This window comes from Hemiscyllium ocellatum, chromosome 3 (genome assembly GCF_020745735.1).
Source record: "Hemiscyllium ocellatum isolate sHemOce1 chromosome 3, sHemOce1.pat.X.cur, whole genome shotgun sequence".
Taxonomy (NCBI): Eukaryota; Metazoa; Chordata; class Chondrichthyes; order Orectolobiformes; family Hemiscylliidae; genus Hemiscyllium; species Hemiscyllium ocellatum.
Window position 1 is genome coordinate 100,333,663 of NC_083403.1, and position 72,089 is coordinate 100,405,751.

General features: G+C 40.5%; 3 protein-coding genes across 5 annotated transcripts in view; 1 reads left to right on the forward strand and 2 right to left on the reverse strand.

The window, feature by feature from the left end:
- Positions 1–3,461, reverse strand: part of prim2 (DNA primase subunit 2) — a 198,450-nt gene extending 194,989 nt beyond the window's left edge. Inside the window, exons 1-2 of the mRNA XM_060821319.1 lie at positions 3,248–3,461; positions 2,255–2,358 (exon numbers count right to left, since the gene is read on the reverse strand). Coding sequence (XP_060677302.1) covers positions 2,255–2,358; positions 3,248–3,395 — 252 coding nt within the window. The 5' untranslated portion in view covers positions 3,396–3,461. The remainder of the gene's footprint in view (positions 1–2,254; positions 2,359–3,247) is intronic.
- Positions 3,462–14,081: 10,620 nt separating this feature from the next.
- rab23 (RAB23, member RAS oncogene family) lies at positions 14,082–40,149 on the forward strand. 3 transcript variants are annotated; one of them, XM_060821339.1, is made up of 9 exons: positions 14,082–14,181; positions 14,892–14,994; positions 15,085–15,244; positions 25,136–25,359; positions 27,930–28,015; positions 29,205–29,361; positions 32,477–32,559; positions 35,983–36,075; positions 38,122–40,149. In XM_060821339.1, exons 4-9 carry the CDS (start codon positions 25,205–25,207, stop codon positions 38,259–38,261), a joined length of 714 nt encoding a protein of 237 aa, XP_060677322.1. In that variant the 5' UTR covers positions 14,082–14,181; positions 14,892–14,994; positions 15,085–15,244; positions 25,136–25,204; the 3' UTR covers positions 38,262–40,149. The 3 variants fall into 3 exon arrangements, with proteins under 3 accessions (XP_060677322.1, XP_060677316.1, XP_060677329.1); XM_060821333.1 differs by lacking the exons at positions 14,892–14,994; positions 15,085–15,244; XM_060821346.1 differs by lacking the exons at positions 14,082–14,181; positions 14,892–14,994; positions 15,085–15,244 and adding an exon at positions 21,123–21,181.
- Positions 40,150–50,348: 10,199 nt separating this feature from the next.
- Positions 50,349–57,131, reverse strand: bag2 (BCL2 associated athanogene 2). Its single transcript, XM_060821352.1, has 3 exons — positions 56,831–57,131; positions 55,030–55,139; positions 50,349–51,469 (listed from the first exon to the last, which is right to left on the reverse strand). The coding sequence occupies exons 1-3, from the start codon at positions 56,950–56,952 to the stop codon at positions 51,075–51,077; spliced, it is 627 nt and encodes a 208-aa protein (XP_060677335.1). The 5' UTR covers positions 56,953–57,131; the 3' UTR covers positions 50,349–51,074.
- Between the last annotated feature and the right edge of the window lie 14,958 nt (positions 57,132–72,089).

Here is a 72,089-nt window from a genome sequence, read left to right on the forward strand (position 1 = left end):
CAAACCCACCGACTCCCACAGCTACCTAGACTACAGCTCCTGCCTCCTGTAAGAAGACTATCCCTTATTCCCAATTTTTCTACCTCTGCTGCATCTGCTCCCAGGAGGACCAATTACACCAAAAAACATCCCAGATGGTCTCCTTCTTCAAAGACTGCAATTTCCCCTCCCAAGTGGTCAACAATGTTCTCCAGTGCATCTCCTCCATTTCCCTCACCTCCTCCCTTGAACCCCATCCCTCCAATTGCAACAAGGACAGAATCCCAACCCCCACCACCACACCGTCCTCACCTTCCACCCCATCAACATCTGGATACATCACATCATCCTCCACCATTTCAGCCACCTATAAACAGACCCCCACCCCCCAATCTGGATTCCTGACAGACCATTCCTTCCGCAACTTCTTTGTTAGGTACATACCCCCAACCAACCCATCCTCCATTCCTGGAACCTTCCCCAACCACCACAGGAAGTGCAAAACCTGCACCCACACTGCCTCCTCGACTTCATTCATGTCCAACAGAGATTCACCTGAAGTTCCACACATCATCGACTATGTCCATTGCTCTCAATGTGGTTTTCCTCTCTCGAAAAACATCTGTGGACACGCGCTAAACAACCCACTACCCTGTGGCCAAACACCAACTCCCCCTCCCACTCCATCATGGGCGTGCAAGTCTTGGGCCTCCCCCTCAATCAAAATCTAACCACCTGATGCCTGGAGGAAGAACACCTCATCTTTAGCCTTGGGTCCCTCCAACCACAGGAGATCAATGGGGATTTCACCAGTTTCCTCATTTCCCCTCCCAGATCAATCCTTTCAACTCAGCACCACCCTCGAACTGTCCCAACTGTCCATCTTCCTTCGCACCTATCCAGTCCAACATCAACTCTCCTGCTCCTCGGCTGTTGCCTGATTGGCTGTGCTTTTCAAGCACTACACTCTTCGACTCTGATCTCCAGCATCTGCAGTCCTCACTTTCTCTTAAACTCAGCAAAGACCTTAATTTTGCCAAATGCGACCCTCTGCCAAAACTCTGAACTGAGTGGGACTCATCACCAACCCCTAGCAGGATGAATGAAAGTAGCTACTTTCAGGTGGGTATCAGGGTCAGCAGCAGCAGCACCGCTAGGGCCCACTTGGGGAAAAGACAATTCAAAGAGCACAAAATTGGCTAGCAGAACTTTAGAATCCCGTCAAAAGGGGGAATCTCTCATCCATACTTGTTCACTAGAGTGGTGAGAAGATGGAATTATATGAGACAGGTAGCAGTCTAAGTGATTTACATGTAAACCTTTAAAGGAAAACTAGAGAAACACAAGAATAACAAATTGAAAGGATATACAGCTAGATTGCAGAGGGAGAAGAGAAAATAACAGCAGGGTCATAGTGTGAAAGAAGTAGTGCAAGAAGAGGCTTCAGTTAACAAGAAAATCTCTGAATGGTATACTATAATCAGATCATTCTGTCACCCAAATTTAAGGGGAAATACTTGAGGCGGCATTTGATGATTAGATTAGATTAGATTAGATTACTTTGTGTGGAAACAGGCCCTTTGACCCAACAAGTCCACAGTGACTCTCCAAAGAGCAACCCATCCAGACCCATTCCCCTACGTTTACCCCTGCACCTAACATTACAAGCAATTTAGCATGGTCAATTCATCTAACCTGCACATTTTTGGACTGTGGGAGGAAACCCGAGCACCCGGAGGAAACCCACACAGACACAGAGAAAGTGTGCAAACTCCACACAGACAGTTGCCTGAGGCAGGAATTGAGCTCGGGTCTCTGGCACTGTGAGGCAGCAGTGCTAACCACTGTGCCATCATGCCGCCCAACTCAACTGACCCAGTTACTGATTGACAGTAACTAAGTCAATTCAAGTTTAGGCTTTTGCTCATTTACCCCAAGGCCTCACTTGGCCAGAGTCAAATTCTACTCAGTAATATCACTGTGAAGCACTGTGGCTGTTTAACAATGTCATTATATCAAGATAAGTGATCACTATTAAAACTCCCATCAAGAAGGGGTGTGAACAGCTGAATAAAACAAGACATGACAGGAGTGGCACAAAGTGAATAGCTCTTTCAGGAAGCTAGCAATTGGAAAGAATGGCCTCATCCAAGGCAACATCAGTACAATTCCAAGTGAGAAATCTAGAATAGCATGGAGAAAGCCAAGGGTGAAATACCAAACAATGATGCTGATTTCTTTTCTTAAAGAATCCTAATACATTGACAATACTTACTCTATAAGGAAATCTCAGTTTTCGAAACTCAGCTTCCAGTTTCTTGTTATAGGCCTCTGATGCCCTGATGTAGCTAACACCAAGTGTTTCTATACATTTGAGAACTAGGAGAGAAAAAAAATGCGCTGGTGATGAAAAACATTGAAACAGTCCAAGTCTGTGACTAAAGCAATTCAAGCACCAGGGGTGTGTGTGTGTGAGGAAGAGAGAGAGAGAGAGAGAAAGAGAAAGAGAGCTCTGTCCAACTACACCTCAGCCCTCACCTTTCCAATAAAGACAAGCTCAGCTTTCCAACCTTCAACTCCCCCCCCCCACCTATGTGAAGGTGCTCATTCCTTAAAGGATTCCCGCAAACCTCTTGTGCATTTGCTAAGAGTCTACGGGATGACATCCAGAATTCCAGCTGCGGTCTAGCCTCTTTGTCCTTTACACCTGTCTCCTCCATTACCCCTACATCCTTTCCTCCACATATTTCCTCCTGCGCTGTCAGTAACCTGTGCCTTCCAATTTAACACCCAACCCTCTGAAACCTTGTCCCCTCCCGACCCTGTCCCCCCCCCGACCCTCTGAAACCTTGTCCCCTCCCGACCCTGTCCCCCCCCCGACCCTCTGAAACCTTGTCCCCTCCCGACCCTCTGAAACCTTGTCCCCTCCCGACCCTGTCCCCCCCCCGACCCTCTGAAACCTTGTCTCCTCCCGACCCTCTGAAACCTTGTCCCCTCCCGACCCTGTCCCCCCCCCGACCCTCTGAAACCTTGTCCCCTCCCGACCCTGTCCCCCCCCGACCCTCTGAAACCTTGTCCCCCCCGACCCTGTCCCCCCCACCCTCTGAAACCTTGTCCCCCCCCCCGACCCTGTCCCCCCACCCTCTGAAGCCTTGTTCCCCCCCCCGACCCTGTCCCCCCACCCTCTGAAGCCTTGTCCACCCTGGTCCCCTGGTCGTCCGTCCCCTCCCCCGATTTCTCCCTCCATCCGCCGCGCGCCTTCTCCTACGTTTCAGCCTCTCCACCGCGAAGTTCTCGAAATCCTGCAACGAGACGTTCTCAATCGGTGGCTGCTCGTAGAACTGGATCGGGAACGGATAGACCTCGGCCAAAGGGGAGCATCGCTGACGACGCGGCCTTGCCCTGGAGAACTCCATCACCTGGGGCCTAGTGCAGCGCTACCGATATGTCCCAGCAACCGACCTAGCGCGAGCCGCCTGTAATCTCCCGCCACCCGCTTCGTCAATCACAGCGCGCGCTTGCGAACCGGGCAATCCTATTGGTCAGAACCATCAGCGGGTTAACCAATCCTAATGCGGATCAACCTAACACACCCGCCCTTTGGTCGGGACTTCCTCAAAGTTAGCCAATGACAGTGTGCGGCTGGTTGTCAACTCCTCTATTGGCCACGACACGCAAACAAACAGCCAATTGTAAAATGGTCGGTGAATTCGCAATACTTCATTGGACGAGACTGATACACGTGCAAACATAGGTCGCGCGGCTGGGAACCAGCGACCTATTGATGATGTGGAGGTCCCTGTTGGACTGGGGTGGGTAAAGCCAGAAGTGAAAACGCACCACTGTTATAGTCCAACCGATTTATTTGAAATCACAAGCTTTCTAAGCGTCGCCCCTTCGTCAGGTGATTTGAGAGAGAAGCACACAGGGATGGAATGTATAAATCACACAACACCAGGTTATAGTCACAGGTTTATTTGGAAGCACAGGCGCACAGAGCACTGCTCCTTGGTCAGGTGGGACACGATCATAGGACACAGTAAAATATCAAAATGTCGTACAACTAATGCAACCTATTGAACAAACCTAGATTGCTGTTGAGTCTTTAATTACTTCTGAAAATGTGTTGTTGGAAAAGCGCAGCAGGTCAGGCAGCATCCAAGGAGCCGGAGAATCGACGTTTCGGGCATAAGCCCTTCTTCAGGAATCTTCGGGCTTATGCCCGAAACGTCGATTCTCCTTCTCCTTGGATGCTGCCTGACCTGCTGCGCTTTTCCAGCAATACATTTTCAGCTCTGATCTCCAGCATCTGCAGTCCTCACTTTCTCTTTAATTACTTCGAATGGCTTGCAGGTTTCCAATGTGTAAATCCTAGAACTTATTTCAGGTCACATTCCTGAGATAACTTAAGGTTTTTTTTAAATGTGACAGCTCAGCTCAGAAAATGCATTAAAAGTGTGAGGTTAGACTCTGTATTCCAACCTTGCGTCAAACCAATTCTATTTCCAAAGTAGAAATTTATAAAATGTCACCTGGACTGATCGCCTACAGATTGTGTGGTTTTTGAACAAAATAGAATGTATCTGCAAAGGCAGATTCACCCCATAGACTTATATGAGTGCATATGTGAGGGAGTGACAGAGTGAGTGTTTGTGTGAGGGAGTAAGTGTATGTGTGTGTGCACGCGCGCACGCGCCATGTATGTCTGAGAGAGTGAGGACAACATCGACCACATCACCATATGACACTGTCATGCCAGCTACGACACGACGTGTCAGAGTGTCGACATAGCTACTACCATGAGACATGGGGTCACTACTCACCAGGTCTGTGGCAGGGACTCATGTGACTCAGCCAATGTTGTCCATTTCATGCGCTGCAGGCAAGGATGCCCCAAGGCATGACACATTCGTGAGACCAATCAAATGTTACAATAACAGATGAATGGACATCGCGCAACAATCTCCAGACAAGGATGTTCCCTCCCAGTCAGGGAATACTTCAGTGGTCAAAGGATGCTTGGCCTCGGATCTTCGGGTGACTGTCCTCCAAGGCGGACTTTAGGATATGCAGCAATGCAGAGTTGCCATACAGAGGCTGATAGCCAAGATCAGTACCTATGAGGATGGCCTCAACTGGGATCGTGGGTTCATGTCACACTACAGGTGACCCTGACTACACTATACACTCTCTCACATGCATGCACGCGCACACACACGCATATAAGGATACACTCATAATCACGGAGACCCACTTTCATAGACGTGCTCTCAGATACATTCACACTTGTAACCTCTCACAGGCATATACTCAATCACACTCATGCACACTATCAAACATGCACGCTCAGATACTCTCGCACTCCCTCAAGCACACCCGCACACACACAACTACATAAGTCAATTTACGTTGTAGATTTGTATATGCAGATACATTCTAATTTGTAACCTGGTGTTGTGTGATTTTTAACTTTGTTTACTCCAGTTCAACACTGGCACCATCACATCACAGAATTTACAGGCACATGGTGCTGAGCAGAGAGGTCCATAGATCATGCAAATGGTGTGGTGGAGTGTCGACATGCCAAATGACAGGTCTCTTTTCTCTGCAGGTGATCAAAATCATCAGACAGTGTGTGTAAATAACCTATGGGTTATACTTATAATGTTGTTCCAGTCATTTTGTTTGTCTCCAGCACTATCTTAGTTTTTTTTGTAATTATCTCTCTGCCTCATTTAATCAGATTATAAGTCATCCATTCTCTTGTTATTCAGCTGTTGAAACTTTACATACATTGTCTGACACTCTTGATTACCTGCAGAGAAGAGAGACCTATTATTTGACCTATCAACACACCACCACACCATTTGAATGATAGTTTGATCTCTCTACCCATTCATCTCGCTGCCTATAAATCTGTGCCTGTGTGTTTCGCTCCCATTTCACCTAACGAAAGGGTAATGCTCCGAAAGCTTGTGATTTCAAATAAACCTGCTGGACTATAACCTGGTGTCATCTGACTGCTGACCTCAACCTATTAATAGTCAATACCCGTACACATACAGCCAATCATAGCGTGCTCAGCAACCACACTTTCCCATTGGCCTGAACACTAAAACATGCTGTCCTGTCCTGGCCCACACGCAGCAGCCAGGAAGAATCCATTCCATTTCATTTTACCAACCTCTCACTCAGTTGAATGGCTTCAGGAGTGTGATGGAATACTCATCCTCCCTTGGATGAGTGCAGCTCTAACAACACTCAAGAAGATTGACATCATCCGGGACAAAGCGGCAGCTTAAGTCGCACCACATCCACAGTACCTACTTCCATTATCGTGAGCCTGGCTGGTTCAGAAAATTGAAGAACATACTTGGAAACAGTGTAACTTATTATGTTTGTTTATTTTGTCAGAGAGCCGATGCTAAAGGATGAGACTTGTGTTGCAGCCTTTCTTTATAGTTATCAATCTGTCCTAATTTAGAGCTGAAGTTAAAACTACAGCCAAGTGCTCCAACCAAAACTGATGGTTATAAGACCATAGGAGCAGAAACAGGCTATTCGGCACAAGAAATCTACTCTACCATTGATCATGGCTGACCATTTGCCTGCTTTTCCCCCTTGATCATTGGATCATTCTTGTAAACCTCTGGATCCTGCCAACATATCCTTCTTTAGATACTGGGTCAAAGCCTGCTCACAATATTCCACATGTTGTCTAACCAAAGCTTTACAGAGCCTCAGTAGTACATCTCTGCTCTTGCATTATAACCCTTGTGAAACGATACTGACATTGTGTATGTCTTCCTAATTGCCAAATGAACCTGCATGCTAACCTTAAGAACTTTGTGAACTAGGTCTCTCAAGACCTTTTGTGTTAGAAAATAGTCTGCACTTCTATTCTTCCTACAAAAGTGCATAACTTCATCTTACCCAAACTGTACTCCATCTGCCAGTACTTTGCCCATTTTCCAAACCTATCTAAATCCTGTAGAGTTGCAGCTTCCTCAACACAACCTGTCCCTCCAGTTATCTTTGTGTCATCTGCAAACTTACCAACAATGTCCTCAGTTCCTTCATTCAGATTGTTAAGAACAACATGAATGGTTGCGGTCCCAACTCTGACCCCTGCAGAAGTCTGATAGTTACTAGCTACCATACTGAACAAAATACCCTTTTATTCCCACTCTCTGCCTTCTGCCAGTCAGCTAGTCCTCTTTCCATTCCAGTACCTTGACCCTAACACTATGGGCTCTTTTTGTTAGCAGCATCCTCTGCGGCATCTTGTCAAAGTCCTTCTGGAGAAAAATTGCATTGAAGTACAGTGAGTACTTTATTTCTTTACAAATATAAAAATAAAAATGAGAAGCAACTGCTGATCTGAATTAAAAATAGTGATTGCTTGAGAAATTCAGCAGGTCTGGCAGCATCTGTGGAAGGAAATTAGAGTCAACATTTCAGGTCCAGTGACACTTTTTCAAAACTACATCTCCATTTCCTTGTTTTTTGCTGATCTGACTTAGTCAATTCTGCCATTTGCTTTCTCTGAAGCATCTTAAAAATATGATAAATTGCAAGTAATGTCATTGTTGATTCCTTTTAGACATGAACACCACCTAGAGGCACAAGTCTGCAACTTTGATAGGGACAGCAACGTATAATAATACAAAAAAAGGAGAGAACCAAAGCAAATAAAAAGGAAAAGCACCATACTGCAGAACAGATTCGTACGTTGGCATGACTAAGAGCATAAAGCTACATGAGAATGATGGAAAGCAAACATTATACCACACACTGACAATTGGTTGACAAAAATCAGTGGTTTAAAAGAAGAAACAATCTTTATTTTATGAATTGCACATAACTGACAAGATAGAGCAAGCTGTAAAACTTTTTCCAATTTGGTCACTGAAAACTTAATTTGAAAAACTTGCTCTTGTAAGTCTGATGATGATTGCTGAGATCCTGACACAATTTTTCAAATTCTAGAAAATACTCTTCCAGCTTGAATCATCTTTAGGAAGTGCAAATCCTGTGCCCGTATCTTCCCCCTTCACCTCTATCCAAGGCCCTAAAGGATCATTTCAAATCCAGCAGAGATTTTGCTGCACATCCTCCCACCTCATTTACTGCATCATTTGCTCTTGATATGCTCTCGTCTACATCAAGGAAACCGAGCACCAACTCATGGAACGGTTCAGGGAACATCTCTAGTCCACGCGCACCAAACAACGCCATCGCTCTGTGGCCAACACTTTAACACCTCCTCATACTCCCCAAGGACATGCAAATTCTGGGCCTCCTCCACCGCCAAACCAAAGTCACCCACCAACTGGAGGAAGAATGCCTCATCTTCTGCCTCAGGACCGTACAACCACATGGCATCAACATTGACTTCACCGGTTTCCAAATCTCCCCACTCCCCCCACCTCATCTCAGATCCAACCCTCCAACTTGGCACTGTCCTCTTAACCTGACCTACCTATCCATCTTCCTTCCCACCTATCCATTCCACCCTCCCACCGAATTATCACAATCACCTCCCACCTGCATCCACCTATCCACTTCCCATCGACTTTCACCCCAGCACTACCCCCCATTTATCTCTCAGTCTCCTTCATCTTCCACATTCCTGATGAAGTGCTTATGCCTGAAATGTCAACTCTCCTGCTCCTCGGATGCTGCCTGACCTGCTGTGTGTTTTCCAGTGCCATAATTTTTGGCTCTGACTCTCCTGCATCTGCAGCCCTCACTTTCTCCTAGATTAGGAAATACATGTCACACCAGGTGAAGTAATCTGATATTCAAATTGATTGAGATTAACATTCAACACTATTTAAGATTTGGATTCAATTTAATTCACATTTACAGAAGTTACTGAAAAAGCTCAGAGGGTCTGTAAAGAGAAAACAGAGTTAACGTTTCTGAGAAACGGGCACCAAACCCGAAACGTTAACTCTGATTTCTCTTCACAGATGCTATCAGATCTGCTCAGCATTTCCAGCAACTTCTGCTTTTGTTTCTGATTAACAGCATCCACAGTTCTTACAGTTTTTAACTCTAATTCATGTTTTCGGATTGATTCAGATTTAAAAACAGAATGATTCAGATTGATTCGGATTCACATTAAGATTGATTCAGAATCAAATGCACAAACATCTATTCATATTCAGTTTCAAATTGATTAAGATTCAGTTTTGTTTTAATTCAGATTTAGATTCAGATTGATTTAAATTCACATTCATCACTATCCAGATTTGATTCCATTTGATTTAGATTAACACTTAAAATGGTTTAAGATTTGAACTCAGATTAGTTCACATTAACATTAAGTGATTGTTTCAGATTCAAAATCAAAATGATCCAGATTCAGAATGATTCTAATTCAGTCATGTTCATATTCACATCTAGATTTATTCTAATTCAGATACAAATTGTTTAAAACTCAGAATAGTTAACACTCTAAGTCAGATTGATTCAGATTCATATACATAATGATTCAAATTTGATTCAGATTTACATTCAATATTATTCTGATTTTTGTGTTATTCAGATTCATGATCAGATGACGGAGAATTATTCAGATTCAGATCCGGATTGATTTAAATTCAAACTCAGGATGATTTAAACACAGATTGACATTGATTCAATTTCACGTTCAGAATGGTTCAGATTGAGAACATTACTGTTTTGAATGATTCAGATTCAGTTATAAAAGCTGAAAGAATGATGGATGCTGGAAATCAGAAACGAAGGCAAACAGATTCAACTATGTTTGGTTTCACATTCAGAATGATTCCAGTTCAGATGGATTCAGATTCCTATGGTGGATGAATTAAGTTCAGATTCAGATTGACTGAGATTCACATTGAGAATGGTATAAATTCAATGCCAGACTGTTTCTGATTTGTATGATTTAAATTCAGATTCAAAATGATTTAGAATCATATTCAGTATGTTTCAGTATGTATTTAAGATTGATTTAGATTCACATTCAAAATGATTAAAGTTTGGATACAAATTGGTTCAGATTCACTTGCAGAATTATTTTCATTCACATTTACAATGATTTCAAATTTGGATTCAAATTGTATTAGATTCACACAATGATCTACATTCTGTTTTGATTGGTTCAGATTCACATGCAGAATCATTCAGATTCAGAGTTAAATGTATTCAGATTCACTTTAGAATGGTTCAGATTTGAATTTAGATGATTCAATTTCACATTCAGAATGAAGTAGATTGATATAGATTCAGAGTCAAAATGAATCAGATTTGGATTCAAAATGATTCTGGTTAAGTATGAAAATGATTCAGCTTCAAATGTCCAGATTTTCAGATTCAGTCTTCTGTTTTTATTCCATTATCTGAAAACTTGCGAAGAGAATGGAAGTTGTGCAATCATTGATGAACATCCATTCTGACCTTAAGAAGATGGAAGGTTATTGATGAAGCAGCTGTAAATTAACAAATGCCTGCAGTGATTTCCTGGAACCAAAATTACTTCCTTTGTACTGGAAGTAACTCCAGCCAATAGAATTTTTGTCCCTTTTTCCCATTCATTCAAGTTTGCTTGATGCGTTCATGCTATGCTCAGTCAAATACTACCTTGATGTCAAGGACTGTTACCCTCACATCTCCACTTGAACTTGGCTGTCTTATACTTGTTTGGATGAGCACCATAGTCAGGTCTGGATGGAATTACTATTGGTCAGTGAGCAGTTGTTCATTAGGTGTCACTGGAGAGCACTGGTGTCAATACCTCCTTCACTTTGCTTAGATTGAGTGCACTCAGCAGTGGTAATTGGACAGATTGATGCCATTCTGTCCATTTGTGGGCAGGGCGTACCCAGGCAATTTTCAACTTTGTCAGGGAGATGTGGTTTTCTAGCTGTACTGCAACAGCTTGGATAGGAACATAAATAGTTCTGGAGTACATATTTACAACACTATAGCATGACTGATGTCAGATTTGCATTTTACAGTTCTGTCACATATTTCTAGATGTTACACAAGGCAAATTGAATTGGCATCTGTGACCCTGGGTCAAGCTAAAAATCACACAACACCAGATTATAGTTCAACAGGTTAATTTGGAAGCACTAGCTTTCAGAGCGCTGTTCCTTCATCAGGTTGTTGAGGCGTCAAAGATCACAGAATTTATAGCAAAAGATTACAATGTCATGCAATTGAAATGATATATTGAACAAACCTGGATTGTTAAATCTTTCATCTTTTAGAATGGGTTGCAGGTTTCGGTTAATTAATATGTAAATCCCAGAACTTCTTTTAAGTCACCTCCTCGAGATAACTTAAGATTTTATAACAAAAGGTGACATCTCAGTTCTGAGCTGAACTTTGTCCACCTCAGTCCAACACTGGCTCCTCCACATTATCAAATGTATCATCCACTTGGCTCTTCTGGTGAAGCTGGATGCAAATGCTTCAACTTTGTCTTTTGGACATAATTTAAGGTTGCTGATATTAGTGGACTGTTACCTCCTGGTAGCTTTTTAGTTATCTACTATCATTCATGACTGGATTTGCTAAGACTGCAAAAATTTGATTTGATCTGTTGGTTGCACAATTGATCAGCTCTGTCTATGGATTACTGCTTCTCCTTATTGGCAAGCAGTGCACTGTTGTAGCTTCACCAAGTTGGCACTTCCTATTCCTCTCCTGACATGCCATCCTATTGTTCTCATTAAACCAGAGTTGGTCCCTTGGTTTGATGGTAATGGTAGAGAAGAAGATATGCTGGGCCGTTACACATTTGTGGTCGAATTTAGTTCTGCTGTTTATGGAACACAAATGCTTCATGGGTGTCCAGGTTTTGAGCAACTGAATCAGTCCTGAATCTGCCCCATTTTGCATTGTGTTAATATGATGCAACTCAATCAAGTGTCTCCTGAGTGTGAATTCAGCCATGGTCTCCACACATTGACTGACTGCAGAGGCAACTGCAGTACCAACTAGTAGTTTAGCAGTGTGTTATCTCCAGGCAGGAAGACTGACAGAGGTCAATGAGGAACCGAACATAAACTCAGCACCAAGTAGAAACCAGTGCAGCTGCTTGCGAGTATAACAGAGGAAAAAAAACTCACTGAAAAGTAGTTAGTTATACTTTCAGGTTGGCCTAAGTAAAAATAAATATATGTTTTACATTCAAAATGCTGCAGGCAATGACATTCTGAAATGAATACAAAAACATATGGAAGCAGACAGCAGATTAAATAGCATATATGGAAAAGAACCTGAGCTTACTGGGTATTCTAACACAGTACCTGTCAATGCATTTCACAAGTAATACTGAAGCCATCTAATGTCCAGATGTAGACTGATAATTTGTCAAAAACCACCAAGTGGCCTGTGTAAATAGCAATGAAAATGCAAATAAAAATAATTATAATCGTAACAGAAGTCATAAATAGTCATTGAAATAATGGATTAGTTGTCCAAGTGAATATGTGTGAATGTGTCTGGTGATGACAGTTACTGTGAGAAATATCCCAAAGCCAGAATATGTTTGCACATGGTACATCAATGTCACTATATTCTGTGTGTAACAATGTCATACTGACATTGCTTATACAGATGGTCCGATTGAGACCGCATTTTCACATAGAATTCTTTTTTCATAGAATCCCTACAGTGTGGAAACAGGTCCTTTGGCCCACCAAGTCCACACCAACTCTCTGAAGAGTATCCACCCAAACCCATTCCCTACATTTACCCTCGACTACTGCACCTAAACTACACATCCCTGAATACTTTGGGCAATTTAGCATGGCCAATTCACCTAAGCTCCATGTCTTTGGATTGTGGGAGGAAACCAAAGGACCTGGAAGAAGCCTATGCAGATATGGGAAGAATGTGCAAACACCACACAGACTGTCGCCCGAGGCTAGAATTGAACCCAGGTCGCTGGCATTGAGGCAGCAGTACTAACCACTGAGCCACCATGCCATCCCATGTGAAAAACATGTCCTGGGGAGCTTTGGACTGAGAATCTGGGATCAAAGGCTAGTAGAGTAGCGCCAGTCATTGAGTAGTGTCATCAAGCCACTGCCCATCCAAGATGAGAAATTGGCTGAATTTGGATTTGTGTGGACAGCACTGAAGACATCTCACATCAGGGCGGCACAGTGATACAGTGGTTAGCACTGCTGCCTCACAGTGCCAGAGACTCAGGTTCAATTCTCACCTCAGGCAACTGTCCGTACGGAGTTTGCACATTCTCCTCGTGTCTGCGTGGGTTTCCTCCAGGTGCTCTGGTTTCCTCCCACAGTCCAAATATGTGCAGGTTAGATGAATTGGCTATGCTAAATTGCCTGGAGTGTTCGACGAAGGGGTAAATGTAGGGGAATGGGTCTGGGTGGGTTGCTCTTCGGAGGGTCGGTTGGACTTGTTGGGCTGAAGGGCCTGTTTCCACACTGAAAGTAATCTAATCTAATCATAACCCCCACTCCCATCTCACTGAATACTCAAGAGCTGTCTTAATAGGCTATCCTTCCCCTTGGAAGGTAGTTATACCCACTGCTCAGCAGTGACATTTGAGTTCAGTATCATATCTTTGTAACTACTTTTCAACTACAATATTTGCATTTAGTGAGTTAAGTGAATTGCAACTGAAGTAGCTTTACTGCTGTGTTTTGAATAATAGCATGTGTATGATTACATCAGTGGTAAAATATGTTGGCTCTTCTGGCAAACATTCCTTTTATTCGCTGTGGAAAGTACACATTGAGAGAAATGAGGGACATTTACCCTGCCAGATTATAAAACCCATACTGAGAAAAAGTCATTTATACTTGAAAAGTGAAAATGATTCTGCAATCAATCCACAAAGAGTCCATGTGCAAAGGTGTCCCTACGCTGGGTTTGGAAGTGACTAAGGTGTTAGAAATCCCATCAAATTGAATTTCCTAGAATCACTCCATATGCCACTAAGCCAAGTGAACTCCCTCTCTCTGACTGCAGAGAACCAGGGGTGAGCGCCAGCAATATGCGCTGGCGCAGCTGCTGAGTCTGCGCAGTGCCGGCCCGCCCGGCTGGCTGGTTGGCTGCCCCCTCACGTTATCAGTTCCGGTTCCGCCACGGGTTGTCACGGGTTACCGGCTCTGAGCTTCTTGATCCCGGTCTGGATTCCAGGGGGGGAGAGAGAGAGGAGATGCTGGAGCGGCGTGAGTGACCGACTGGGTAAGTGAGAGTGAGGAGAGATGAGCCTCACTCCTAGTGTGAGTGAGAAAGAGGGTGACACTACCACCTGACCCTCCCTCCCCCGGGATAATTATGTCTGGGCTGACCACATCCCCACCCTGAGTCCAGTTTGCCTCCCGCTCATGTTTATGAGAGACTGGGATCGGTGTCTTCTCCCATTGTTTTTTTTTGGGGGGGGGGAATGGTGGTGCCTCTAAGCGCCTGCAAGGTATGGCATTGACCCCTTTCAGTCGGAGAAGCCCCCAACACGCAAATACAACTTGTACTGCTGCCAAAGTTCTCCAGGGGCTGGGAACTCTTGGTTTGTGGCTGGAACCTTTGAAGACCCGCTGATCGACGTTTATTTTACGACGTTTGAACGGCAACGGGGCTATTGAACATTTTTAAGGCTGAGGTGGATAGCTTTTTGACTGATGAGGATGTCAAATGGTATCAGGGCCAGGTAGGAAAGTGGGGTCGAGGCCACAACCCGATCGGCCACGATCTCACCAAATGGCAGAGTCGGTTCAAAACGCCTCCTGTGTTTGATGTTTGCAGTTTTACTGTTGGTTCAGTGCATCGGCAATGATTGTGTGAAGTTTTGGTCTTATTTAAGAAAGATTGGAGACAATTCGGGAGAGGTTTACGAGCTTGATCAGTTCTGAGGAAGGGTTTCTCTGTGAAGTGGTAACTCTGTTTTCTCTCTACAGATGCTGCCAGGCTCTCTCTCCAGCCCACCGTTTTTGTTTCAGATTTCCAGCATCCACTGTTGTGTTCATTACCAAATTGTCTTAAATGGAAAGATTGGATAGGGTGGGTTTCCACTGCAGTTAAGACTTGATTGAAGTATACAGAATCTGAATACTCTTGACATGGTGAATATTGTTATATTTCCTCTTCTAGGTTAGTCCAGAACCAGAGGACTGTTTTAAGTCAAATATGAGAAAGTGAAGACTGCAGATGCTGGAGATCAGAGTTGCGAGTGTGGTGCTGGAAGAGGCAGCATCCAAGGAGCAAGAGAGTCAACGTTTTGGGCAAGAGCCCTTCATCAGGAATGAGGCTTGTGAGTCGAGGGGGCTGAAGCTAAATTTGAATTGTAGTTGAACACAGCTTTGAGTCAGTTACAGGTTGCTTTCTGTTTGTATGGGAAGTTGAGATTGGCAGTACTTGTAAATTTACCAGCCCCTGGGCAGTAGATAGCAGTTATTTCTCTTTTTTCAAACAATTCTAGCACTAAAGTGTGGCAGGGATGTTCGATCTACCATTTCTATTCAGGTTGACACAGATCTTGGATAGAGAAGAAGCATTTTTAATGCAATATTTGGTATTTTTGGTAACCTGTGTAAACTGGCAATCAGTTTGTGATCAGCCAAGTCTGGAAGATGATTGGATGCTGCATAGATTTTCATAGAATGCACAGCACAAAAACAGGCTGATTTGATTTTAAGTCCCTTCTCCACATGACTTTCCTTGCACTCTTCTCCTGATAAAGTTATCTGCTTAGCAAATCAGCAGACACCACTGGTGAAGGAAAGGTAAGTGTGAAGGTAGAGCACTAGTTAGAATGAGTGAATGAAGGTTGAGTTGAGCAAGACAGTGGAGTTTTTTGACCAGTAGCTGACTAAAGGTTGGGTGTACTCCAGAGAATAGAAATGTGGGTGTTAGAAACTATGAAACTGGAAGAAATGATGAATCATTTAAGCTGCATCTTGAAGAGAGTGGGGAAATGGTAGGAGTGCCACTTTCTGTTTTGTTTCGAGGCTTGCTTCTGTTTGGTCACAGTAATATAAGTCCTGTAGTGAGAGGCACATAAAAAATTCTGCTTTAGCAATTTGAAGGTCTAAATGTCATGAGCTATATTACCCAGTTAGGTAATGTTGCAGGATTTCTGTTTTGTATACTGGGTAAGAGAAACTCTTCTTGAAGGGGTTAGAGGGTTAGCAGACTGTATTTCCACAGTAACTTCTATCATTCTGTATTTAAAACATACAACAACAAACACCTTTGAGCTAAGTAGCATCTTTTGTGTGTAAAAAGATCCCAAGGCAGTTCACAGGAACCAGGATATAAAGGGAGAGAAGAAATGCTTTGGGGAATATGACTTAGAATTTTAAATGTGAGCTGGAGGTAATTGTAGGTCAGTGAATACATCAGGCAGGGCACAGGGTAAAATGGGGGCAACAGATTCTCAGATGAGGTGTGAAGATCAGTGATTTAATTCTGACCTATCTGAAGAGTGGACGAGAACTTTGGAGGAGGCATCAAATGGTACGTCATGTCAGAAGGTACATGAAATTTGGAAGGACGACAAAAGATAATATACTGAGGTCACATCGGCAATTATGGAGTAAATTCTTCATGGCTATATAAATCCAAATGATTTGGAATGTCAAACAAACTTGGCATCTAGTTTAATCCTTTGAAAAGATTGTATCACTTGTACTTTATTTTGCAAGGGTCATTAGCATGGTGGTTTTTGTAATTGTTGAGTAGTGTGATTTTTCATACTTTATGTAATTGTAATGTGTCTCATACATTCAAAGAGTGAAGCCCTTAACTATGTTTCCCTTTAGCAGAAAAACAGTGTACATGTAAATGAGAAGGGATTACTTGGTGGAATGCAAAACTTAACACTTTGGTGTGATTTAATATTGGCCTTATTGTAGAAAGGGTATTACATTTTCATACCACATGACTGTAGACAAAAGGCCCTGAAACATGATATAGTTTCTGCAGCAACTAATTGAGCATCATGTTGCATGGGTGCAGGTTTTGTTTGGTTGTACCCTTTTTATTGTAGCATTGCATAAAATAACCCAGTCATTTATAAGTATGCTGTATTCTAATAATTGTGAATGGTTTTGTACAGCTAATTTTAAAAAGGAATTCTCTACAGCTGCTAGATAATATTTGCCTTTTCATAAAGACATAATTTGCTGATCTAACTAGCACTGAGTGCACATTGGGAGAAAAGCCAATAGTTGAAAAAAGGCGTTTTGGCATTTCAGAACTTGTCCTTTAATTATCACCCAGTCTCCAGCATGAAGCTGATGCTGTTACGTTAATCCAAATGTTTATTACCCATGGTGAAGATTATCAAAAAAAGACAACTTGCTTTTCATATAAATACTCTCTAATCTGATTTGAACAAATATATTGACTTCATATCGAGCGATCTCATTTCTCTGCCAAAAATCACAATGTTTGCACAGTCATTTCTGTCATCGCAAGGCTTCCAGAAAGCTTTTGAGTGGCTGTATCTTTGAGAGTACAGTCTATTTTCCCCTTACTTCCCAAAGGAAATTTCTCCTTTATTACCTTTGTGGAGCATTCTGACATTTTCCTTTCTGTGAAGTGTGCTGAGCCACTTAATTTAATTGTCAATTATTCATTAATTAGTACCGCATTGTAGGAGGAGGATCAGCAACATGGAGTTGAATTTTTAAAATCCTGCCAATAAAGTATTGTGTCCTAAAGTCTTTCCCATTTTCAGTAATGGTGATCTGAATTAATGTGTAGCCATTTTAGATAGGGAGCAGTGGATTAACGTAGAGATCACAAGTGTTGAGCTATGTTCTTGAATTGCTGCAATCCAAGTGGAGTAAGTATATCTACAATACCGTCAATTCCTGATGAAGGGCTCTGGCCCGTAACGTCGAATTTCCTGCTCCTTGGATGCTGCCTAACCTGCTGTGCTTTAACCAGCAACACATTTTCAGCTCTGATCTCCAGCATCTGCAGACCTCACTTTTTACCCTTAAGTATACCTACAGTCCTACTGGGAAGGGAGTTCAATAATTTGATCCAGTGACAGTGTGAGAAAAGCGATATAATTACAACTCAGGATGTTGGAGGCAAGTTTGCAGGTTATGATGTTTCCATGCATCATCTACCCTTGTGAAGGGATGTAGAGGTTTTGGTTTAGAACATGCTGTTGAAGGAGGCTTGGTGAGTTACTGCAGTGCACTTTATATACACACTGCTGCTAATGTGCGTCATTGTGTGGAATGGGTGTTCATTAAGTTGGCTGCATGGTCCTAGAATGTATCGAGCTTTCTGAGCTTTGGAGCTGCACTCATTCAGGCAGGAGGAAAATAGACAATCTTGACTTTTGGTTTGTAGATGGTGAACAACCTGGTGTCAGGAGGTAAGTCATTTACTTCACGATTTCCAGCCTTTGATGTGTTCTTGTAGGCACAATATTTATATGGCTGGTCCAGTTCAGTTTTTGGTCATTGGTAATCTCCCAAGATGTTGATACTGGAGGCTTTTGAATTATTGTCAGGCTTTTTAATATTACGGGGAGATAACTAAGTTTTCTGTTTATTGGAGAAGGTTATTGCCAGGAATTTCAAGGGCACAAATGTTACTTTACACTACATAAAAGTGAATGAATTGAAAGACAATTAATGGAATCATCATCACAACTGATATATTAAAGAGCATGAATTACTCTGTAAAGATCTAATGGACTGAATGGCCTACTTCTGCTCCTACATTTTGTGGGCATTGCAAGCATTCAAGGCAATATATACCACAACAGTGAAGACCAGAATCTACTCAATGTTTGAAATTAATTCATTTATCCTTGACTTCTTGCTGTAAATGCATGAATATTTTTAATTCGAGCAGGTGGTTCCCCTCAGTACAAAGATGAAAGTGGGATATTGTCTCTCTTCAGGCATGTCTGAATGCTTATGTGACTTCACCATTGAGGTTGTGCTTTCATCTCCCTGATTTCTGGAATACATTACATAAAGCTTATGCTGTCTCCTTTAAGGCATTCCATAAAACCTCCTGCTTCGCTTGGGGTTTTGGACACCTGTCCAAATAACTCATTATATTGCTCACTGTTAAAATATGATGTTTCCATTACATGAACTGGGACAGTCTGCTGCACTAGTTGATCTGTTTAAATCTAAGTTATGGAAGTATGCAGGCAAGGATATTGGACGATTAGAGACACTGCTTCTGGTGGTTCATAACCAATTAGAATTGAAAAATCAAGTGCATATTAAATGTCACACATCTCCTGCCATTGTCCTGTCTGGGCTGCATCAGTCATAATTAAGTAGCACTTATAATTTTAAATATTTACATTTGTATTTGCTCCACTTTCCTCCTCTTCCAAGTCTGCAAAATGTCCCAAACTTCCCCATTTCCTAGGTTTGAATCTTTGTTGTTTTTTTTTCCCTGTCATTTTTCAAAGTATCATAGAATCCTTCCGGTGTAGAATCAGGCTATTCAGCCCATCAAGTTCATACCGATCCTCCGCAGAGTATTCCATGGCGAATCCACCTAACCTACACATCCCTGAACACTATGTGCAATTTAGCATGGGCAATCCACTGAACTTGCACATCTTTGGACTGTTGGAGGAAATTAGAGTAGCTGGAGGAAACACGCAGACACAGGGAGAATGTGCCGAGTCCACACAGGCAGTTGCCCGAGGCAGTCCATATCATCCATGCCACTCATCCCTTTTTTCTCTTTCCCCACTTCCACTTATGACAAAGGATTACATTACTGCAGATGTTGGAATCTGAACTGAAAACAACAAATACTGGAGATCACATTGGGTCAAGCAGCATCCATGGGAACAGAGCAAATTAATGTTCCGAGTCTAGATGACTCTTCAGCTCACTGTCTCTCAATACATGTTGTCTGACAGGCTGTGATCGCCAGCATTTGTTTGCACTTAGGACGATCTGGATGCCTTCCTCATTTTATGCTACTTAACATTGTGCATTTTGCTCTTTTTAATTACTTTGATCCTCTATTTTAAAGTTATCATTACCCTTCTGAAAAATAACTTGTAAAAATGTGCTCCATCTCCCCATGATGGATCCACGACATAGGTCATTTTCATTGTAGCAATGAGGAGCTACACAGCAATATGAAGATAATGACCTTGCCTCAGCATTCAGGAGATGGTTTGGAACTCTTTTTTATTCATTTGCCATGCAAGTAGATTGGCTGGTAAAGAAGGCACAAGGCATTCTTGCCTTTATTGGTCGGGGAATGGAGTACAAGAGTCAGAATGTCATGTTGCAGCTTTATAAGAATTTGGTTAAGCCACACTTAGAGTATTGTATTCAATTCTGGTCATAACATTACAAGAAAATTGTGGAGGCTTTGGACAGGGTGCAGGAGAGGTTTACCACGATGCTGCCTGGATTAGAGTATGAGCTATAAGGAGATAGCCGCAGAAACTGAGGGAAGACTTGATAAAAGTCTATAAAATTATGAGATGCATAGATAGGGTTAACAGTCAGAATTTTTTTCCTAGAGTTAAAATGTCCAAAATTAAGAGTGTGTGTGTGTGTGTGGAGGGGTTGTGTGGTCAGCGTGCATTTAAAGTGAGAGGGGAAAAGTTCAAAGGAGATGTGAAGGGCAAGTGTTTTTGACAGTAGCCTGGGATCTGCTGCCAGAGGTGGTGGTGTGGAGACATGTACGATAGGGGCATTTAACAGACTTTTGATAAGCACATGAATATGCAAGGAATGGCGGTAATGGACCAAAGTCAGGTTGAATTATTAGTTTAATTTGACATCACATTCAGCACAACATTGTGGGCTGAAGGACCTGTTCCTGCGCCATATTGCTGGGTTCGTTTATGGATTGTAAGTGCTGCTGGTAAATTCAGCATTTGTTTTGCCCATCTCTAAATATCCTTGAGATAATGGTTACAGTTCCCAGTTTGTGGTGTGTTTGCTTCTTCCACAATTTTACTTTGTATGAGGATGAACGATTCTCAATTTTAATGGTGTACTTTAATTCGAAATGTCATAGGAATTCTGCTAATGTAAATGAAGTATACCATTGACCCATTTGTGTGGGAATTCACTTTTTAAAGATTTTTGGGCTGATTGATTCTGACACTGATATTCTTTTGTTGAACAGAAAGTTCTGTATTTAATAAGTGAGGCTGTCTGTGCTCTCTGCTACTATAGAATAAATCAGACGACAACTTACAGAACAGGCAACTCAAGGTGACAAAGTGAGTTATCCTGGATGGCTTTAATTTCAACTTGACTTTCACTAACCCTGTGAAATATTTCCTTGTTCAGTCCCATCCTCTCTCATTCTAGCCAAAACTTGATTTACTGGTCAATAGGAATTGCATTCCATTGTGCTTTGGTGACTTGGACAATCTACAACAGGTCCTTCAAAGCTGGTGGCAGTACCACTACTGACACCTTTGCATGTTCCTCCAAATTCAGTGACCAAAAAATGATCCAAAAATAGCATCCTCTCCCAAACCAACATCGAAGCTCCAACTTTTCAAAGCCAGCTTTGCTTAAACTTGGTTGCAACAAAAAACCCCCAAGAGGGCAACAGAGATGTTTTAGGAATGTCCTCAAAGCAACCGTGAAGAGGTAAAGTATCCCACTAACTCCCTGAAACCCCTTTGTGTCAAACTAAAATGGGGAGATTTTGACACAAACATGCAGGAGCAGAGTCAAGGTTCGAAAAGGGTGCATAAACCTCCCAACATCTCACCTATCAACCTTTCAAGCACTATTTGCCCTGCATGCTGCAGGGGATGTTAATTGCTCATTGAACTTATCAATAACCTTAGAACCCATTGAAATGAGGAAGCAAGTCATCCTCGATCCCAAGGGACTGCTGAAGAAGACTGGTTGTGCCAACCAAAATTTATGATTGTAAACATACTTGTGTTCCTGTACAAAGGTTTAGTTATGTTTGCAATGACCATATTCTTCATCGTAGATTAAATGATTATCTCTCTTTGTTCTGTTCTATAGTTGCAGCTGCATATTGAGTGTTTTGCTTGTGACATTTGGCAACAGATATCCAGAGGAAAAGCTGTTAAATAGGCAACTAATGCAATAATGTAACAAATTACCAAGTAATCAAGCCTTTAATTAAAACTTTGTCATACTTAGAATCCAATGTTTCTGATGTATCAAATTGACAGTTGCCACGTGCTCTTTGAACCTACCTGCATAATTGAGCCATAAGGCTAGGCAAGTTCCAGGACTCTGCTGACGAAGTAAAATCATGGTTACATGGAAAGAGAATACACAGGAGTGGGGTGAAAGTTTTTAGTAATTCAGGGGTGTGTGTGTCACTGTCAAAGCCAATGTGAGTTGTCAATCCATGATTATGATGAGATGTAGGAGCAGAAGGAGGCTATTCAGCACATTCAATCTATTCTGCTTTCCAATGAGATATTGACTGATCCAATAAAGTTCAACTAAACTTTCCTGCCTTTTTCCCCATAATCCTTAATTCCAATACTGATTTTAAAATCTGCTACCTAAGCGTTGAATATACAGCATCTACAGTTTTCTTTGATAAAGAATTCCTCACATTCGCAATCCTTTGAGAGAAGTTCCTCTTCATTTCTGTCCGAAACATGCAGCCCTTTATTCTGTGATTGTGCCCTCTGGTCCTAGATACCCACAAGGAGAAATAACTTCTCTGGATCCACCCTGTCAAAGCCGCTAAAAATCTTTTATGTTTCAATAAGGCTGCCTCTTATTCCTTCAAACTCCACTGAGTACAGATGCAACTTAATCAACATTTCCTCATGAAGTCTCTCCATACCTGTGATCAACACAGTGAACTTTCTCCAATGCTGGTACATCTTTAGTTTGCTGAAGGAACTAAACTGTTTACATTATGCTAGGTTAACTCTAACACATGCCTTCTATAGTTCAAAGTTTGTGAGAAGATTTGTAGCTCGAGTGCTCGTTGTTGTGGTTCTGTTCACCGAGCTGGGAGTTTTTGTTGCAAACGTTTCATCCCTTTTCTAGGTGACATCTTCAGTGCTTGGGAGCCTCCTGTGCTGATTCCTCCGGCATTTATAGTGGTTTGTCTCTGCAGTAGACAGCAACTGACAACCGGAAGCGGCAGAGACAAACCACTATAAATGCCGGAGGAATCAGCACAGAAGCGCTTCACAGGAGGCTCCGAAGCACTGAAGATGTCACCTAGAAAGAGGATGAAACGTTTGCAACAAAAACTCCCAGCTCAGCGAACAGAACCTTCTATAGTTTTAGCAAGTCTTTCCTACTTTTAGATTCCATTCCTATTGAAATAAAGGCCAACATTTCATTTGCTTTCTCTATTATCTGATGAACTTAGATGTTAGCTTTTTGTGATTCAGACACAAGGATTTAAAACTCCCTGTGCTATAGTTTCTTTTCAAACATTCAGTTTTCTTCTGAAGTGCATAACCTCACGCTCCTGCATTATATTCCTTCTACCAAGTTTTTGTCCACTCACCACCTGTTTTTATCCCTGTCATTCCTATCATTTGCCTTCCCACCTATTATTATGTCATCCACAAACTTGGCTACAGTACATTCACTTCTCATGAGTCGTTATTAATTACCAACAATAATGAACCCAGTGCTAATTCCTGTGGCACTCCACTAGTCACAGGTAGCTATCTTGAAAGTGCTCCATTTATCCTAATACTCTGTCATCTATCCAAGACGGCTAAACTTCTATCCATGCTAATATACTACCTCCAATACCAATACACATTATCTTATTAATGTGTAGTACCTTTAGCAAATGAATGCTGAAAATTCAAACATATTACATCCATTGCTTCCCCTTTATCCATCCTACTTGTTACTTTAAAGAATCCTATTAAATTTGTAAGGCATGATTTTCTTGATCGTATTATGTATTTCTAAATGCTTTAATAACATTCGTTAGAATTGACTCTAACATTTTCTAAACAACAGCTATGAAGCTAACTAGCCTGCAGTAATGTGTTTCTTGATTCCTCCCCTTGTATAAATAAAGATGTTATATTGGCAGTGTTCCAGTCTCTGGGACCTTTCCCGAATATAAGGATTCTTGAAAGATTATAACCAGTGTCTCTGCAACTAATTCCTTTTAATATGCAAGAATGCAACTCATTGGGCCCAGGGGATTTATCGTCCTTTAACCCTATTAGTATCCTTCATTTTTTTTCTGTAATGATAGTTATTGCCTATTTCATTATCTTCTTGATTTGTGAGAATATATCGTAACAAAGGAAGGTTTTCAGCAGTGGGAACAGATGAGGGGAGAAATACAGATACCTTTACTTTTGCTGGATACCCGGAAAGGATGAACTGGCATCTGTCCATAAGCTCCACCAACGTGGGTGTCATTGGTTGATGTTCAACTATGCACTTGATATTTATTCAGGTTCTAACCTCATTGGGCAGAGCATGTTTTCAAAATAAAAAGTGTAATCATTGTTTCTGTTGATTTTATGATTTTGAGCAATTAGGCAGTTACTTGTTTAACATTTTTGTCTTTAATATAGATATGTGAAACTCAGAATTGCTCTTTGCTGGTTTTGTTATCACAATACTGTATTTTAAAGATAATGCCTGCAGTACATCAAAGCAAAATGGCAAAAATCAGCATTTGATGCATGCCAGTTTACAATTTGCACAACACCCCTCCAACTGTTTTCATCTGATCAAATCAGCATCTCTTTCTACTTATTTCCAGTGTTAATTCAGCTTTACCTTTCTCTTCTCTTAGTCTTCTCTCTATTTGGTCATAGGTACATTGAGTTACTGACAAAATAATTGTCAGTGCTTTGCTAGAATAAATGTTCCAGATCTTGAAATTGACTCCAGGAGATGCTGACTGTGGTTGGGTATTGCCAGGAGACAGACAGAAAGGCAGCACTGATAATCCTTACTGCTTCTGAGCAACTAATAACTTGTTCCAAAACAAAAGTTTCTGAAGAGCCACTTGGCAGCTCTATTTCGAGCCAGGTCATGATGCATGTGGGTTATGGAGGGCTGTGTTGAATTTTTCATGTGTGTAATGCAGTGTCATTCAGTTTCATTTCAGGTGGACAGTATATTATTTTTGTCAAAAGCTTGCAGTTGTAACCAACTAAAACAAGTTTATGGAGATAATAAACATAAAACATGTAAGATCAAGTAACTCTCTGTCTCTGTTCCAGGTTCATGAACTAGAGTTCTAATTATAGGTGGTTTGCCAAAGGAAAATATTGCTCAACTGTTAGAACACCATGCTGGAAGAGGATATTGAAGTCGCTATCAAGGTGGTAGTTGTTGGCAATGGAGCTGTTGGTAAATCGAGCATGATTCAGCGGTACTGCAAGGGTATTTTCACCAAGGACTACAAGAAAACTATTGGAGTGGATTTCTTGGAAAGACAAATTCAGTGAGTGAAGATTCTGCTATATTGTAATACATTTTAGGTGTGATTTGTCATTCCAGTGTCAGTCCAGATATTTGTGGAGGAGAAGTTTGGCAGTAGAATCATGGGAAAGAAAAATCAATATTAGCAATTAATAAAATGTAGATTGAAAGGCATTCGGGATTAAATGTGCCATTCCATGTCAGCAATGGGTACCAGTGGCAAAACACATGCTGTGGCCATTCACTTTAATATAGTTCATCATTGCTGTAATTGGTTTACCTTGATTTATTGGAATTTTAAAGCAGAGAGGGATGCCTGTAGACTCTTTCCCATAGCCTTGTAGCTTGCTCCATTTGAGGCAGATATCTAGTTCCTTTCTGAGCATCATTACTGAATCTTAGGCATAGCATTATATTCCTGACAATCACAACTCAGTGAAAAAGGCTTTTCCCCCTTTTTTCTAGCTCTTTTACCCGTTACCTTGAACATTCTGTCTGTGGTGTGACTGGTTAAGGTAGCAAACAGCTGGGGAATTAGAGAGTTGCTTTGTTTGTAAGTTAACTGGCTTAGGCACCCCTATATTAGGAAAGGGGAAGGTGTCCAGGTTCCTGCAGACTGATGAGCCATTTGGCCCTGTTGCTGGATGTGGACACAATCCGGTGAGAACAAGATAGCGAATAAAAGCACAATACTACAGATGATGGAAATCTGAAACAGACACAGAAAATGCTGAAGAAACAAGAGACTGACAGCATTTGTGGAAAGGGAAACCATAAACATTTCAAGTACACTATGACTTTTCAGAGCAAGACCTCGCGTGGACTTGGTTCTCCAATTAAATAATCTACCAACACTTTCCTATTGAGACTTAGGCGCGGCATTCGGTGTAGCCCAGATAATTGAGGATGGACTATGCCTGTAGAACAACATGCTGCGAGATCAGGTGGATGCTTTTGGTACAGAAGAGAAAAGGGGAAAAAAAATTTTTGGAAAGAATAGAACATTTCAGGACAGATGTGATGTAGGGAAATCGGGGAGGGAAACAATCACTCTAGGAAACATACAAAACTTTAAATACCCAGAAAAACCACTGCCGTTTCTGAAAGTTGGTATCCGTCAGTAGTTTTGCTTCCCTTTGAATCTTCAATTTAAATTCATACTTAAAGGATGACCTCTTTCCTCTTGCCTGAGCAACTGACGTGTTATTATTTCAGCAAATCTATTCTTTGTTTCTGATGGATATTGGGCCCAGTATAGAAATGGCAACATTGTGGCAGGCAGTTAACACTGTTCCTCCAGGAAATGAAGGGAACACCTTTCTCAAGGAAGGATGGATGTGAATATCGCAGTGTTTTAGAAGAAGGGATACTGATTTGCTTGGTGCTAAAATGATTTATTAGATCAGAGGGGTACTTTACAAGTGTGCACAGCTTGTGATATAACTGACTTAGAAATCCATTTGATTTGCTGAGGATAACAATACTAAAATATCATCTGTCTCAGCATTGATATACAGTACAATGCTTTCTGAACATATAAATGTATGAAACACTACAACTTCCAATAAATTCATATTTTGACTTATTTTTTAAATTTTTCATAATCATTAGAATAGTCAACAGTGCTTCTCATTATTTAAAATATTTTCAAAGCTATTGTGTGGGGAAAGTTGGTCAACAGTTTGTACACAGCAAGATCCCATCACATTGAATAAAATTATTGACTAGGTTTTTTTGTTTAGTTTAGGAAAAACTGTGACCTAGGGCTCTGAAGAACTCATTTGCATTGTGAGCAGTGCCTTTGCAGAATTTTTAAACTTGACTTGAGCCTTGGTTTGTTTAATACCTGATCTGAAAGGCAGGTTCTCTGACAGCACAGCACTACTTCAGTACTACATTAGCCTAAATGAGGTGTTTGAGGTCTGGGGTATGACTTCAACCTACAGTCTACAAAATCATGTTTGTAACTGAACTTAATTGATGAGTAGTGAAATGTTTAGTTAGCAATGATAGTGTTACAAGTTTCAAAATGTTACATTGTAGGTGGAAGTTTCTCACCTGAATTGTTGGTGAGAAAGTTGAAGGATTGTTTACTTGGGTTACATTTATACAACTGCCAGCAGTTGGCAGAGTTTATTTTTACCTAACCTCTGAGCAAAGGAACAATTTGCACAGAGATCTTCAGAAGAGATGCAATAAAATGGTTGACGTGAGCAAATTGCATTTCACAAACAACCCTATAATAAGGCGTCAGCTACTAATTAAATAGAAATGTTCCACTTGCCGGTAATTACTCTAAGTGTGATTTAAGCATGAGTTCTTTATGTATTATCTTTTGAAAGCAGCCACTATAACAAGCAAATTGATACCTAATATTGAAGCAAATGATAGGCAGTCGTAAAATACCAGTCTCTGTGATAACTGTTCTGGTTGATGCTGAACAGCTGTGGTTTAGCTCTAAACTGGGTAAATGTAGTAAGCTGTCTGTAATTAAGCATAATAAATGCTAGATTAAATGTACAGTACAGCAGTGACAAATTAAGAGTTTCCAAGGCACATGATTTGATCTGAAATTTTGCATTTACCTTTCAGAGTTAATGATGAAGACGTCAGATTAATGTTGTGGGATACAGCAGGGCAAGAGGAGTTTGATGCTATTACAAAAGCCTACTATAGAGGTAATCTAGTGAATCTCTGCTAGTTTGTCTTCTGATTTAGGCATTCAAACCTGTTACAGAATCCTGGGTGAAACTAAATGTTTTCTGATTTAACCTAAATGGAAGATTCAAAAGGGCATTCTATAAATATGCAATGTGAAATTGCACATCTTTAATACAGACAGATTAACAATATATCATTCTGATCATGAAGACTAATAATTAATCTGTTGCACGCTAACTACTGCGCAGATTCACTAACACGTGCCAAAAAAAAGCCAAAAGCCAGAAAAATAGCAAACAAATAACAAATCATTTCGATATCTGAACATTGCTTCTTAGGCTAACTTCAGCAAATGGGTGTTTTAATTCCACTGTCTTGCATTCCCAGCAATCAAAGGAATGACACTTAGTTGGCCTTTTTCTCTAGTCTCATGAAATTTTCAGCACTGATATATGCTGTGTAAACCCCATTTCTGAGCTCAGATTAACAACCATTACACCATGGTCAAGAAAGATTTGCCAGAAAAGTTTTTGGTGACTCTCTTCTATATTTTACGGGCAACACGGTGGCACAGTTGTTAGCACTGCTGCCTCACAGCACCAGAGACCCAGGTTCAATTCCCGCCTCAGGCAACTGTCCGTGTGGAGTTTGCACATTCTCCCCATGCTAAATTGTTTGTAGTGTTAGGTGAAGGGATACATGTAGGGGAATGGGTCTGGATGGGTTGCTCTTCGTGGGGTTGGTGTGGACTTGTTGGGCCGAACAGCCTGTTTCCACACTGTAAGTAATCTAATCATATCACTGTTTGGAGGATTTTTTGAAGATAAATGGAACAGGTTGTGTATTTTTCACCAACATAGTTCTTATTCTGGTTTTAAGTGGTTGTTTTTGTACTGAACTATGCCAGTACATAACATTATAGCAGTGGCTATAATAAAACAAAAGAACTGCAGATGCTAAAGATGTGAAATAAGCAAACTGTTGGAAAAACTCAGCTGGTCTGCCAGAATCAAGGAAAGCAGTGTTAATGTTTCAAGTCCAGTGAAGGTCTGAAGAAGGGTCACTGGATTCATAATGTTAACTGAGCTGGTCTGGCATATCTGTGGAGAGAAAAAGAGCTTCTCCAGCAATTTTTGTTTGTTAAAATGTTCAGGAGGAAAGTGATAGTTGCTATTTTAATTCAGAAATTTTTGTGCCTTATCACAGGTGCTCAGGCGTGTGTGCTGGTGTTCTCCACTACAGACAGAGATTCCTTTGAGGCTATACCAAGCTGGAAAGAGAAGGTTGAAGCTGAAGTCGGAGACATCCCTACAGTCCTGGTACAGAACAAAATAGACCTCCTGGATGAAACTGTACTTAAAAAGTATGTCTGAAATAGATTTACTTAGGTTGACTGATTTGCTTATATGGTTATATATCAGACTCCTCAATAACTAAAGAACTTAAAGTTGTGTTTATGTCGCACTTTTAACATAAAATGACCAAGCCACTTCTCGAGATTTGGCACTGACCTTACCCAAAGTGGTTTTAATGAACCTCTTAAAAGATGAAAGTGTGATGGAGAGGTTGAGGGAGGGAATTCTAGATCCCAGATGCAGGTATTGAAGAAAATTTTCAAAATTCAAAAGGCCAGCATTGGAGGAAATCCATGAGACCATTTCTGCAGCGATGGGAACTTGAGGCTAGCAACTTGTTGGAAAGTGGCCTTTGAAAGGTGAAGGGGAAAATAAAATTATGCAGAATTGCAGGTTATGATGAAATGTGTCATTTACACCTAGACACAGAATTCTGCTCTCTCATAGAATGTTTTTCGTCTATCATGTGGGATTCCTACTTTGAAGGGAGACAATGGTAAGTGATAATGTCACAAGACTTACAAGCTAGGCTAATGCTCTTGGGATGTGGGTTCCAGTCTCACCATAACCAATGGTGCATGAACCTGTCATTATAATGTAAAAACTAATCTGGTTCAACAAATTCCTTCAGGGGAAAGAAATGTACCATCCTTACATGATTGGTCTGCATATACCTCCAGACCCTCTGTAATAAAGGCCATTCAGTTCAAGGGTAATCAGCAATGTGCAACAAATGCTGGCCTTGCCCACATCCAATGGGAAAAAATGATTTGGCTTTCAGCTGCTTCAGTTAAAAGTTTAAATGCAGTTTTTAAACAGTCCCTTCTTAAATCTTTACTGATCCAGGTACAGAGGTTGAAATTCAAGTCGGAAGCAAATAAGGAACAGGAGCTGGCTTTTCAGCCTCAAGCCTACTCTGCCATTTTGTGATACCATGGTTGATCTGATTATAAGTTCTAATCCATATTCCTGCCTAAGCCTGTTAACCTTTTATCCTTGCTTATCAAGAATTTATACCTCTGCCTTACAAATATTCAAAGACTCAATCAAACTCAGACAAATTTGCATGCAATTTTAAAACTGGGAAGACGATAATAGTTGGAGATGAGAGTCTTGATTCTGATTTATGAATTGTTTCCGTTATGGGGGAATTTTAGATCAGCGAACAGTGGAAAGTGCTGTTTTAAGCCATCTGGCGAGCACAGCAGAAAAGAAATTTCACTTGGCTTTTGTGACAGGTTTCACTGAGCAGAATTCCATTCTCATATTTGCTCATTTTACAATATCACATACAAGAGAGAGATAGGAGTTTCAACGGCACTGGATCAAATTTGAGGAGAGCAGAAGGGATTACTAAATGCCTTGCTAAGTATATTGTGGAAGACCATAGGTTCCTATTGCAAAGAATCAATGTGAATTCAACATCCAACAGGAGAATAGCAGGACAATGTAAGATGGTAGAGAAAAAAAAAATTGCAGACTAACAAAGATCGTTTTGGTTAAAGATGTAAATAGGCACTGGTGCACTGAGCATTCTGATCTTTGAGACTGCTAGCTGTATTACTAGCCTGGCTAGAAGCCAATAAGCTTTTTGTTTAAAGTAGATAAAGTTTGCGATCCTCGATACCTACTAAGAATAAAGCCGCAAGATTCCACAGTTTTGAAGTATCAAAATAAATGTTACCATGCAAAGTTAGCCAATTAAAACAATTTACAACATACATAACTGTTCTGAAGGAGTAATGTCAGACATGGAACCATTAACTATTTTTATCCACACAGATATTGCCAGACCTGTTGAGTTTCTCCAGCAAATTTCTTTCAAATTTCCAGCATCAATAGTATTTTACTTTTCAATAAAATATAAATAAAAGTGATAGCCTCACTTCCAGAATTAACTTGAGGTAAATATGGCTGCTGGACAAACTGTTTAGCAACTCCTTGATGCACCTCAAACAGAAAATTAGGTCAAAAAGGATACCACAAATTTCTCTGCAGACCTCAGTGAGATTGTGGTTCTTAAAATCCCATTAAACTTTTACAAGGGATTCTAATTCTTCAACTTCAAAGATCTGGCTTCAAAACTCCTTTAAAGCTTGCTCCATCATGGACTACTTCAGTGATTGCTCACATTCTGGTTATTAGCTGTCCGTTCCTGATGCTACACAAGCATGGGTTCTTGAGACTACCCTCCAACACAACCTCACATGAACAAATCAAGCTTTTCCACAGTTAACTAGCTTTGCTAAGCTGGTACTACCAATTTTCTCCAAGCTCCAGTTTTTCTCAACAGGGCCAAGCAAATAATGTTTGTAGGCTTCCGTCTCTCCCTTTCTTGGCTGCAGAATTATTGATGGCCCACAGGTTTCTTCCAAACTCCCACAACTTTGAGACAGCTCCTGGGGCATGTCCTGAGCCCGAACTCCAACACTATCCTGCATCTGTTGGCTTCCAGGGGAGCATGGGACCTGCTACATTAGCACTGTCTTCACTCTTTCAAAACTCTTCTCCCTGCTGCTGACCACTTTATTTTCAAGCCCATCCTATAGCTTACCTTCAATAATTTTTGTGGGTCTCAGGGTCTGGTTCTTGCATCGGTGCTAGTCCTGCAATCTCCCTTTGCACAACTCACAACTCTACATTCATAGTTCTGATTACTGGGTGGTTTAATTGTCCATAGTGTCCAGGGATGTGCAGGCTCGGTGGATTAGCCATGAGGAACACAGGCTACTGACATGAATAAATCATTCAGCCTCTTCGTTCCACTGTTCAGTGAGAAAGTGACTGTTCCTGTGTGTAAGCTGTTGTTGTAATTCTTCATATCTAAAAGAAATCTATCTACCTCAGCTTCATGACTTTCAATTGATCCCCAATTTCAACTGCATGTTTGGGTGGTGGTAGGAAAATATAGTTAAGATTTCCACCACCATTTATGTGAGCAGTGCTTGTTAACATCAGCAACCTGAGCAGAGGAAAATGTGTGGAGGAAGACGGAGGATTGCTTTTGTTGACAAATTTACAGAATCACTGTAAAACATTGATGTACGACTGTGGTAACTGGTAAGCTGTTTCTTTGCAAAGGGCAACGCTAAACTTTGTATTTTCTTTGGTTTTGAAATATAGCGAAGAAGCAGAAGCCCTAGCTAAAAAGCTGAAGCTTCGGTTTTATCGAGCTTCTGTGAAGGAGGATCTCAATGTCACTGAAGGTGAGCCTACGGAGTGAATCATGCCTGTCTAATTTTGTATTTTGTTCATAACTTTAATATGTATAATTAGTTGTCATTAAAGTTAATAGACTTGGTGATATTGAAGCTGTCCAATCATTAGCCTGTGTTAAAGAATCTTCTCTCCATGCTAACTGTTGTGTTCACATCCTTCCACAGGAGCTCTTCTTCCCGCCCCCCCCACCCCGCCCCACTTCCCTCAACCCCCATTCCCTCCCCCTCTCCCCTCTTTCAGACCGACATTCCTCTGGGAAATGACGTCCCTCCATTGATAGCCATGCCTTCAGTCTAAACCCTAGGTTCAGGAATTCTTAATTCTGTCAGTCAGTCACTCCCATCTACTTTCCTCCTTTTAAAGCTTTATGAAGTTAGATCTTTGACCAAGTTGTCCAAATGTGTCTTTTATTGGCTTGGCATCAAATTTTATCAGATAACAGTCCTGTGAAGCACCTTGAATCTGAATAAAAAATCCAAAGTGCTATATAACTGTGAACTGTTATAGTTTACCATAGTAGATGCTGTAAAACCTATTAACATGATTCTCTGGAGTTTGAGTTAAACAGAGAGTGTACTGCCTTTGACTCATAGGCATTGAGGGTTTCAGTGCAGTCCAAATGGTTAGGCGATACTGTTATGATCCCAGCTAATGTTGACACTAGATCCTAGACTTAAATCTGGTTTGATAAGTCATGTTTTGTTTTTGATTTTCTTTTATAATAAGGCGGCCTTTTGTTGAAACGCAAGCATATGATTGTCTATATTAGGTTTTAACAGTAAACAGTTTATTATGCAAAAGAAAAGTTAAAAGGGAATAAATCAAGCTATTTATATTCAATACATTTAATTTTGAAAGACTAAAAGTACAACCCCATCCATCTTAATAGCATTAATTCAGTGCCCATCTTTTCTCACAAAAAGACCTGGATAGTTGTTCAAATGGTAACAGATTTCATATGTTTGGATACATTTGCAAGAACTGTGTAATTTTGAGATACTTAGAATTGTACAGAATGGAAACGGACCCTTCGGTCCAACCAGTCCATGCTGAACATATTCCGAAACTAAAGTAGTCCAACCACCTGCCTGCTCCTGGTCCATAACCTTCCAAAACTTTCTTAATCATGTACTTATCCAAATTTCTTTTAAATGTTGTAATAGTATTCACATCCACCATTTCTTCTAGAAGTTCATTCCATATACTAATCATTCTTTGTAAAAATAATATTGCTTTTCATGTCTTTTATAAATCTGTCTCCTTAAAAATGTGACCTCTAACCTTGAAATCCCCCATCCTAGGGAAAAAACACCACCATTTACCTTATCTATACCCCTTATAAAAATTATAAGGTCACCTCTTAACCTCCTACACTCCTGTGAAATGAGTCCCAGCCTATCCAGACTTTCTTTTTAACTCAAACCTTCCACACCCAGCAACATCCTAGTAAATCTCTTCTGAACTCTCTCCAGATTAATAATGTGCTTCCTAAACTGCGCGACCAGAACTTGACTCAGTATTCCAGAAGAGGCCTCACCAATGTTGTGTACAACCTCAGTTTGCATTCCCAACTCTTACACTTAAAGGACTGAGCAATGAAGGGAAGTGTGTCAAACGCCTTTTAATCACCTTGTCTTTATATGAAGCAAACTTTAAAGAATTATGTAACCTGAACCCCTAGGTCCTTCTGTTCTACAACATTACCCAAGGCTCTCCCATTAATTGTAAACACCCCACCTTGGTTTGTTTGTACCCAAATGCAATACCTTGCATTTATCCAGATTGAACTCCATCTGCCATATTTCAGCCCACTGACCCACTTCATTGAGATCCCTTTGTAATCTTAGAAAACCTTCTTCACTGTCTACTATGCCATCAGTTTTGGTGTCATCCACAAACTTAATTACCATGCCTTCTATATTGTCATCCAAATCATTAATATAAATGACAAACACAAGAGGACTCTGAACTAATTCCTGTGGAACACCATTAGTGACAGACTTCCAGTCCAAAAAGTAAACCTCCACCACCGTTGTTTCCTGCCATTAGGCCAATTGTGTATCTAATTGGCAAAGCTCACCCTGAATCTCATGTGGCCTAACTTTACTAATTAGTCTACCATTGTTTGAACTATGGGTTGATGCCATGCGTCTCTTCATTCAGAAGAAAATTGCATGATGCCACATGTTAAACATGGAAGCTCTCTTCAAACCAGTGGTTCAAATTTTGTGCACAGTGTACTGTCAAAAGCAAGGAAACAATGTTTATCTTCATCATTATTAAAACAAAAATACTTAGCTCTCCTGTTCTGCTATTTATTGATCAGTTTGTCTCCCACATTAATTCTGTCTCCTGAGGAGTGTGATTAGTAACAATTAACGTTTGAGACATTAAAGCAGCTTCTCACCTTAATCACCCCAGAACTAATCAGTGATTGAATGTTAAATGTGACCAGGCAACCTATAGCTATATCTTGTTTTGAGCGAAACACAGGTGACATTTCTGAAATGCCAACAGGCCTACAGTATTTAGCTAAAAAAGTTATTTATTTAATGTCCTCAATTCCAGAAATTTGTCACCTTGATTCAAATTGTTTTGGGGGCCTTTCTTATTGCATATTGTTTTACATAATATTTGTTGGCAGCATAAAATCATACAGCACAGAAACAGTCCATTGGTCTATTGGACCTGTGCCTCTCTGTGTAAGAGTTAGTCAATCCAGCTCTGTGTTCCTTGCCTGTTAACTTGCAAATGTCTCATTATTATTTAATGGGTATTAATTGTGGTCCTCCCAATTTTGTTTTTGTATGGACAGTGTTGCACCTTATTTACTGACTGTGTGTTTGTTTGTTTGTACAGATTTATTGACTATTTTATGAGGGATACATGGTTGTTTTGGGTGTCAGTGGTCTGAGACACGTTTACTGGATTGGTTCAGTACCTGGAAAATCCGAGAGAAGGGAATATCAAACTTGATTACATCCGCTCTTGAATTGAACATTGGTTGGGGAGTTGTGGCCAAGTGGAGAGTTTTATCCACTGTTGCTAAAACCCAACCTATTTTCAGCTCTGTTATTAACAGAGCATCAGAGAAAAGGTTAGAGATAATGGGATGAATGGCATTGGCCTTCTTTGAAATGTGTATCTATTCCCACTGATGTTTTGTTGCCATTCATTGAGAGTAGCTATTTTTCAGTGTGAGAAGACTTATTTAAATATATTAAAATCTGCTGAAATAATCTGTTCTTGAAACTAATTACATTTTAACAGTTTGTTGAAACAGATATTGTTTCAATATCATTAGTCGAAGTGCTTTCATTGTCACAATAGACACAGTGTATTAAATAGTGACTTGAGGGAATTTACACAATGGTGGGAATAGCAAAGTTAAAGTTACTTTGTGTCCACAGTTTTCAAGTATCTGGCTGAGAAGTACCTTCAGCGACTCAAACAGCATACTACTGAAGAACAGGAACAAGTACATGTGACAAGCAATCGCATAGGTAATTTGTACTTCATTAATCCATACAGATATTCCTGAGTTGAATATATAAAACCTGAAGGCCTTGAATGCCTTGTTCATTTGTGCTGTCAAAATGCTTCAGAGTTGAAAAGAAGCCAGATGCTCAAGTAAATGAGACAAAAGTATTTTATGTAGAACACCAACTCAAGTCTAGGGATGGAAGTCTGCTCTTGATATTGATTGTCAGGGTTCGATACAAAACACCCCAGTTTCTTGTGGCAGTTTCCTATGATGAAAACTGTACTCCCAGGAAATAGCTAACCCACATTTTTCTCTCCCACAAACTCCCTCCTGCGCCATGCATTTTGTTGATCTTTGGCCTATTCAGCGGCTTGCTTGTCTTTTCTCTTTGCGATCCCCTTATTCCCTACAAATCTCTGTAGTTCACCTTAACTGTTTCTCTGGGAACAAGTCCCACCTCTTCACCTTGTGGCATGGTTGTTCGCTGTTAGGTGTGAATGGTTTATCTCGAGCAATAAAGGGTAATTTGAATTTGGTTACCATCTTGCAGATACTCAGCATGTCCTAAAGCACTTCACAATGAAGTACCTATTGAAGCATAATCACTGATATTACTTTTTTTTTTAAAAAGCCAATTTGCTTATAGTAAGATTCTGTACACACCAATGCCATAGTTTCTGGATTGGATTGCATAAGTTTGTGACTCAGAGGTCAGATGCCATTGACCATGTCCCAGCTGACACAGTTACCAATCTTCTCCCCCGGTATAGCCAAGTTAATCAATTTTGTACTATCTCCAAGATTTCTAAATTTTAACTCACTAAGAAAGAAAAACAATTGATCTGTGCTCTTGCACATTAGAGCAAGAGGGCAAAGGACAGCATTCTGTGATTTTCATTGTCTGAGTGTGACCTGCTTATGCACAGCGCAGTCAAATACACTGGAGACAGCCACCTGGATGTGTCCCTATTCTGCTTCAAGGGAGCATTGTAGATGAGGCCTTGGTTTAAGATCTCATCTGATAAACTAAACTTCAGTACAGTGGCTGTCATGCTGTTGTACTGGATTGTCAGCCTATGTTTGTATCTCACCTCAAGTGGAGGTTGAATCTATGATCTGACTCTGAGGCAAGAGTGCTACCCAATGAAACCCTGGTTGTGATGGATCTTTATGACAGCAGAAGCAGTCCTACCTGAGTGATGTATAACTTGGCAAGTAATCATTGAAAGCAAATGGTTTTGACTCTGTGCCACAGCTTGTCTAAACCAGTGGACCTGTCCATCTTCCTTCCCACCTAACAGCTCCACCCTCTGCTCTGACCTATCACCATCAAGCTCCACGTTCATCTACCCCGCCCCCCTCATGGCCTCACACTCTCGATGAATGCCTTGTGCCCAAAACATTGAATGTCCTTCCCCTTGGATGCTGCCTGACCTGCTGTGCTTTTCCAGCACCACACCTTTTGACTCTGACTCTCTAGCATCTGCAGTCCTCACTTTCTCTATCTGTTTCCTGTCATGTAGCAATCTTCTGAAAACTGGCTGCAACAGGGACACCTGGGGCCAGTAGTCCCCTTCAGACTTCATGGCAGATTGTCAGTCTCATTAATACTACCAGAAGATTGTAGACCTCTGACATATCGTGCAGCAGCAATTGTTGTGTCAAGCAGTGGCATAGGAAGCAAGTTAGTGTTTAGTTCCCATTAGCAAGATAGAGAAATCCCTTTTGTGGGGATGTGAAACATTGAATATATTGAATTTGAACTAGTTTGCAGGATATGACCATTGCTGGCTAGACCAATGTTTATCACCCATCCCAATTGTTCAAGGAAACCACCTGGTTTCTCCTGGAGAGCTGACTGACATTTTTTATGTTGATGGGTACATTGCATCAGTTTTCTTTAAAAGAATCAATTTGGGGCTGAAGATAAATTTTACTGCAAGACTGTGCAAGTACAGTTTTAGATTCGATGTGAAATGAATGGGATAGCAAGAACTGCCATACAGTGCTGTTAACCGTAACTACAAATTATCATGTAATCACTGAAATTCCCCTCTTCTCCCAGGAGTATTTAATACAGCTGGCGGCAGTCACTCTGGCCAGAATTCCAACATGATAAATGGTGGAGCAGTTATCAGCCTTCGGCCAAACAAGCAGAGGACCAAGAAGAGCAGAGGCCTTGGAGCCCGCTGTGGAAAACTCTAGCGGTCTCATAATATGTGCTGTCTGTGCAACTGTTGCGATCAGTAAGAGTTTTTAATTTGGATATTCTGACACTTCAGAGGTAGACTATAATTACAGACACTCCAGTACTTGGCTGTCAACAACTAAGATAGTACAGAGGCTTTGAAAAGCAAATCATTCGGCCCAAAATTGGTTGAAGGTTGTGATAGTTTAAAAGTGGAACGATGCCTGTCTGTAAATGGAACATGTGACCACTGACTTGTCTGATTTACTGTCGCTATGTATGGATCAGATTGAAGATGTTAGGTTTGTTTACAAGTTATTCACGTTTTATTCCGAAAATCGATGTGCTCAAGTTGTGCAGCATTTCTGCATCCAGCCAGAACTACCGTGTTATCTAAAAGGAAAGCAATCATGAATGCAGTATGATTTAATCTGTGAAAGCACTTCCTTCAAGTGAGAAAGTAGCCCAGTTACCAGGACCAAGAATCACCAGATCAAGCTTAAAATACTTAAGAAAATTTGCTATCACCCTTTTTTAAGAAAAGAAAAGCATTTTATTGAATTATGAAATTCTATTGTCATTTGAACAGATATAACAAAAACATTGCCATTTGTGCTTTACATTTGGTTATTAATTGATGGGACTAACTTCAGTGACCTGTGCAATATTTCAGTGTTGGATGCAGCTGAAGTAAGATATTTTTTCACTAGGAGTAATGGGTTTTTTGGATGGTTTGATTTGATTGTACTGTTTAGGTATGTTTTAAACAATTGGCATTTGGTATTTCAATGTTTGTAATCATACAATCGCTATTTGTATACTAGAGACATTTTTTAAGGAACATTTGTCACAATGCCTGTTGTTTGCTTGCATGTAAGTTTTTAAGTAATTATCTTTACAGGCCTTATTATTCAGACTGACATTTGCATGAGTGCCAAATCAGCACTACAACAATTGCCTTTGTCTTTCCTTGTTTCTGACAAGAATATAAGGCACCCCTACTAGGATTCTGAAATTAAAAGATAAGTAGAGCCTACTGCAAGAGGCACCGTCTGGAGTTGCTTTACCTGACCACACCACTTGTATGCCATACTGCGTGTCTAGAGATCACAATTTCCTGACTGCATGATTTTTATTTTTATTTTATGTGGATATAAACTCCCTGCCTGAGCTTTCTATTGTACTCAGTTATAACTGTTCACCTCTAGCAAGTAACAGCACTCAGTTGTTGAATTAAAGAGTATAGAATTGGTGAGCAGGAGGTGATGAACTGGCCCATCAAGCTGCCCCTCTCTCATGATGGACAGGTTTCTTGATGGAACACTATTTTTCTCACACCTCTCCCCTCAGACATCCAATCACCTGGATAGATATTCCTGAAAACATATTCTTGAGAAATTCCTCTTCACCTTCCTCAAGCAATCAAAACTGGACTGGATAATGAGGTGGACCAATTGTTTCATATTTTTAAAATCTGGTTATTTAAGGCACTGCCAGGAAAGACACTTTGAATAAAATATCTTCCTCGGAGGTGATGTCAGGAGAATGAGATTGACTAACTGTGCTGCTCACTTAGTGGCACAACAGAGGTATTTCACAATGTGTTTCTCTTTTGCTTCTAGCCAGAAATGTTCTTTGTTAATATAGCTGAAATACAAGGCACCAATGAGTTATTCTGCTATACACACAGTACTGACAGGTTAAGCATTTGCATTAAAGTAAGTCAAACTAAAATATAATCTTAGATTTCTCTATGTACAGACCGACTGGTAATCCATGCTTTTCTATTGCTGTTTACAATAAGTAGCATTTTCACTTTAAAATGGGTAGAATATTTTGAGATTTGCAATATACTAACACTGGATTAGTGATGCTGGCAGAGCACCGCAGTTCAGGCATCATCCAAGGAGCAGCGAAATCAACATTTCGGGCAAAAGCCCTTCATCGGGAATAAGCTTATTCCTGATGAAGGGCTTTTGCCCGAAACGTAGATTGCGCTGCTCCTTGGATGCTGCCTGAACTGCTGTGCTCTGCCAGCATCACTAATCCAGAATCTGGTTTCCAGCATCTGCAGTCATTGTTTTTACTCAGTATACTAACACTCACCAAAGGAATGTGCATTGGTTGTCCCTTAGGATCAAATGGTTAATTATGAAACACTTAGCTGCCATTTTCTTCTATTCTTGCGAGTGTTCATGTTACAAACAACCAACAATACTCCGAAGAAGTACCATTCACTACTGAATTTAGGTTTTCTAATAGATTTTTATGATCAAAAAGGTATTTTGTGTGCATGTATGTATAAAATTGTCAGCTGAGGTTCAATACAGGTTGTTTTAAAGCCAGTCTTATGCAGTGTTCCAGAGTGTGGTGTTTTTGCAGTTTTGAACTTCTTAGCTGTGCTTCTGGTTTATATGAGTGTCATGTTTGTACAGTTGTTCAAGGACCAATGACACATGCACTTTGCCCCTTCTCCTCATTTGCATATGAAATGAAGTACACACCAAGTTGTTAAATGTTGGTCCTGCCAATGAGCTGTGATGAATAATATTTACATTTTATAAAAATTGTTGCTTGCAAGTGGAAGGTTGTGATTTGGTCCATTTTGGATGAAGAATCCAATCTGAGAGGTTTAGACAGATCTTTGTGTCGATACCCCCTACTGTTTCCAAGATGTTTTTTTTGTTTGATTTTGAAGGCTAGTTGTTCTCAATATACATTCCCTGATGTATATGTCCTTGCAGGAAAAATCTAAGAACACAGCCTGAGTTTGTCCATGATCGTCCAACAACAGGCACCATGCTTGGAAGAGTACATAAGGCATATTAGCCCTTGTTTCTGTTGTCGTGCTAAAATATTTTGTATGATTTTGTTTACTGTTTCATATCATTAATTGATGTAATTTTATTGGTGCCATAGCTGTGCCTTCCAGTTAGTTAATCATTATAATATAGCATTGGAGACCGTTCAGCCTATTGTGCCTCTGCTAGCTCTTTCAATGGGTTACCTAATAATTCCGGTCACCTATGAACATTTCCCTTGATCTGTGCCCCTTTTCAAATTGCATGATGCAAAACACTGCTGGCACAGTGCCTAGCCACTACTGGTCCACTCATCTAAACCCATATGCACATTGGTCAACATTGGGTCAAAGCACTGTCTGATAGGAGATCTGAGCGTTTTGACTAATCAGTCTGATTGCAGTGATACACAGAGATTGAATTTTGGAGCATGTAAAGACTGGGTGAATCCTAACCAGTTGCCTAATTCTTATCACTATCCAAGAGTTGTACACTTGTGATAACACAATGTCTCAGCCTTACTAACCACCTTTACCCCCAACTGTGTGGGGAACAGTGATTTGATGTTAGGATATGTGGAATGTGTTGCAATTGGGCAAGGATAAAACCCTTGTAAACAACTTATTTGTATTTGATCCCGGAGATTTTTTATTTCCTTTTAACTTTAACCTGATTAATTTCCAGGCACCTGTTTTTTTTTGTATGTTCATTAACATATTCTCATCGCTGCATTCTAAATCATTTCTCAAGTGCCTCATTTTTTCAGCTGAGTCCTTCATCCCGTCAACTTTGGTCTTAAAAATCCTATGAAGACTAGATATTCACTCAGACAAAATCCCAGGAGTAGTTTACCACTAGGGCCAGTTGCCGGTCAACATTGAAAAGTGAAATATATATAAGATATTGTGTGTTCTGTTGCCAGTTTCTATTCTCAGTAGCTGGAAATGTTTGAGTTTGTCAGTGTACAATTATTATTATATAGGCCAGGTGTCAACAGTCAGATGTTGTATACATCTGGCACTTGTTCTATTATTAGTCCTTTTTTATAGGTTTTTTGTGATGCATTACGTATTCCTTTAGATCACATGTCAGCTGTGGCTCAGTGGGTAGCACACCCTTTTCTGAAACACAAGACTCTATATTCAAGTTGTGTTAGCACACAAATAAAGGCTGAGATTCTAGTATTGTGCTGAAGAGCACTGCACTGTCAGATGCCATCTTTCAGCTGAGATCTTCAACCAAAATACCAATGGCTGCTTGGGTGGGTTACTACGGTACTGTTTTGAAGAAGAGTAGCGTAGTTGTCTGTGGTCTGAACAACATTCAACATCCTAAAATGTAACTTTTCTGTCTCTGTTCCTTCTAGCTCTTGCAGCATTTTACAATGTGCATTGCATATACCACTTTAACATTCTTGCTGCTGCTCCCACCCCCCCGCCCCCACCCCCAGGGATACATTGAACTGATTAAAATTAATATGAAGAGATTGTTTCACAAGCAGAAAGGTGTAAGTATTAAAGGCATGCGGACCTCTAGTTCTGAGTGTCATTACCTTTTCTCATCTCTCTTTTTTTTCTCACTCACTCACTTTCTCCACCTCCTCCTCAACCTCTCCCCTGCCCCCAATCACCCCACATGAATTAGAATGATTCATTCAGCCCATCATGAAAAACTATTTAATTGGTCCCAATCCATAATCTCCCATTAGTTCTGCAATATTTTTGAGCGTTTATGTAACTTCCATTTGAGTTATTGAATCATCTTCCTCTGTACTTTGACAGTTCCAGATTATCATTAATACTCAAACTAAAATCTCTCACCTGTGGTCTTCTATCAAAGAGTTTAGATCTACCTCCTCTGGTTACTAACACTGTTCCCCTTGAAGACCTTTTTAAAAATTCATTCATGAGATGTGGGTGTTTCTAGCTGGACCAGCATTTATTGCCTATCCCTACTTGCCCTTAGATGGTGGTGAGCTGCCTCCTTGAACTGTTGCAGTTTGTGTACTGTGGGTAGATTCACAATACTGTCAGAAAAGGGTATTCCAGGATTCTGACCCAGCGATACACTTCCTAGTCTGGAGGCTGAGTGGCTTGGTGGGGAATTTGCAGACGGTGATGTTCTCATGTATATGGTGTATTTGTCCTTCCAGGTGGTGGTGGTCAGGGGTGTGGAAGGTGCTGTCTAAGAATCTTTGATAAATTTTGGCAATACATCGTATAAATGATACACATTGCCACTAAACATAGATAGTGGATGTTTGTGAATCTAATACCAATCAAGTGAGTTGCTTGTCCTACATGGTTTAAAGTTTCTGGATTTTTGTTGCAGGTACACTATCCAGGCAACGCTACTAACAAACTCCTGACTTGCCTCGTAGATGGTTGCACAAGTTCTTATTTTCTCTTTGGTTGTCTCATCAATACCTTCAAAAATATTATATTCTTTATTATATCTTCCCTTAGCTTGTTCTGCTATATGAAATAATTGGGGGGGAGGGGACACTGTCTTTTAGCTCATTGCAGAATGTAAAAAACAAGTTACCTGGTCTTTGGTATTTATGTTCCATGTTAACTTTCTCTCACCCTCTCAATATACCTTTCTCTACCTTTCTCTTCTGTTTATCCAGGTGATGGTCCTCCTGAATTTCTTATTGCATTTGTAAGTGGCAGATTTGTAAGCCTGTGTTTTGGTCTCTTTCCCCCTCCACTCCAACTCCCTACTAGAGTCATCTACATGATTAAAATCATTTCCCAATCTCAGACCTCTATTGTGTTTCCCTCAGTAAAAGGCAAACAGAGAAACTTTCTTCAAAATGTAAAGAATTTGATGAACTATTTACTTAGTGAGCTGATCAGAATGCCAAGGGAAAATAATGACCAAGGTCCAATGTTGGCATCTGTTTGGAAAGAACAGTTAAAAGGATTAAAGTGGAAAAATTATAGCTAATCGACTTCTGTCCAATTTCTCTTCATAATACTGCTAAAGTTGAGATCACTGAGCTGTGCATAGTGGTAGCCCATTTTGACATGTTTCCTCTCATACATCCTGTATGAGAGTTGCTGTTTTCCTTGTTGAGTTACTATGGAGACACTTGAGCTCTTAACGGGGGACTCCAGACAGAAGTAGTACACCACTCCAAGATCTGCTTCACTAGATAATGCCATGCAATGATTTTCTGCTATCAGCAAGGAACATCGCTATTGAAATTTGCTCTTGAACATGTTGATTTTTGTAGTGATTTCAATTAATGGCCAATAGCATCATTTTGTAATTTCCAGCATGCAAATTGGAAACATGATATTCCTGATTTTACTTTTGCTAAAAACATCAAAATTGCATTTAATTCTGTTTTAAAATACTGCTTTCATGCAGAATATTTTGCAAAATTGGGGAAAGTTGAGTAAATATATGCACAATCCCAATAAATGAATTAATGAAACAGAATTGCTGCTATATAGGTCTTGCTAACTAACCCAATTCTATAAGCACTGTGTATTGCCTTGATATAAATTTTTTTGAAGGTATGAACATTCTCAGTTGTTTTGTTCTAGTTTAGGATCAAGTCCAATTATATTCTGCTTTTGCAAGGGGGAAACTTTGATGTGGTTTTCATAATTAGTTGCTGTATTGGCAATGGAGACAATTCAATTTGGCAATGTGATTATGCTGATGTGATCACTCAGACATGTATGAAATGACTTTATCCACTTCGTCTGAAAGGCATATTGATATCCCCTAATATATCAGTCATTGCAAATTGGTTATTGGGCTTATAATTCAGTTGTGTAATCTATTAGTTTTGTTGTATGGTGATTTATTTATGGTGTGTGTTATTCTTTCACTCTGACTGCTGATATGCATGTAAAAGTATGTTATATAGTGCCACACTAAAATTAATCACAGTACAATTTTAGCAGGTTTTTTAAATTATATCTGCATAACAACATTAATAAAAAGAAACTCTAATTAAATTTGCTGACTTTTGAATTCCTTGTGTCTACCAAACTCATTCAACCACTTGGTACCCAGGCTTGCTCTCTGATGATACAATGCCTTTGACTTCTTGACAGTGAGAAGTATCTCTCATCACATCTTTTGAGTTGCTTAGGGTGGATCAACGTTACTTATAAATAAACCAAGCTGCTTGAAGATCAGACTCTGCATAATATTATTGTGAACCATGACTAAAGCAGTTCACTAATTACTCCTAAAACCATGTTTATAATTTTACTCTCTCATCTGCACATTTTTATAGAGTTTAGCTGCCAATTAGAAAGTGGGAGATTGCGGAAGCTTGTAGGAACTTGCTTTTTCTGCCTCTCATTTAATCACTGACGAAAAAGGAGACTTGTAGTGGCCAGTGTGGACGGGGAAATGCTCAATGGACTTGTCAACTGAAAGAAGAAATCAATACTTTGTTCCATAAAAGCTGACATAAAACATAAGGAATAGGAGCAGGAGTAGGTCATCTGGCCCTTTATGCCCCCTCGGCATTCGGTAAGATCATGGCTTTTTTTTCATGGCCTCCCTCTACTTACCCGCCCTCTCACTATAACCCTTAATTCCGTTACTGTTCAAAAAAGTATTTATCTTGGCTTGAAAAACATTCAGTGAGGAAGCCTCAACTACTACACTGGGCAGGGAATTCCATAGATTCACAACCCTTTGAGTGAAGATGTTCCTTTTCAATTTAATACTAAATCTACTTGCCCTAATTTTGAGGTTATTCCCTCCTGTCCTAGTTTCACCCACCAGTGGAAACATCCTCTCTACTTGTATCTATTCCCTTCATAATTTTTTTTTACTACAAGATCCTTAATTCTACTAAATTCCAATGAATATAATCCAAGTCTACTTGGTCTCTCCTCAAACCAACTCCCTCAATTCCAGATCAACCTAGTAAACCTCCTCTGCACCCCCTCTAGTGCCAGTTCATCCCTTCTCAAGTAAGGAGTCCAAAACCACATGCAGTAGGCCAGGTTTGTCATCACTAGCATCCCGTTCAGTTGCAACATAACCTCCCTGCTTTTAAACTCAATCTCTCTAGTAATGAAAGACAAAATTCCTTTTGCTGCCTTAATTAGCTTTTGCACCTGCAGACCAACTTTCTATGATTCATGCACAGGGATACCCAGATCCCTCTGCACAGCAGCATGCAGCAACTTTTTACCATTCAAATAAGTCATTTTACTGTTATTCCTACTAAAATATATGACTTCATACTTATTAACATTATAGTCCATCTGCCAGACCCTTGCCCCCCTCATTTAAAGTATCTATTTCCCTTTGCAAAGTTTTGCAATTATCTGCATACTTTCCTCTGCCACTCATCTTAGTGTCATCTGCAAACTTTACACTACACATGGTCCCCAACTCCAAATCATCTCTGCAAATTGTGAATAATTATGGTTCCAATACTGATCCCTGATGCGGACTACTAGTCACTGTTTGCCAATCAGAAAAGCACTCATTTTTATCCCCATTGTTTGCTTTCTGTTAGTTAATCAATCCTCTATCCATGCTAATACTTTGCCTGTAGCACCTGCAATTCTTACCTTATGCAGCAGCCTTTTGTGTGGCTGTCAAATGCTCTTTAGAAATCTAGATACACTACGTCTACTGGGTTCCATGTCCACCGTGCTCATAATGGCTTCATAGATTTCCAGTAGATTAGTTAAGCATGACCTGCCCTTCATGAACCCATGCTGTGGCTGCACAACAGAACAATTTCTATGTGGATGCCTTGCTGTTTCTTCTTTGATGATGCTCAAGCATTTTCCCCACTATGGAAGTTAAGCTAACTAGTCTATAATTCTCCATCTTTTGACTATCTTTTTTAAACAGTGGCGTCACATTTGCTGTTTTCCAATCTACTGGGACTGCCCCAGAATCCAGTGAATTTTGGAAAATGACCATAAGTGCATTTGCTCTTTCTCCCGTGTCTCTCTTTGTACCCTGGGATGCATTCAATTAAGGGCAGGAGACTTGCCTACCCTAAGCTCCATTAGCTTGCCAACACTACTACTTTTGTGATAATGATTGTTTCCAGGTCCTCACCTACCTTCATTTCTTTGTCAATTACTGGCATGTTAGTTGTCTTCCATTGTGAAGATTGACACAAAATAATGATCAATGCCTTGTCCATTTCCTCAAATCGCTTTACTAAATCATCATCCTCATCCTCGAAAGGACCAATGTTTACTTTAGTCACACTTTTTCATTTTATATATTACAGAAACATTTGACCTGTTGTCCAAATAATCGCAATTCAAATGCTGGGTGACCTATTTAAAGCCATTTTTCAAATCCTTTGGGTTGCAGTGCTGGATTCATTGATCAAATATCCTCTTATGTGCCACATATAACTCTGATCACTTTTACTTCCACAACATTGGATGTTGTCTTCTACCAGTAACTTAACCAATTTTATAAATGTTTAGAACAGTTTTCCACCTTTATAACTTAATATCACGATTTACGAAGCCCAGGATGCCATATGCTGTGCTGTCTCTGTCATGCTGCCTCCAAATATCTGGAGCCATGAACCCCAACACACTTGTATTGGTGACAGTCCTGGATGCCACATTTTAGGAAGGACATGAACACTGCAGAGTGCAGAAATGACTTATAAGAATAAGTCCAGGGATGAAAAGCTTCAATTAAGAGGACAGATTGAAGACAGTGGAACAGTGTAGTGTTTGGGAAACTCACTACCTCAGGGAGTGGCTGAGGCAATTAGTGAAAATGTAATTTTAGGGATAAGTCCGTGGGAGAGAAAGGAATAAAAGTTTGTCCTAAGGTTAGATGGTGATCTGATTAAAGTATTTAAAATCATGAAGGGTCTGAACAGTGGACATACAGTGAAATGTTCCCACTCATGTATGCATGAAGAAGAGGGCACAGATTACAAGCAATAGTTTTAAAAAAAAGCAAAAGTGATAGAAGGACAAACTTGACCACGTGACTTGTCATTTGGATCCAGAATACACTGCCTGAGAGTGTAGTGGAGGCAGGTTCAATTGAGACATCCATTGATTTAAACACTTAGTTGAAAGGGTTAGGGGAGAACGACACAAAGTGAGCTGCTTATTTCTAAAACCACTAAGGAGATTATGCATTGAACAGCCACCTGCATGGCGATAATTGTAAGTGAGGCGGGAGGCAGTGATAGCAACCAGCTCGGCTAAATGGCCTGCTTCATTAGGAGCTGTTAAGAGAAAGTTCACTTGACTGAGTCTGAAGGGATTAGCTTATCACGAGGTTGGCCCTATATTTATTAGAGTTTAGAAGAATAAGAGGATCTTTATAGAAATGAGTGAACTTGACAAGGTGAATGCTGAGGGAATGCTCTCTCGTGGGGGAAAGATAGAATTAGGAGACAATTTAAAATAAGAATTCTTTTCTCTCAGGCTTGTTAATCTGTGGAATTATTTCACCCAGAAAGCAGTGGAGGCAGTATCATTGAATATATGCAAGGCTGAGTTAGATTTCTGATTGATGAGAGTCGAGGGATGTGGGGTGAGCAGCGCAGACTAATCATGAAAGTGGAGTTAAGGCCAAATCAGATCACTCATACTGAAAACAAAGTGCTAGATAAACTCAGGTTTATAAATACCTCTCGAGGGAGAAAGAAGCAACGCTTTGAGTTCAAAATGTTTCTCTTCTGAAAAATCATCAGATTTTATTTCAGAGTTCCAACGTATGCAGTATATTGCTTTCATTATCAAATTAACCATATTTTTAGCAAATGGCAGAGCAGGCTAAGGGACTGAATGGCTTACTCCTGCTTCCACATCTCGTGTTCTTATTCTCTATGCACTGTCATTTCATACAATGATGCCAAATGCAACTTATCTAATTATTATTTTGGCCAACAATTCATTGGTCAATAATGATCATTGTCTTCAGTAGGGAGACATAAGGTTGATGCAAATGTTAACAAAGCTTCAAGTTAAAATTAATAATGTGGTAATGTGACTTGAATTGGGAAATTACCCTTAAGTTACTTGAACCCTCATCAAGACACCAAAATGCTGTTACTGTTAGATTGGCAATACAGCTATGACATTAGTTTGCACGCTATTTTTCAAATCATGTTGCATTTTATTCATAGAGATGTCAAATTTTTATTCAACTCCTTAACAGATTTTATTCAAGGAATTGCATGTCGCATCTGCGAGTACAGAGCTCATTTTCATTTGCATCTGCAGATTTCTAGAGCTGAGTATGTCAGCAATGAACAACCTCATTTTATTTGTGGCATTTAAGTTAATGTCAGTTTGGAGTCTTTATGCACAGCATTGAAGGTCAACTTAAAGAAAGCCAAAACAGAAAAGCCCGCTCTTACATGTGGTGAGTAACCCAGGTGTACAATAATATTCCAGCCTTGTACTTGTAGGAAGAAACCAACCATCATTTTTGCTCTTTTGTATAGCATTGTCACCATCCATTATGGTTGGCATTTTTAAATAACTCCTGTGCTTAAAATTCTTAAGACATGTTAAATGAGATTATTGGGTCAGAGTTTCCACTCTGATGCACAGCTCTTTTTCTGCCCAAAATCAATTAAACCTGAGCCCAAAAATACATGGAATTTCAAACATAAATTACACAATGCCAACAGTGTTTCCATGGTCTTTTGCTGTAAAACAATCATTCTATTTTAGTGTCTTAAAGTCAGACACACCCCAAAATAGAATTAATCCCCATGCAACATTTTGAACAACTCTGCTTACTGGCAAGCCTTCAAGAAGGCTTTTAAAATTAAGTTTTCTCCTTTGACAGGAATACGTGGGCACATTTTAAGGTTTTTTAAAAAAAAGTGAAAAGATTAGTTTGCTAAGAAACTGACCGATAAAACTAGTAAGGGGAACTATATAGAATGTTTTAATATCCTGCCTATTCTGTAAAATCAGATAACTACAGATAGAGTCTGAATAAAAATACATAAGTTTTGTGAAATGCACTTTGAGTTGCATTAAAACTGTGCCTGTTTTAACACTCAAATCAAGGAACATTCTTTACTGTAGGTGGAAATAAGTAATTAAGTTTGAAAACCATACCCAACTGAAGATTTCATCTTTGTAAGCACACAAATTAATTTGGGGGAGAATGTGAACCATAACTTCACTTTGGGAAATGAGTGCCATAATGACTGAATCAAATCTGGGTACAGATTGCAATGTGTTTTTCTATTAAGCTGTTATACATTGTGGGAAATTTCCTGAACTAGAGCACAGGCAGTCACAAAATAATTGTCATTATGGATGTTGTAATTAACAGTCATGTTCTGCACTAAATCAATCCTCATCAGGAATATCTATATTTGAAGAATAAAAGTGCCCACAAACCATAAAATCACAATAAGACCAAAGCTACAATGGACAGTAGTGTCTCCAACTGGAAATTGATCTTGGAAGTGTATTTTACTGGTTATTGGGAAAGATTACCAGCTATGATTTCAATTCACTTTGAATATTGTCTCCAGCAGTATTTATAGGCTCTTAAATCATCTCACATTCATCCTTGGGATTCCTTTGATGGACATGTTATTCCTAGATGTATCTGTGTGATTATAGTTAATATATCTTGGGTGGCATATAGTGACACTACAATTTCCAGTTAGATTGAGATGACTGGTTAATAGCTTCTGACAAGCACACCTGGAGACAGAACTGATGGTGACTGTGATTGGTTTATGCATGTAATTTGTTTTATGTGGCTATCTCCATTCACTGAATTATTTATGGGAATTTTTATCAGAAGATTCTGTTATAAGGCCATGAGTTCTGTTTCCTATATTTTCAATCATAAGCATGATTTGGTGCAAAGAGCGGTGACTCCTTTAAACAGACTCTGTGACTGTTTTCTGCAGCTTGCTGTTTAAATAGATGGTTTGCTGAGTTAATAGACCTCTTTTGCTGTAAAACTGGCCAACTGCCATGAGTTATGCTACGAGTCTCCGACCTCTAACTCACTGGCAAGATGGTGTCAATGTGACGAAGTATAGCACAGGTGTGGAGTGCTTCAGTATACATGATTGTAGTTGTCAGGCTCTGCTTTCTGCTGGTCTAACAGGGTGATTGATCTGTTAGCATTGGAGACATTTCTAATCAGCTTTTCCAGTCTGCTTTTGATTTTCTTCTGATCTTCTAAGGCGCAGCCTATGATAATAGATTGGAACTTCTGGTCGACTGGGCCCGGAGGCGTGTCAGAGGAGCAGGCATTGTAGAGAGCCACCAAGCGTTTCTTGTTGCTTCTCAAATCCTCTAGGACCTTGCTGACCACCTCATCAATCAATGCAGTGGCCTTGCTGAGGGCCTCCTCCTGCTGAAGACTCCGGATTGTCTCCACAGAAACCATCACTGTTAGGGTTCGGCCAATGAGGCGATCGGCTGTTACATTGAGTTCTTCCCGTTCCCCTGTATAAAGATTGGAATAGACAGAGCACGGAAAATGACCCCCAGATTGAACTTGTACTTTCATCTGTATTTGTATATAGATACAAGCAATAAAAGGTGCAATATTTTGCTTATTTTCAGACATGCCCCATTCATTTATCCTAAATTTAAAGTTAACATTATCGTATTTTGCAATTTTACGGATATCATCAATTGTAACAATCGCCTGTGAAGCATCTTGGGATGACTTACTATGCTTTATAAAAATTAAGGTTGCTTCCATGATTTTGATTTTAATTCACTAGCGGGATATGGGCATCACTGGCTTTTTTTTAGATTAGATTCCCCCACAGTGTGAAAACAGGCCCTTCAGCCCAACAAGTCCACACCAATCCTCTGAAGAGTAATCCACCCAGACCCATTTCCCTCTGACTAATGCACCTAACACTACGGGCAATTTAGCATGGCCAATTCACCTGACCTGCACATCTTTGGACTGTGGGAGGAAACTGGAGCACCCGGAGGAAACCAATGCAGACACGAGGAGAATGTGCAAACTCCACATAGACAATCAGCCAAGACTGGAAGCGAACCAGGACCCTGGTGCTGTGAGGCAGCAGTGCTAACCACTGAGCCACCGTGCCGCCCTTAGTGCAGCATTTACTGCTATCCTCAGTTGCCCTTGAGAAGGTGGTAGTGAGCACGTTCTTGAACCGCTGCAGTCCATCTGCTGGAGGTTGACCCACAATGCCTCTAGGGAGGGAATTTCTGGATTCTGTCCCAGCAAAACTGAAGGAACAGTGATGAAGTTCGAAGTTGGGATGGTTTGGAGGGGAACTTGTAGTCAGGTGAATTGGCCATGCTAAGTTGCCCATAGTGTCAGGCACATTAGTGGGAGGGAAATGGGTCTGGGTGGGTTACTCTTCAGAGGGTCGGTGTGGACTGGTTGGGCCAAATGGCCTGTTTCCACACTGTAGGGAATCTAATCTAACCTAAAAATAGTGGTGTTCCAATGTACCTACTGCTCTTATCGTTTTAAGATGGAAGTTGTCATCATGTTTGAAAGTGCTTTTAAGGAGCTTTGGGAATTTATATGGGGCATCTTGTAGATGGTACATGCTGCTGTTTGTGTGTCAGTGCTGAAGGTTTGTGGATATGATACTAACCAAGCAGGTTGCTTTTTCCTGAGTAGTTTAAATGTTATTGAACCTGCACTAATTTCAGCAAATGGGTAGTATTCCTTCATATTCCTTACTTGTGTCTTGTAGATGGTGAACAAGTTTTGGGGAGCCAGGAGGTGAGTTACTTGCTGCAGGATTCCTAACTTCTGAGCTGCTCTTGTAGCCACTTATTATATTGCAAATCCAGTTCAGTTTTTTGTCAATGGATGTTGATAATGTGGGAATCTGTGATGGTAATGCCATTGAATGTCAACAAGATGCGGTTACATTATTTCTTATTGAAGATGATCATCACCTGGCATTAGTGTGGCATAAATGGTACTTGCCATTTTTCAACTTTTGGGAGAGGGAACGGCCTACTGGTATTATCACTAGACTTTTAATCCAGAAACTCAGCTAATATTCTGGGAACCTGGGTTTAAATGTCACCCTGGCAGCTGGTGAATTTGAATTTAATAAAGAATCTGTTCTATTAATGCCAAAGAGGTCATTGTTGATTGTTGTAAAAACCCATCTGGTTCACTAATGTCCTTAAGAGAAGGAAATCTGTTATCCTTCCCTGGTCTGACCTTCATGCAACTCCAGACCCACAGCTATGCAGTTCACTCTTACCTGCTCTCTGGGCAATTAGGAATGGGCAAATAAATGCGAGCCTAGCTAGAGATGCCCACATTCTATCAGTGACTTCCATGAAAATATTTTCCAGGTCTTGCTGCATTTGGACATGAACTGCTTCAGTATCTGACTGAGCATTTTGAATATAAAAACTGTTGGACAATAATCAACACAAATACACTTACTGATTTCACACTCTAATGTTTTCTGATTAAGCCTGTATATACTTCAGTGTATAGATTGAGTCAAATCATTTGACCTGACTCAATTCCACATGTTACTTCTTACAAGTTTCTCTCAAAAGGTACGCTACTGACATTGTGTCCTCTTCATCTGAGACCCAACCGTTCTTCTACTTCTCACTCATTTAAATATAGAGGAAGACAGGTTTTTTTTTCCGACAGTATTGCTGAAATAGTAGGAACCAAAAACACCAGACAGTCTCATTGACATAGTGACTAAAGGCACTGAGTGCAGTAAGGTTATGCTACTTCTTCTTTGGCGGCATTTCCTTCCCTCAGCCAACAATGCCACATCACAAGCTTATTACTTTATTAGAAAGGTCATATAATGTTGTGACAACTTTGACTCACAAGAACGTTTGGAATTCTTTAAGATGTTTGTGAAACTGGTCACTATTGTGGAAGACAGTTTCCAGGCTACAGCAGAGCACTTCAGCATGAGTTTAAGATCAGGGATTATGAGGGTTAGAATCCTTGAAGAATTGATGAGGCCTCAGGTTTGAGAAAGAAAGGACTGGTTCCATTAGTGATTGCATGTAAGTGGCCAGAAGCGAAAAAGAAATACAGCTAAGAAAGATTGACTTCCAAGAGAAACAAATCAGTAAGGGAGGAAAGAGATGAGCAAGGAGACCGGAAAAGAGGGAAAGAGAGAGAGAGAGAGAGAAATGAGAAAGATGAAGACCTCAAAATGAAAAGTTCTGAATATACAAACTTGAATTAAAGAGGAGAAGTAAAGCTGGCTTAGACAAATCTCTTAACTTTAATTTGCTGAAGAATTCCTGTTTGATACCTAAACTAAATTTAATCAGGAGGAAGTAAAGATGTAATTTGTGTCCATTGAGAAAATTGCTACAAATCTAGAATGACCAAAAGAACAGCAGACCATGGTTTGTTAGTGTTTGCGTAGGTAGTCTTTGGAGGTGTGTTCATTTTTTTCAATATACCACTTATGTGATTATGAGGCAGCAAAGACCATTGTGCCCAGTGTTTATGGGGTGGTGCCAGAAGCCTGCAGGCACTTATTTAAAAATCTGAGAATGAGAATGGATCAGACCTATGTAGAATCAGCCTTGAAAAACAAAATGGTGTTCAATAGACAGTACAAGTGGAACAGAACTTCGATAACCTTCGATGATGTTGAGGGTGAATTGAAAGATTGTGTCCCATAGGGTTTAAGGACTTGCCACAAAGATTGTAAAGTAAGGGAAGTCTTGGTAGTGGCAGACAATTATGAATTAAGTTGATTAGTTACAGGCTCACTTGGGATCTTGCAGAGAAACATGGATGAAAGGAAGATTAATGTTGAGGAGCGGTCAGACCTTGCTGAGGAAAGATGGGGGCAGGTAAACCCCCAGTCCCCTCCTTGAGTTATGAGAAGTGAAGGTTTTGGGAACAGGGCACTGACATGCTACTTCTGTCAGAAGAAGAGATGTGTGATGTCAAAATTCTGCAAATTAAAACCAAACCTATTGCAATTTTCTAGTCAAGAACACATTATTCTAACTCAAAATTTCCAGGAAGCAAGACTTGGACAAGGACTCGCCTTCACTAATATGCTTCATGTCCTGGCTGTTCTGCACACTTTGGATCAGTTCCAGGAGGGTTTCCTTCTCTTGCTCCATTGAAGCCGCTGCTTCCCGCAAAGCTTCCACCCTAAAATGACAATGTTCATATTTTGATGAGTATTGGGAGTAAGGTTGTGACTTGGATTTAAGAAATCAATGATTCCAGAAATGTGTTGTGAGTACAACATCCTCCTAGATGATTACCTCAGAGTCTCAAAGTACAGGAGGAGGCCATTTGTTATGCTTCTGTTGTTATCCCACTTGTCCAAATACCCTAGCTCTTGCCCAAAGCTTTGCAACCTTTTCCCTTTAGGTATTTTTCCAGTGTTTTGGTGGAAGTCACTGTTGAATTTGCATAGGCATTTCAGACAATTCTGTCCAGATCATAAGTCTCTGTACAAAAGAATAATTATTCTCCACCTCCTGGTACTTCCTCCATTGCCAGAGATGATTTAAAACTTTGGGTCAGGTCCCCTGTAATTTCCTCCACTCTCCCATAGCAGCCTGGGATACAATTCATCCAGACCTGGGGATTTGACCATTTTTAAATCCACCAAAATCTCCTTGCTTCTTATATTTACAGTATAATATTTAATAGTGCAACAATGGGGAGAAAATGCAGCAGTAAAGTGACTTTGTTCATGCAAGTTATTAGTGATGTTTGAGGATGAAAACTAAGATGGTGTTAGATGTTCCTGTTTATTTAGCCATTGCTGTTTTTCTTATTTGCTGATTATGATTTAAATTACAAAGCTCAAAAATGTATTTTAGTTTGAGTAAACATATCTGTCAACATTTATATGGTTAACCAATATAATTTTAATAATTTAAAACATGTAATTTTAAAATTATATTTACATCCCCAATTTACATTGCAATTGAGTCTCAAGGTGTGATCAACCTGGAGTTTCTGGCCCAGAGATAGGGATGCTAGCCACTGATCTACAGGCATCTATTTGAAACTGCTCTTTACTGAGATGTTTTCTGCTCAGACATGTTGTAATACACCTCTCTAGCAGGTGGGACTTCAACCTAGATGCCTTAGTTCAGGGATAGGGACACACAACTGTTCCATAAGAATTCTTAAAAGCCTACTGCATGTTGTACTCCCAGGCATCCTCCCATCCAAGTACTGACCAGGCCTTGATTACTTAGCTTCTAATATATAAAAACAATCAGGCATTTTCAGACTGGTATGGTTGTACTCACTGCAGTGTATTGACATGTAATCGTAAACTGCAGGATTATTGGGGATAATTCAGAACATTCGCTGTGAATAAATGGGAATTCGGCACACAGCGTATTAGTAAGTTTACTCAACCTAATGTTGAAAGGAGAAAGAACTCAGTGCTGTGATCCGACACTGTAAAGTGCAGAGCGGTCCACGCCTTTCCCTGCTGCCTGAACGCTGCAACAAAATGCACTGAATGTCACCAAGAGCTGAACTGCTGGGCAAGAGGGGACGCGGGATTAAAAAGATTTGACAGCGCCTCAGCGGCCAGGCGAGAGGGACAGAGAGAGAGCTCAAGGAGAGGGGGCGGGAGGAAAGAAGCTCTCACTAAAAATAGAAATGCAGAAGTCTCTTTTCGATTCGGGTAAGGCCACCCTGCCCCCGAGAGGCTTTTTTTTTGTTTAGGATCCTAAAAAAATCCAGAAAATAACATACGACATTTTTCACCTGTGCTTTTAAAAGTAAAGGCTAACATGATGATTTAACTCGTTTTTTAACCCGTGTTATTTTTTGTTTCTGTATGAACCGCAAATGGTATCCTCTCCTACCTCAACTCTAAGGTATCCAGTGTCTCCAGTAATCGCCCTGATCGATCTGCCATGGACACAGAGCGGAAGAATTTGTTCTCTGCATCGCTCCCCTTTACCTGATTCACCTTAGACTGGGCCATGTTGCTGACAAGCCTCAGGACTGTCAACTGGCCTTACTCTCTCTCCCACTCTCTGCTGTTCCTCCGGGAGTCTTGGCTCCTCTTGCTGCGGGATCTGTTCGTCTCCCTGCAGGAGATGAAGATTTCCAAATAGGGTGAGGACTCCCCACTGTCCGAGGAGGGAGGTGGGCGATTCTCTGCTCAGGGGAAAGAAGGAAGAATGCAGAGCAGAAGCAACAGAAACTAAACAGTCTCTGGCTCAGATTTGTTCCTGTCTGGTGGGATTTCTGGAAAAAAAATCTCGACAGCAGCCAAGCAATATATTTAGCAAGGTGCATATTCTCAATGTTTCTAGTCAACTGTTGGTGGAGTTTGTGAACGTGTCACTACTTTTAAAAATTTATTTTATTCTCTTGTGTCTGTTCATTCTTTCTGAATCCAGCTTATATCACTGTATTTCTCTTTCAGGACCTGATTTGTGTGTAATTCATTTCTTTTCCCACTCCATCACCACCAAGTTCCCATCTGAGCCACTCATCGTCCTAGGAATACAAAGTTAAAAATTACACAACACCAGGTTGTAGTCCAACAGGTTTATTTGGAAGTACTAGCTTTCGGAGCGCTGATCCTTCATCAGATGGTTGTTAACCACCTAATGAAGGAGTGGCGCTCCGAAAGCTAGTGCTTCCAAAAAAGCCTGTTGGACGATAACCTGGTATTGTGTGGTTTTTAACTTTGTACACCTCAGTCCAACGCCAGCATCTCCAAATCATCCTAGCAATACATTGCTGTTCTTTTAAAATCCTGGAACGCCATCCCGAATAACAATGTGGGTATTCCGACACCCAAAGACTGCATTGATTCAAGAAGGTAGCTCACCACCACCAATAAATAAAAATTCAGTTTTATTTTCTCAACCCTATTTTGAGATAATTGGTTCATTAAAAAAAAGTCTAATTGCATATGGAATGAGATGTACCGCCCAACAAGATCAGGCATGTACTGTTCTTCAATTAATCTGAAGTTTTAGAGATCCATGTGTTAGTGACAGTGGGTGGTACTTACTCACCTGTGAGCCAATAAGTTGTGTTTGGTTTTAAGGCCCCTGATGATATGAGCATCTGACACTACTTGCTCTGCATCGAGAAAATCCTTCACTGTTGGAGGTGTTGTCTTTGAAATGACGTTATATAGATTGTCTGGGATTAGCACAAAATATATCAGGGAATTTGTTTTCAAATGGTATCCCAGCTAATAGTTATCCCTTAAAAAAAACACTAAAATTTACTTGGTCATTTTCATGTGCAATGTTAAAATTGGCTGGATATTTTATACATTTTACAGTACTTCTGTGTCAATCCATGTGCACAAAAATCAATGTTTAATTGTGTCATATTAAAGCAATTTGTGATGGTGCTGTTCCTTTCACAAGGTTGTATTGTCCTTGGCTTTTTTCAAAAGTGTTGTACGAGGCAGAGTTGCCTAAATGTCTGGGTTGATGTGCTTGAAGAAGCTTTAAGTTTTTTAAAAAAATGTACAATGAAAGGGGTGTAGCCAGTTCTCCCAGCTCAGCTATTCTCTGGTTTGGTTTGGGTTTTAGCAATTGTGCTGGTCAGAGCAAGCAGTCAGTCAGGTTTGAGGCTGCTGGTCAAAGAAACAGCTACATGGAAGAAAGTGTTCCATGCTGAACCACCCTGAAATTTCTCTCTCTCTCTCTCTTTCTCTCTCTCTTCCCCCCTGTTAGAAATTGTTTGACTTTACCTTTTTTTTGCCAAGGGGTATTTATGGAGATTGTTGCAGGAATTTGGAACAGCATCATTAAGTCTGTTGGGTTTTTAAATAGTTAAGTTATTCGATATTCTGTTCTCTTGTGTTTTTGTTTCATGTGGTAGTCTTGTAAATTAAATTTTGTTTTGTTTAAAATTCAGTGGTTGGAGCAACTGCATCACTCCTGCAATATCCAATTCATACCTGCTTAAAACAACTAGCAAAGTTAGGCTCTGGGCTATAATTTTGAAATGTTGTGAGGGGATCTGGCCTGGTCCATAACAGGTTGGGGGCTCATCTGGGATTGTTCTGTAGTTCCAATTTGGGATTAGGGTTGTTGAACTTGAAGGTTGTGAATTGTAGGTGTTAGTATCTTTTGTTCTAGGTGTTGATTTTGGTTGGTTTGAACAGTGTTTCGGATAGCAATGGCTCTTTCACTCACTCAGAGCTTTCTGGGGGTGGAAGAAGTGATTTGGGGGCTTTACAAAAGGTGAATAAGGCCAAGCTGCTGGAATTAGCAGGCACGCTGGAGCTAGAGCTGCCTCTTTCCGTTAGCAAAGGAGAGATAATTAAAGCAATAGCTCAGCATTTAAATTTGCTGGAAACGACAAGAGAATTTTTGGACTTGGCTGAAGTTCAATTGAAAATGAAGCAGCTTGTGTTAGAAGCAGAAGACAAGGAAAGGGCAAAAGAAATGCAACTGTTTGAATTATGATTGAAAGAGAGGAAAAAGAAAATGAATGAAGTGCTTTAGCAGAACAGAAAGAGAATGAGAGAGAAAGAGAGGGAGAAGAGAGGGGAAAGGAAGAAAGAGAATTTGAACTGAAGAAGTTGCGACTTAGACAAGAGTTCAAAAATTGACATCTTGAAGTAGTGAGAACTCATGTGAAAGAGCAGAGAGTTAAAACAGCAAGATTAGCAGCTGAAATGGCTGATGATTATGAGTTGGCTCATGCATCAAAGTTTAGGTTTCAAATCAATTTCAATCTGTGAGGGATAGAAATTGGGGATGAGGGAAATCCTCACATGGAAAGGGACAGCTAGGTCTCGGTGAAGATCATAAGGATAACATACCACAAGGTAAAAAGGAAACCCTTGAAGGAGAAAGAGAAGTTGATAAAGCTCCAGTGTTTTTATTGCAATAAAGTAGATAATGTGAAATCACAATGTTGGTGGGTTAGGGAAAGCACTGGAAAGCCAGATGTAGGAAAACAAGATAAGCCAGTGAATTTTGTTGGAGTGGTAATGGAACGCAGAGTGGAGGCTAAAAAGCTGCACAAGAATGTACAGCCTGGTCAGAGGTTGGTTAAGGAGCAAGTGCCAGATCTTCTTAAATCATATACTTGCAAAGGTGAAATTTACTCACAGGGCAGGAGCAGCAGGTAAAGAGGTTACAATATTAAGAGAGACAGGATCCTCTCAATCTTTGATGTCGAAAGATGAGGAGATATATACCTCTGAAGGACTATTGCCAGAAAAAGTGCTGATAATGGGAATTCATGGTGAGTCAAGAAGCGCTCATATATGTAGAGCGTCCAGTGAAGAGTGGAGAAGTCATGGTAGGAGTACTGGACAAATTCCTGGCTCCAGGAATAGAATTTGTCCTTGCTGATGTTATAGCTGGTTCATAGGTAGGAGTGCTGCCTACTGTGGTTGAAATGCCAGTGGAAACTCAGGCAACCGAACTATGACTGGACACATATCCTGGGAATTTTCCTGACTGTGTGGTAACGAGGTCACAATGTCACCAGTTGAAACAGAGGGATTATAGAGTACAGATAAGAAAGTTGAAGTGGAATTAGCAGAGATCCTGTTTGATCAAATGGTTGAGACAAACCAGAAGCAGATAGATGATAGTTCAGAGAAGTTAACTGAATTAGAGGCATAGAGATGTACAGCATGGAAACAGACCCTCGGTCTAACCTATCCATGCTGACCAGATATCCCAACCCAATCTAGTCCCACCTGCCAGCACATGGCCCATGTCCCTCCAAATCCTTCCTATTCATATACCCATCCAAATGCCGCTTAAATGTTGCAATTGTACCAGCCTCCACCACTTCCTCTGGCAGCTCATTCCATACACGTACCACCCTCTGCGTGAAAAAGTTGCCCCTTAGGTCTCTTTTATATCTTTCTCCTTTCACCCTAAACCTATGGCCTCTAGTTCTGGACTCCCACACCCCAGGGAAAAGACTTTGTCTATTTATCCTATCCATGTCCCTCATGATTTTGTAAACTTCTATAAAGTCACTCCTCAACCTCCAATGGCAACATCCTTGTAAATCTTTTCTGGACCCTTTCAAATTTCACAACATCTTTCTGATAGGAAGGAGACCAGAATTGCATGCAATATTCCAACAGTGGCCTAACCAATGTCCTGTACAGCTGCAATATGACCTCCCAACTCCTGTACTCAATACTCTGACCAATAAAGGAAAGCATACCAAATGCCGCCTTCACTATCCTATTTAGCTGCGATTCCATTTTCAAGGAGCTATGAACCTGCACTCCAAGGTCTCTTTTTTCAGCAACATTCCCTAGGACCTTACCATTAAGTATATAAGTCCTGCTAAGATTTGCTTTCCCAAAATGCAGCACTTCGCATTTATCTGAATTAAATTCCATCTGCCAGTTCTCAGCCCATTGGCCCATCTGGTCCAGATCCTGTTCTAATCTGAGGTAACATTCTTCGCTGTTCACTAAACCTCCAATTTTGGTGTCATCTGCAACCTTACTAACTATACCTCTTATGCTCACATCCAAATCATTTATGTAAATGACAAAAAGTAGAGGACCCAGCACCAATCCTTGTGGCACTCCACTGGTCACAGACCTCCAGTCTGAAAAACAACCCTCCACCACCACCCTCTGTCTTCTACGTTTGAGCTAGTTCTGTATCCAAATGGCTAGTTCTCCCTGTATTCCATGGGATCTAACCTTGCTGATCAGTTTCCCATGGGGAGCATTGTTGAACGCCTTACTGAAGTCCCATAGATAACATCTACTGCTCTGCCCTCATCAATCCTCTTTGTTACTTCCTCAGAAACCTCAATCAGGTTTGGGAGACATGATTTCCCACGCACAAAGCCATGTTGACTATCCCTAATTAGTCCCTGCCTTTCCAAATGTCCCTCAGGATTCCCTCCAACAAATTGCCCACCACCGAGGTCAGGCTCACTGGTCTATAGTTCCCTGTCTTGTCTTTACCGCCCTTCTTAAACAGCGGCACCACGTTAGCCAACCTCCAGTCTTCTGGCATCTCACCTATGACTATCGAAGATACAAATATCTCAGCAAAAGGCCCAGCAATCACTTCTCTAGCTTCTTACAGAGTTTTAGGGTACACCTGATCAGGTCCTGGGGAATTATCCACCTTTATGCATTTCAAGACATCCAGCACTTCCTCCTCTGTAATATGGTCATTTTTCAAGATGTCACCATCTATTTCCCTACATTCTATATCTTCCACAGTAAATACTGATGCAAAATACTCGTTTAGTATCTCCCCCATTTTCTGCAGCTCCACACAAAGGCTGTCTTGCTGATCTTTGAGGGGCCCTATTCTCTCCCTAGTTACCCTTTTGTCTTTAATGTATTTGGATTCTCCTTAATTCTATTTGCCAAAGTTATCTCATGTCCCCTTTTTGCCCTCCTGATTTCCCTCTTAAGTGTACTCCTATTGCCTGTTTACTCTTTTCTAAGGATTCACTCGATCTAGCCTGTCTGTACCTGACATATGCTTCCTTCTTTTTCTGAACCAAACCCTCAATTTCTTTCGTCATCCAGCATTCCCTGCACCTACCAGCCTTTCCTCTCACCCTGACAGGAATATACTTCCTCTGAATTCTCATTATCTCATTCCTGAAGGCTTTCCATTTTCCAGCCGTCCCTTTACCTGTGAACATCTGCCCCCAATCAGCTTTTGAAAGTTATTGCCTAATACTGTCAAAATTGGCCTTTCTCCAATTTAGAAGTTCAACTTTTAGATCTAGTCTATCCTTTTCCATCACTATTTTAAATCTAATGGAATTATGGTCGCTAGCCCCAAAGTGCTCCTCCACTGACACCCCAGTCACCTGCCCTGCCTTATTTCCCAAGAGTAGATCAAGGTTTGCACCTTCTCTAGTAGATACATCCACATACCGAATCAGAAAATTTACTTGTACACACTTAACAAATTCCTCTCCATCTCAACCTTTAACACTATGGCAGTCCCAGTCTATGTTTGGAAAGTTAAAATCCCCTACCATAACTACCCTATTATTCAAACCAATAGCTGAGATCTCCTTACAAGTTTGTTTCTCAATTTCCCTCTGACTATTAGGGGGTCTACAATACAATCCCAATAAGATGATCATCCCTTTCTTATTTCTCAGTTCCACCTAAATAACTTCCCTGGACATATTTCCAGAAATATCATCCCACAGCAGAGCTGTAATGCTATCCCTTATCGGAAACACCACTCCCCCACCTCTCTTGCCTCCCTTTCTATCCTTCCTGTAGCATTTGTATCCTGGAACATTAAGTTGCCAGTCCTGCCCATCCCTGAACCATGTTTCTGTAATTGCTATGATATCCCAGTCCCATGTTCCTAACCAGGCCCTGAGTTCATCTGCCTTCCCTGTTAGGCCTCTTGCATTTAAATAAATATAGTTTAATTGATTAGTCATGCCTTGTCCCTGCCTGCCCTGACTGTTTGACTCACTTCTGTTCTCAACTGTACCAGTCTCAGATTGATCTCTTTCCTGGGTCTCTCTCTCTCTCACACACACACACACACACACACACACACACAACACCACCTTACTAGTTTAAATCCTTCCGTGCAACTCTAGCAAATCTCCCTGCCAGTATATTAGTCCCCTTCCAATTTAGGTGCAATCCGTCCTTCTCGTACAGGTCACTTCTACCCCAAAGGAGATTCCAATGATCCAAAAATGTGAATTCTTCTCCCATACACCTGCTCCTCAGCCATGCATTCATCTGCTCGATCCTCCTATTCCTGCCCTCACTAGCTTGTAGCACGAAGAGTAATCCAGATATTACTACCCTTGAGGACCTCCTTTTTAAATTCCTGCCCAACTCTCTGTAATCACCCTTCAGGATCTCAGCCTTTTCCCTTCCTATGTCGTTGATTCCAATGTAGACAATCACCTCTTGCTGGCCCCTTTGAGAACATTGTGCACTCTGAGACATCCTTGATCCTGGCACCAGAGAAGCAACACACCATTCTGATTTTTCGCTGCTGGCCACAGAAACGTCTGTCTGTACCTCAGACTACAGAATCCCCTAACACAATTGATCTCTTGGAAGCCGACGTACCCCTCATTGCATTAGAGCCAGTCTCAATACCAGAAACTTGGCTGTTCGTGCTACGTCCCCTGAGAATCCATCACCCCCTACATATTTACAACAGAAAGATGAGAAACTAAACCAATTACAGTAGCGCCTCAACTTACGAACTTAATCTGTTCTGGGGCCTGGTTCGCGAACCAAAAAGTTCGCGAATTGAATCAATTTTTCCCATTGTTCGGATAGCGTAAGAGTGCTTGGACGTAGCAACGAACGCTGTTCACAGCGCATGCGCCAAAGATGAATTGAATGAGATCATGCGGGGCCTGAGAGCTTTTGCGTTCAACAAGCACATAGCAAAGCAGAACAATGAAACCACATGGTTGCACACGGGCTTTTTGCATTCGTACCTTCATTCATTCCTTGAATTTCGTACGTATGTTGAAGCAAAATTTAATGTACATTTCTGTTCGTAAACCGATTTGTTCGTGAGCGGGGTCGTTTGTATGTCGAGGTGCCATTGTATTTCAAAAAGCATACATGAAAAAAGAATCTAGATGTATCCCTGAATTCTACTATTTTAACCATGATGTCTTGATGAAGAAATGGAGACCATCACATATTCAGGCAGATGAGAAATGGGCAGAAGTTCATCACGTTGTATTGCCAGTGAGTTAAGGAAAGGAGTTGTTGCAGGCGGCGCATGAACTATCACTTAGGGGTCATTTAGGAGTAAGAAAAATTCAAGGTAAAGTACAAAAACATTTTTTACTGGCCTGAACTGCACAAGGATGTAGTTGAATTTTGCCAGACATGTCATACATGTCAGGTAACTGGAAAATCTACAGCAGTAATAAAACGTTTAATACCTATTCCTGCATTTTATAGAATCATAGAGATGTAAGGAACCTTTTACAAGAATATTAATGGATTGCGTAGGACCCCACCCAAAAAAAGAGTGGGAATCAGTATTTGTTAACAATAATGGATGTGTCCATAGATTTACAGAGGCCATTACATTATGTAAGCTCACCACTAAAAGGATTGTAGAGGAGTTACTCAAATGTTTCACTAGTTATGGATTGCCCACAACAATACAATCAAATCAATAGTCAAACTTCACATCAATATTACTCTAGAAAGTTATGGATGGCTTAGGAATAAAACAATTCAAATGTATTGCATACCATCCAGAATCACAGGGGGCCTTAGAAAGGTGGCATCCGACATTAAAGACCATAGTCACGACTATCCAAGTGACTGAGATAAAGGAATTCTGTTTGTTCCTTTTGTGATCAGAGATGCACCCAAATGAGTCAACCAAATTCAGTCCATTTGAATTAGTATTTGGGCATGAAGTGAAAGGACCACTAAAATTGATTAAGGAGAAATTGATAAGTCAGAATTCAGAGATCACATATTTGAACTATGTGTCAGATTTTAGGGAACAGTTAAATACAGTGGGGAAGTTGGCTAGACAGCATTTAAAGGTATCACAGCACACAATGAAATGGGAAGCAGACAAGAAATCAAAAACTCACAATTTTGCTATCGGAGATAAAGTGTTAGTATTACTACCAGTGATAGGCGAACCTTTAAAAGCAAAGCTTAGTGGACCTTATCAAGTTGAGAGGGGATTGAGTGAGGTGAACTATTTGATAAGGACTCCAGACAAAAGGAAATCTCACAGATGTGTCATGTGAATGTGCTCAGAAGTTATTTTGACAGGGAAGGAAAGCAAAAGGAGATTGTGTTATTGGGTTACAACACAGAGTGAAGAACCAAGTTCAGAGGATTCAAAATTGGACATTCCTCAAATTAAATTAGACAATGAGAAAGTTGTCAAAAATTGGGATAATTCCTGAGTTATTTCTAGAGGAAAATTGAAATAACATGAAAGTTATTACTATCAAATGGGGAGATATGTAGAAATATGCTGGAAAGCACTATCCTAATTATGCATGATGTAAATAAAGAAGATGCTGTTCCGATTAAATAACATCCTTATAGGCATAACCCTCTAAAGTTAGCAAAGGTTCAAAAGGAGATTGAACGCATGCTGCAATTTCGAAGTGAGTTACTGAGACTGGAGCTCACTAATAGTAATGGTGCCAAAACCAGATGGTACCCAACAGTTATGTGTGGACTATCGCAAAGTCAATACAGTTACAAAGACTGATGCACATCTGAAACAGCGAAGATAATTTCGGCTTTTGCAACACAGTATGGACTGTATTAATTTAAAGTTGTGCTATTTCAGAGACTAACCATAAAGTCATAGCTGAATTACCCAATTGCGTCATACATATAGATGACCTGGTGATTTTTAGTCACGCATGGAAGGAATATTTGCAAGATTTATTAAAATTGTTCAATCAACTTCAGGAGGCAGGCTTGGTGATAAATCTGGCTAAAAGTGAATTTGCCAAAGTGCAATTCACTTTCCTGGGCCATGCTATTGGACATTGATAAATGGCCCCACAGACATAATTGGGGAGTTTCCCATACCATCGACAAAAAAGTTCTAAGATTCCTGGGATTGATTGGAGTTTTTTGGAAATTCATACCAAATTGTAGCAGCGTGACTGCGCCACTCATTGAATTGCTAAAGAAAGGCAGAAAGTTTCAGTGGACAGTGGACTGTCAGAAGGCATTTGACAGCCTGAAAGCTGTGTTAACCACAGTCCCAGTGTTAGCCACGCCTAATTAGACAAAGCCATTCAAGGTGGCTATTGATGCAAGTGAAGTGGACGTCGGTGCTGTGCTCTTATAGGAAGACGACGAGAAGATAGAAAGACCTCTCGGATATTTCTCCAGAAAATTGAACATTCATCACCAGAAATATTTGACCGTTGAGAAGGAGACTTTGAGCTTGGTGTTGGCATTACAACATTTCAATGTTTATGTTACCAGTAATATATCTGAGACAATTTTATACACCTATCATAACCCATTGAAGTCTGTGGAGAAATGTAAGGACAAACATTGACGACTGTTTAAATGGAGCTTGTTGTTACAGCCATTCAATTTGAAAGTTGTGCATGTGACATGGCAAGACAAGAAAAGGTGATTCCCGGCGCATTGTCAAGACTTGGATGAGAAACGGAGGCTTTAGTTAGTGGAAGTAAAACACACTGTCTTAGAATTTAGTGTGCATGCTTGCATGATTATTGTCAATGTAATGTGTGTGTAGTTTGCAGTGTACTAACAATGTAAGATTAAGGGGATTTCAAAATGAAGCCATCTTTAAGCATTGATGATTCATTTTTTAAAGGGGGAGGTGTGACAATACTGCTCCTTTAACAGGATTGTGTTGTCCCGTTTTTTCTCAGATGTGTTCTATGAGGCAGAGTTGCCAAAATGTCTGGGTTGATCTACTTGAAAAAGCTTTTGAGTTTAAAAAAAACACTTGCACAATGAAAGGAGAGTGGCCTGTTCTTCCAGCTCAGCTTTTTTTTTGGTTTGGTTTGGGCTTTAGCAGTTGGCCTGGTCAGAGCAAGCAGTCAATCAATTTTGAAGCTGCTGGTCAAAGAACCAGCTACATGGAAGAAAGTGTTCCATACTAAGCCTCTCTGCCACCAGTTAGGACATGGGTAAACCCTTCTGCTTAATTTAAACCAGCAACAATGTGCATTATCCTGTGCAGTATGAAAGGATTAAGCCATTAGGGGTGTTGTTTTATCGGAGCAGTATTCCCTACATCTACTTCAAATACAATAGCATTAGTCCTCCTCATCTAAATCTTACATACGTCCTTATACTGCAGTAACAAATCGTTCAACTCCGTTCTATGCTTCTGAGACAGATAGCTTACTAACCTATCCCACTCCTCAAGGACTTCTTCATTTTTTAATCTATTTTGAGGCACATCAAAATCCACATCATCTGGATTTGATTCCTCACTCTGTGAGGCAATAACTAACACCTGTTTCTCCAGTTCTCTCTCTAGTATAATACAGTTTCAACATGTTTACACGACATACTCGTGTTTTTTCTATCTGGCATCTTTACTAGACAGTTCACCTGACTCAACTCTTTCTCAATTTGATAGGAAACACTAAGCCTGGCTTTGAAGGGATCTCCTATCACTGGTAACAGTACTAACACATCATCCCCTCTGGAAAATGTCTGAGTCTTAGAGCTTTTATCTGCCACCTGCTTCATTCGATACTCCGTCCTCTTTCGGTGCTTTTTAGCTAACTCACCTGCTCGATTTAATTTCTCCCTTAACTCCAATACATAATATAAGTGTGAGATCTATGACTTTGGTCCTGTCAATTTTTCTTTAATTAATTTCAAAAGGCGTCTCATTTCATGCTCGAATATTAACTCAAAGGGAGTGAACTGAGTAGATTCATTTGGGGCATCTCTAATGGCAAACAATATGAATGGGACACCTTTATCTCAATCATTCGGATAATCCTGACAGTATGCTCTCAACATGGTTTTCAAGGTTTGACACCACCTTAGTAAAGCTCCTTGGGATTCAGGATGATACATATTGGACTTAAAGTGCTGTATACCGAAGCTATCCATAATCTCCTTTAACAGCCTAGTAATAAAATTTGACCATTGGTCCAACTGAACTCTCTGGGTAGCCCATACTGTGTGAAGAAAGCTACTAACTCCTTTACTACCCTTTTTGCCTTGATACTTCGTAATGGAATTGCCTTCGGGAATCTGGTAGACACAACCATTATGGTAAACAAGTACTGGTTCTTGGGAGGGGACCCACACAATCAATTATAACCCATATGAAAGGTTCTTCAAATGTGGGAATTGGCAACAAAGGCACTGGTTTTATTACCACCTGTGGCTTACCTACCATTTGGCACATTTGACACGTTCGGCAAAAGGTAACCACATCCATGTGCATTCCAGGCCATTAAAAATGTTTTTGTTCCTTAGCCTGAGCCTTTCGTACCCCAAGGTGACCTCCTACATGTAGTTCATGTGCTACCCATAACACCCCCTGGCTGTATGCTACTGGCAACACAATCTGGTGCACTTCAGCCCATTTCTCCTCTGCACTAACCTGCCATGGTCTCCATTTCCGCCTTAGGATTCTATCTTTCAGATAATAACCCTCCAGAATATTCTCTGCCTCCTTTCTGGAGTACACATTCATATATATATCTTTTATCGTCTTGACTTGCTGTTGCAAGTCCATTAGCCTTTCAGGACTAAACACTTCTGCCTGACCCCCTGCCTGTTCAGGTTTTTCCTGTACCATTATGTCAAGCAGGATGTCTGCTAACTGAACATCAACTCCTTCATCTTTCTCTTTTCACTTTGTGCTGTGCCTTATGACAGTGGGATCTGGTTACCAAACAGTCTGGGAAAATACCAGGACACTTCTGTTTTAACTCCTCAGTTTCTTGGTCTTCCTTGGCTTCTCCACAACAAGGGGTGTCACTCCCACCTTGGACCCTGCCAAATCATTCCCAAGAACAAACAGAATTCCTGGAACTGACACTGTCAATCATTCCCACTGTAACTTTCCCAGTGTTGAGTTGGCACTCCAACCTGATCTTACATAGGGGGATGTGAGATTTCTGTCCATTTATCCCACAAATTACCACACTCTCAGGTAACAGATCAGAATGAGTGCATATTTGCCCATGCCTTATTATCAGCGACTGGTTAGATCCTGTATTTCTCAAAATTATAACTTTTTGTCCTTCTCCCCCTGTTCTTTCGGAGTGAACCTTATCAACAGAAGCAAATTCTTTGTAGAAATCAGGTACTAACTCCATACCCAGCCCCTGCCTAGGCTGTGCACTCTCTTGCAGCATCTCTGATCTTCTTGGGGGTCTCCTTTACTACTTTCACTAATGCCACTGGTTTAGCTTCTTTTGCCACATCTTTTCCCACAATGCCTTTCTTTAACAGCCAACACTGTGACTTTACATGTCCCACTTTTCCACAGGAAACATCTGAGGCCTTTCACCTCCTTTCCACTCTCTTGGGCTCCTTTTTTATCCTATAGTAAAATTCTTACCAGTGCGCTCTACTCTTGATTTCACAGTGTAGGATCTCCCCTTCTCCCAACTTCTATCCCTCACAGGATGAAATTCTGGCCAGAAGTTTGTCTTATGCACCAACATGTACTCATGTGCTAATTCTGCTGCCCTTCTAACTTCCTGAACTTTCTGTTTCTCCACGTGAATTCTTACCATCTCTGGAAATGAGTTTGTAAACTCCTCCAGCAGAATAATCTCCCTTAGAGCCTCAAAGGTCGTATCTATTCTGAAGCACGCACCCATCTATCAAAATGACTATGTTTAATTCTTTCGAGGTCAACATAAGTCTGATTGGGTCGCTTCTTTGTGTTTCTGAACCGCTTCTGGTTCCAGTTCATAAGCACTTAAAATAGTCTGTTTAACCTCTTCATAACCTCGTGACCCCTCATCTGAGAGCACAGCAAATACCTCACTAGCTCTGCCTACCAGTTTAGTCTGAACTAGCATTACCCATAAATCCTCGGACCACTCCATCTGCCTAGCCAATTTTTCAAATGAAATAAAGAAGGCTTCAACATCTTTTTCATCAAAAAGTGGCAGAATTTTGATATATTTGTATATATCAAGACCATCTCTTTTAATCTCCATCCTGTTATCTTGACTTGGCTGACTAAGTCAGCACTTCTCAAGTTCAAATTCTCTCTCTCTTTTTGCTCAGCTAAGAACTTTCTCTCTCTTTCTATTTCCTCTCTCTCTCTTTCTCCTCTCTCTTTTTGCTCAGCTAAGAATGTTCTCTCTCTCTTTTTCCTCTACTGCACTTGTCTGTTTCTCTGACACCCCTAAGTTTGACAATTTCAGCTTTACTTTTGTCCTTGGTTAAACCGAAACCTAATTTCTTTGCTAATTCTAAAAGTATGGCCTTTTTCTTCTAAACTTCCTTGGCAAATTTGAGAAATCATCTTCAAATCCCAGAATCTCTTTAGCAATTTTAAGATCCATGTCTCTCACTTTTAATTTAATCAACCACAAGTTAGCAAAATGAAACAAATTGTCTCACCTACGTTTTATTTAAAGATCGAAGACATTAACCTGCAAGTGCTTACATTTGCTGGGATTTTTCGTACCTCAACTTTATTCAAATCTGACTGAACCTTCAACATTTCCAGGCTTGACTATCTCAATGCTCTAGGAGAAAGTGAGGACTGCAGATCCTGGAGACTCGAGCTGAAAATGTGTTGCTGGAAAAGCGCAGCAGGTCAGGCAGCATCCAAGGAGCAGGAGAATCGACGTTTCAGGCATGAGCCCTTCTTCATGAATGAAGAAGGGCTCATGCCCGAAACGTCGATTCTCCTGCTCCTTGGATATCTCAATGCTCTCCTGACTGATTTCCCACTTTCTATAAACTTCTGCACATCCAAAGTCTGTTGGCTGAGTCCCACTCACATCAAGTCAAATTCATACTGCCTTTGTTCACCAACCTACATTGATTCCTAATCCACAATTTCTCAAGTTTAAAATTCTTATGATCAGATCCCTTAATGTCTTTTCTATGCATACTTCAGTAACCTCCTTCTACCCTTCAAAAAAAACTCTGTCTAACTTTAGCCTTTTGAACATCACTGGTCACCTTCAAGAGCATTGACAGTCCCCGGCCTTTCCAGATCCAAAACTTTAAATTCCTTATCCTCCTAGTACCACTTCCAGTAAAAGTTTGCTCACCGTTCTAAAAACAACCTCTTTGGCATTCACCTATTGCCTGCTAATACTATTGTAAAGCACTATGTGGTGTTTGCTACATTAACTGTACAATATAAAAGGCAAGCTTTTGCAGGCTGAGGGAGGAGTGAGACAGCCAAGTCACTGGGAGAACTTTGTTCTTCATCTCCATCTGAGCTGCTTACCATCTCTGAAACATATCACTTCTGACACTGCTGCACTCCAACAAAGTTGCAATGAAATACAAACCAAGTTAGATAATGAAGTTCAGGTTGATCTCAAACATGCAAATTGAACCCAGAGGTGACAATGTCAAGTGAGTTTGAGCTGATGTTTTTGTGGGTAAGGCACAAAGCAAATATAATTATACTTTCCTAAAATATCTCAGAAAATCTCTTCAGGACAATGGAGAAGGGA

Excerpts from the sequence above, each read along its gene's own strand:
- bag2 (XM_060821352.1), bottom strand. The coding sequence starts at position 56,952 with ATGGCCCAGTCTAAGGTGAATCAGGTAAAGGGGAGCGATGCAGAGAAC. Across the intron at positions 55,140-56,830 it reads CTGGATACCTTAGAGTTGAG|GGTGGAAGCTTTGCGGGAAG; the intron begins GTAGGAGAGGAT and ends TTGTCATTTTAG. Across the intron at positions 51,470-55,029 it reads CATGAAGCATATTAGTGAAG|GGGAACGGGAAGAACTCAAT; the intron begins GCGAGTCCTTGT and ends ATCTTTATACAG.
- rab23 (XM_060821339.1), top strand. The coding sequence starts at position 25,205 with ATGCTGGAAGAGGATATTGAAGTCGCTATCAAGGTGGTAGTTGTTGGC. Across the intron at positions 29,362-32,476 it reads GATGAAACTGTACTTAAAAA|CGAAGAAGCAGAAGCCCTAG; the intron begins GTATGTCTGAAA and ends TTTGAAATATAG. Across the intron at positions 32,560-35,982 it reads GGATCTCAATGTCACTGAAG|TTTTCAAGTATCTGGCTGAG; the intron begins GTGAGCCTACGG and ends TTGTGTCCACAG.